The sequence below is a fragment of the Gorilla gorilla genome, chromosome 20, assembly GCF_029281585.2.
Source record: "Gorilla gorilla gorilla isolate KB3781 chromosome 20, NHGRI_mGorGor1-v2.1_pri, whole genome shotgun sequence".
Lineage (NCBI taxonomy): Eukaryota > Metazoa > Chordata > Mammalia > Primates > Hominidae > Gorilla > Gorilla gorilla.
In genome coordinates this window covers 49,174,862-49,230,735 of record NC_073244.2, presented here as the reverse complement: position 1 = coordinate 49,230,735, position 55,874 = coordinate 49,174,862, and the positions used below count along the sequence as shown (strand labels likewise).

Here is a 55,874-nt window from a genome sequence, read left to right as displayed (position 1 = left end):
ACAAACAATTTTTCTCACTCTTTGGGTAGCTTCTCACATTCTTGGTGGGTTTTGAAGCACAATGTTTTACAATTTATGTCCAATTTCCTTTTTGGATGTTGTTGCTTGTGATTCTGATGTCACGGTTAAGAAACAATTGCTGACTATAGAGTCCAGAAGATTTATGCCTACATTTCCTTCTAAATGTTCTACTGTTTTAAGTCTTACACTTAGGTGTTTGATCCATTTTGAGTTGATTTTGTATATGGTGAGAGGCAGGGAACTCAATTCATTCCTTCCTATGTGCATCTCTAGTTCCAGTCTTTTCAACAAAGACTACTCTTCCCTTCCTTAAAATCCCTTGGTATCCTTGTTGAAAATAGTATGTGGAGCCGGGCACAGTAGCTCATGCCTATAATCCCAGCACTTTGGGAGGCTGAGGCGGGCAGATCATCTGAGGTTGGGAGTTCGAGACCAGCCTGACCAACATGGTAAAACCCTGTCTCTACTAAAAATACAAAATTAGCTGGGCATGGTGGTGCATGCCTGTAATTCCAGCTACTCAGGAGGCTGAAGCAGGAAAATCGCTTGAACCTGGGAGGTGGAGGTTGCAGTGAGCCAAGATCGTGCCATTGCACTCCAGCCTGGGCAACTAGAGCAAAACTCCGTCTCAAAAAGAGAAAAAAGAAAAAGAAAATAATATGTGGAGTCAATTTAATCCATTGATCTATGTGTGGTATTTCTGAGAGATTACTCAGGAGATTCAGGAGCAACAAATCCAAGAACTAATTAAGAGAAGAAATAAGTGATCAATAAGTTCTTAGATTGTAACTTTAATAATTTTTTTTCCTTGACTATTTGTATTTTTGAATGGTGAATTTTTAGTTTTGTTCCTTTTCCTCTTAGGGTATAGACAAATATTTTTTATTTTTAAATTAATTTTACTTATTTTTTGAGACAAGGTCTTGCTCTGTTGCTCAGGCTAGAGTGCGGTGACACCATCATACCTCACTGAAGCCTGAACTCCCGGGCTCAACTGATCCTCCTACCTTTGTCTTTGGAATAGCTGGGCCCACAGGCATGTGCCACCACACCAGGCTAACTTTCATTTTTGGTAGAGTTTGGGAGGAGGAGAGGGGTGTCTCACTATGTTTCTTAGGCTGGTCTTGAACTTCTGGCCTCAACTGATCCTCCTGCCTTGGCCTCCGAAAATGCTGGGATTAAAGGCGTGAGCCACCGTGCCCAGCCTGTATTCATCAATATTTTATTAAGCCAAAGAAACAGGAAATTCGGACTATTAAATATTTGTCCGTTTTAGCTGTTGTAAATATTTCCCCCAAATTTACTTACCTAAAAATTTTTCTTATTCATTTTTTACCATTTGGAAATTTTGGATGCTTCTAAATAACTATGAAGATTTACAAAGTATTACATGAAGGATCAAAAAAATTTTTTTAATTTCTTATTTTATCTTTAAGAAGCCTATTCCAGAACAAAAATAATAAAACTATTTAGCAGTTATTTCTTCAGATGATTTTTTAGTCAAATTTTTAGTCAAATATATTCGTGTCCAAAGATGAAGAACATAATGTCATGTACTGAAGAATGTGATGGAACTTCAAACCCTCATATAGGACGTGAGTCCATTTACCTAGCGCTTGCCCAGACAAGCTGGGCCTGTCGGGTGGTATTAAAAGTCCCGGTCCCATGTGTTACCAAGGAGGCCGGCGCTACCTCAGGGGCCATGAAGGTTTCGGCGCCCCACCCTGAGGAGCTCACACCCATCCAGCAGGTGATCCCTTCCGAGGCTACCTGGATCAGTTTTTACTCAGACTCGCCTCCTACTGGCCCTAAGAACGCACTAACTCCACCCTAAGCCTCAGGCCAGGGGCCCATTAGTGGCCGACCTGCGCATGCGCACTCTAGGCAAGGCGGCCACTCCCAGAAGTCTCCGGGGCTCGGGCGGTGGGTGGGAGGCGCGGTCCCAGTGGTCGCTGCCGTATTTCTCGTAGGTTTTTAGGATTCTGGACTCCATTTCTCACCGGTACCTGCGGTCCTGACTGTTCTGGCTTGGACTACATATTCCACAGGCAACGGAGAAAACTTGGACCCCTGGCTCCGGTTCCGGGACCTTTTGGTTCCACCTGAAGAAGGCGGCGCAGGTCACTGCGGGAGCCTCTGCAGCCCCAGCCCGCCGCCCGCGTGGTACCCTGCGTGGCGGTGAGAGTGGGGCTGCAGGAGGCGCTCAGAGCGCGGAGGCCCCCAGGCGGGCCGGGCGAGTCTCCCGCCTCCTCAGGCCCTAGGGTGCTGGAGCTGCGGAGGAGGGGCCCGTCTCTAGGAGACAGGCGGGGACCGTGAGAGACCGCGCAGCGGCGACAGGACCGGCTTGCCTGTGTGACGTGGGTGCAGTTGCGGGACTGTGAGGGGTGCGTAGTCGACCTTGTGTGACCTGTACATGCCGTGTGTGTCCTTTGCAAAGCGTGCTTCGCTGGGCTCTGTGGGGTCTCTTGACCCTTGGCTCCAGGTTTCCTGCTGCTTCCTGTGCCTTCCTCAGCCTAGTACGACTACAACAGAGAAATGGTCCCAGTGGGAAATCAGATACTGAGTCTTAGATGAAGATTTCCAGTGAGAAGAAACAGATAGGATGAGAAGTTTAGAAGAGTAATTGCCCTTAAGGCAGGTATGATAGATTCTGTTAAATAAAAAAGTATTAAGTGACACTTGTTAAAGCATGCAAAGAACCCTTTATTCAGGACCATCGTGGTAGGTATTGGGATCCCGGCTGTGAGATTTTGCAGTGGGTAACAGACATTGGGCTCAACTCCGAATTCAGCATGAACAAGTGGGAATTTATAGCCAAGAAGGTTAGGGATCACTGGATGAGAAATTACTAAGAGGAAATGTCTGGGTTAAGGAAGATTCTGACTAAATGCACCTAACAGGATTATTTCTAGAGAGAGAGACCTGGGGCACGGTGGAGGATGAAGATACGGAGGCGAAAGGGTCTTGCTAAACTGACTTAGAATAATTCTTTGCTATAGCCAGATTTTACAGTGAAGTGTACAGATGGGCCTAGCTGAAGGTGTAGTAGCCTGACTAAAATTTGGTCTGGCAGGGTTTGTCAGTTTCGAGTGTAGGATTCCCTCCTGAAAAGGGTTGTTACTCCGCCCCCACCTCCCAGTTCTTGGAGTTTCATTTACAAGTTTAACAAACACGGCCTTGAATTCTGACCCCAAGAACCTGCAGTGAAGGATGATTGCAGGTTCCATCCAACATACTTCCTTCTGGTTGTGTGTATGAAATTACGCGCCTGCAGCCTTGGAGGGGGGAAACATAAGCGCTAAGTATTATGAGGCAATTTTGGATATTCCGTTTTGGATTTCTGTAGATCAAAAGCAACAAGAATATGAACTTAGCCGTGATGTGAAGGAAGTGAGCCAGAATTTAAGTTTTCCAAAATAAGAATTCTCGGTCATTGGTGTACTGTCTGTAGACCAATGCCCTTATGGGCATAAGGGACATCACAAACCCCCTGAAATTCTATAAAGAATTCCTGTACATGTTTGTTAATTTGCATCTTTCTAGGATGTCCATAATCCAAATTATTTAGACTCAGGTTTTACATCTGGAATCAAAGAGTTTTATACCTTTGAACGGTTTTGCAGAAAACTAATGAACGAGATTATGGGAATGGTTAAGAAAATTATACAGCGTCCAAAGGATTGGATATTATACAGATAATAAGATTTATGTTTGTAAAGAATCTGTCACAGGATAAATAGCTGTGATCTAATGTTTAACACTATTTAGAGTTACAGTGGTGGATCACAGTTCTCAAACTATACATGCAGCTCTTTTTCTTTCTTTCTTTTTTTTTGAGACGGAGTTCCGCTCTTGTTGCCCAGGCTGGAGTGCAATGGTGCGATCTCTGCTCACTGCAACCTCCGCCTCCCGGGTTCAAGCGATTCTCCTGCCTCAGCCACCTGAGTAGCTGAGATTACAAGCATGGGCCACCATGGCCGGCTATTTTTTTTTTTTTTTTTTTTGTATTTTTAGTAGAGACGGGGTTTCTCCATGTGGGTCAGGCTGGTCTTGAACTCCCAACCTCAGGTGATCCGCCCACCTTGGCCTCCCAAAGTGTTGGGATTACAGGCGTGAGCCACCACGCCCGGCCGCAGCTCATCTTTTAAAAATGTAATTTTGGGCCTGGCACAGTGGCTTACGCCTGTAATCCCAGCACTTTGGGAGGCCGAGGCGGGCAGATGATGAGGTCAGGAGATTGAGACCATCCTGGCTAACACAGTGAAACCCCGTCTCTACTAAAAATACAAAAAATTAGCCGGGCGTGGTGGTGGGCGCCTGTAGTCCCAGCTAGTCGGGAGACTGAGGCAGGAGAATGGCGTGAACCTGGGAGGCGGACCTTGCAGTGAGCCGAGATCGAGCCACTGCACGCCAGCCTGGGCGACAGTGCGAGACTCCGTCTCAAAAAAATAAAAATTAAAATTAAAATTAAACAAATGGAATTTTGCAAAAACTTTTGCAAGGATTGTATCCAAAATGATTATTTAATTGGTTTTTCAGAGAGGAATGAAAGGGTTGTGGCCACATTTACTGAGCATATAATTAATGTGTGCCCCAAATTATTGGACCTATTTTGTGTACCTGTTCCCATTAAATGTGCAGAAGCCATTTCCCTGTCCATTAAGGAAAGAATCTTTATAGTGCATTGTTTCTAGTTATGTAGAAGAAACACAGCTAAAGGCTGTTCAAGAAGTCAAAGAGTTACATGTTTTAGTCACGCTGATTTTTCATTCTAGGCCTAATATTTAGATTTCTTTTCATGACACATGTACCCTCTCCCCATAAGGATACTTTTAGAAATAGTTTATTACTACTTTGAAATATCTTGAAGTTATATTTATGATGATGGAATTAAGGCAGTTTCGTCACAAAAATTTCATTCCCTAAGATAGTTTCAAAGAAGAAATTTAGAATAACCCAAACCTCCCTGCCCAGAGAGAATCGCTTTACAAATTTGGGTGTATATGTTTTCAGTTTTCATGCGTGAGCACTTGTGTGTGGTTTTGTCTTTACAGAAGAGAATTAATGAAATAGACAGACTCCTACTTTTAGTTAGAAAAAGGAATCTAACCCAACCATGGATGTAAAACCAGTGTGATGAGACACCATTACTTTGGACTGAGCTTCTGCACTAGGCTCCAACAGACCAGACTAAACCAAAATGAAGTCACTCATGCTAAAAGCCACATTACAAAACTGAAACTTTAAGGGAGCAGGTAGAGTGCCAAACAGATCAGTTTTTCCTGAAAACAGGAGACTCCAGTCTACCTGAGTCAGCATAATAAGGAAATGACCTCCGCTTAACCCTTCCAGAAAAAAGTAAACTGAAGTAGCCTGATGGTCACCAATCAATTTTTTTTCTATAGTTCTCTTATTTGTTTCCACCTTACAAAATCCACTGTTTCTCCATTGCTCAGTAGGAGCTCTTACGCTGTTTTGTACAATGGAGGCTACCCCTTTCATGAATCACAAAGCCCATTAGATCTGTAAGTCAATGTGTTGCAACTAGGTCTTTTGACATGGGCTTTCATGTATCTCTGCATTTTAAGAGGAGAGGGAGCTACCAGGGACCTCCTTCAGAGGTGAAAAACAATCCAAGTTTTTATACCTTTTAGGTATTAAAAATGCGATTTAAAACTTAACAGGGCACAAATGAAGACATCCTCTCAGAATTAGTAATTTAGAAATGCAGAGTTACTGCAGAGAAAAGCATGGTAATCTATGATTTCCAGATGTCTTGCAAGTATGGTAATATTTCCAAAGATAGTTCAGTAATAATAACAAATAGGTATTGTGATATTTACAAATACTCACATAAATGTTTGTATTTGGCAGGAAAATAAGATTCACTCTCCTTAATATTCTTGACCTAGCACTTTATTAGATCCAGTTCTTTGAATGTGAGGCTGAGTGGTATCTTCCTTGTTTTCTGTACCTGCTGGGGAGTAAGGAAAGGGGCATTTTCTCCTTACTTATCTGATCATCTTTTTTTTTTTTTAGATGGAGTTTCATTCTGTGACCCAGGCTGGAGCGCAATGGCACGATCTCAGCTCACTGCAACCTCCGCCTCCTGGGTTCAGCGATTCTCATGCCTCAGCCTCCTGAGTAGCTGGGATTACAGGCATGCATCACCATGCCCAGCTAATTTTGTATTTTTAGTAGAGATGGGGTTTTACCATGTTGGTCAGGCTGGTCTTGAACTCCTGACCTCAGATGATCCGCCCGCCTCAGCCTCCTGTAGTGCTGGGATTACAGGCGTGAGCCACCACACCCAGCCAAAAAAACCTAATTTTTTTTTTTTTAAAGAAGACTTGTGTTTTCTTAAAGGTGGGCCATGGAATTTGTAAATTCGGAATTATGAGTAGGAGAAAGCCCATGAAGCACAAACTTTAAGAAACAGAAAGTGGCTGGGTGCAGTGGCTCATGCCTGTAATCCCAGCACTTTGGGAGGCTGAGGCGGGCAGATCACTAAGTCAGGAGTTCTAGACCAGCCTGGTCAACATAGTGAAAGCCCATCTCTTCTAAAAGTACAAAAAATTAGCCGGGCATGGTGGCACACGCCTGTAGTTCCAGCTACTCGGAGAGCTGAGGCAGGAGAATAGCTCGAACCTGGGAGGTGGAGGTTGCAGTGAGCCAAGATTGTGCCGCTGCACTCCAGCCTGGGCGACAGAACGCGACTCCATTTCAAAAGAAGAAAGAAAGAAAAACAGGAAGCAACAGAATTAAGTTCCTTTTATAATAATGGATTAATGAGCATGTGGTATTTATCTTTTAACATTTGATGATAATGTTATTACAGTAGCTATCATATTTTACTTTTTTAGTGTTTCTATAGATCATCTTGATTAATCTTCAGAACTGTCTCGTTAAGTAGGATATATTCCTATCCCTTATTTGCTGATGGGGAAACAGGCATTGATATGTTAGCATCTCTCATAAGGCAAAACTCAGTATCACTTTTGAGAGTGAGAAGATAGCTTGTCTTCTTAATTTCAGCAGGATACCACGTAACTAATTTTTGCAAAGTTTTTTTTTTTTTTTTTTTTTTGAGATGGGGTCTCACTCTGCCGTCCAGGCTGGAGTGCAGTGGCATGATCTTGGCTCACTGCAACCTCGGTCTCCTGGTTCAAGCAAATCTGGTGCCTCAGCCTCCCAAGTAGCTGGGATTACAGGCACCCGCCACCATGCCCAGCTAATTTTTTTTTAAATTATTTTTACTGGAGACAGGGTGCATATGTTTGTTGTTGCTGCTGCTGCTGCTGCTGTTGTTGTTGTTGTTGTTGTTGTTGTTGTTGTTGTTGTTGTTTTGAGACGGAGTCTCGCTCTGGAGTGCAGTGGCGCGATCTTGGCTCACTGCAAGCTCCGCCTCCCGGGTTCACGCCATTCTCCTGCCTCAGCCTCCCAAGTGGCTGGGACTACAGGCGCCCGCCACCACGCCTGGCTAGTTTTTTTGTATTTTTAGTAGAGACGGGGTTTCACTGTGTTAGCCAGGATGGTCTGGATCTCCTGACCTCGTGATCCGCCCACCTCGGCCTCCTAAAGTGCTGGGATTACAGGCATGAGCCACTGCGCCCGACTGGGTGCATACGTTTTTAAACCTGTCTTATTTACTAACTCATCCTTGGTACTATTTTCCTTTGATTATATGATTTAAGATCAATCTTAGTAATCATGGCATAGGATGTTACCATAGTCCGGAGAATAATATGTTTAACCTACTCCCTATTGTGCTTTTAATATTTGTGTTTTTAACTTCGATAATCAAAAATTATCTTTGATGAATGTATTGTACGTATTGGTTGTGTACTTCTATCGTTATTTCCTTTTTAAAAATTACTACAAGTGTACCTGTGAATTTTGTGGTAAAAAAATCAGACTTTTGGGCCAGGCGTGGTGGCTCACGCCTGTAATCCCAGCACTGTGGGAGGCTGAGGCTGGCAGATCACGAGGTCAGGAATTTGAGACCAGCCTGGCCAGCATGGTGATAACCCCATCTCTACTAAAAATACAAAAATTAGGTGGGTATGGTGGCAGGTGCCTGTAATCCCAGCTAGCTACTTGGGAGGCTGAGGCAGGAGAACCACTTGAAACCGGAAGGCGGAGTTTGCAGTGAGCCAAGATCATGCCACTGCACTCCAGCCTGGGCAAAAGAGTAAAACTTTGTCTCAAAAAAAAAAAAAAAAAAAATCAGACTTTTATTAAGTGCTTCTACTACGCCACACCTGAAAATTGCAGTATTTGAAATGGGACAATCACTGAAAAGATGAGTTGCTTCCTTTGAAATACTTTTACAGTCTATGAAGGAAAGTCAAATCTGAATAGGAGGAAGTTTAAGGCAGTGTGTGATAGAGTCTGTTTGGAGAGATTTAGGTGAACTACTTGGTGATGTCACATAACAGAGACATCAGTCTGAGTATAGCAATAGTCAGGCTATGAACAAATTACACTGAGTCTATGGGCTATGTATGGTGATAAACAGGTTTTATACTACATCTTTTAAACCTTGTAGTTTTCACTGTAATGATACTAGATAGAAAGCAAAATTAATTGCATGAGGAAATTCAGCAGCTATCTAGAGGATATCCTGACCTACCTGCCAGATTTAGGAACGAAATAGACCCTTCTGTTAAGAAGACCTGAAATAAAGCTGTATTGAGACCATCATCCATTCACAGAGGAGATTACTCACAGACAGTTCCCCATGTTGTTGGAGACACAATTCTAACATATCTGAGAACCGGTGATGAAGTGAGTTTAGGTTTGGGGACCCAAAGGAACCCACAGAAGATAAGCCATTCAGTAAGATGATTTTAAATTTAGAGAAAAAATAATTTTGTTGAAATTCCCACCTTAACAAATTGGAAACACATACATGTTTCAAGTTAATATATCCATGCTTACAATAATCGTGAAGGAAGTATTAATAATGAAAAAATCAAGAGCCACACAAAAGTATAGGGAATGCTATTTATCAAACTCTGATTATGGGAAGTTGCTAAGCAAAGGTTTATTTACTTTTCCTTTAGTTTTATTTAGTTGTTTCATGTATTCAGCCAAAATGGAATACATAGTGAGATATAAGCACTATGACTATAAGCACTTTTTTGTTTCTTGGAGACAGAGTCTTGCTCTGTCACCCAGGCTGGAGTTCAGTAGCACAATCATGGCTCACTGCAACCTTGAACTCCTGAGCTCAAGTGATCCTCTCGCCTCAGCCTCCTGGGTAGCTGGGACTACAGGTGCATGCCACCTTGCCTATTTTATGATTATCTGTCTGCCAGCCTTTCTCTCTGTATTGATGGATATGTATTTATATATTTTACAAAAATAAATGTATTGGTCAGTCTGATCTTTCTGTTGACATTGTTTCTGATATTTTTCATGTCCTTGAATTTTTCTCAATTTCACATTTAATGACTACTTTGTATTCTAGGACAGTGATAGTCTCTTATATATTTAACTAGGAAGCTTTGCTAGACTTAGAATGCTGAACACTCGCCATCTGTCTCCAATATCTTGACCAATTTCCCCAGTTTCAAGACTAAAAAGAGGTTCTGGTATGGATGATGTTCCCTGTTTTTACCCTTAATGGAGGGAATGGAAAGAGGTAGTTCTGCTCAAAGCAGGACAGGGCTGCCTAATCTGAGGTCCCCGTCTGCCTCACCAACATTGTACATTGGCCAGAAAATTTCCTACTGAATTATCTGGGTCTGGTTTCCATGACAGTATGTTTCTAATGTATGACTCTGTGTAGGTGAGGCCCTTGGGTAGTGGGGGAGGAAATGGGTTTATCCAGAATCTTAATCTTCCCAAATTGCATGTGAGAGGAGGTAGTTTGTAACTTGGAATGGAAGAGGAAAACAGTACTATTACCTTGAGTCCTGTGGGGACCACTAAAGCACAGCTGGTCTCAAGGTCTTCTCTTCTTTCAGGTCTTGGTTCTTTTGACTTTGCTCTTCTGGTAGAGAAACGCTGAGGACTGATCAACTCTTCCAGTCTCAAACCATGGCCTATGTAAGTTGATATTTCTCGCCATGTGGAGGTTTGTGTGTGATTTTTTAGGTCATGTATGTCTTTTCATCATTTTTCCTGAAGTTACCTTTGTGAGACGGTGCTCAGTTAACCTAATCTCCAGTTCTCATTCTTCCTGTAAAATATGTACCACATCACCCAGCATCCTCGCTAGGTGGGCCACTGCAAATTCACTAGCATTCATGTTGTTATTGACCAAATTACTCAATGTCCTCTAGGTGCCCATTCTTCTATTTTGGGCAGTGATACAGAGGAAAGGAGCCAAGTTCTTTGAGTACAGATAATACGCATTTCAGGTTGGTTTGTCATTTGTTGCGATTGAGACAACAGTTCCATTTGACCATCCATGGGAAGTCTTTGAAATTTTCCAGACATCTGAATTTTTCAGCTAGATAAGGTGGAGATTGGCATTGAAGGATGTAAATCTTCAGGTAGGGTAAAATCTCATGTTTCGTGTGAATTAGTCTATTGGATTGGAACTTGTAAACACAGAAGTCATGAATTTGGATAGAAAGTCCTGAAAAACAAATACCGTAAAATAATAATGTCATGATAAAATCCTTTGTCAAAACAAACAAAAATGCTCATGGTAGGATTTAATGTAATGAAGTACTTGATGCTTGAAGAAATTATTAATTTTAAGGAAACCTAGTTTTCTGGAGTCAGATGCGTGAGTCAGATGTGCTATTGTTGCACCACGAGGTCACAGGAAACCTAGTTTTCTAAAATTGAGAATCTGTACCATATTTTGCATAAAACATCTCTTGATTAAAAGTTTAAATTCTCTTCCAAGTCAAAATATTCCTCAGTTAACACACATTGATTGAGAAGTTATGAGGCAGATACCACCAGGGCATTATGTGCATAATAATGATTTAGTTTAATAGAAAAACATTATTATTTTGTCATTTTCAAAAAGGTCAGATACCTAAGAAGTGTCCCAGAACAGGCAGAAAGTTTTGTTTGTGTTTCAAGCTTCTTCAAAAATATGTATAAATTCTGCTTCATTCCCCTCCCTGATAGCATAGATTTCTGGTCTGTATGCTGGTTATATTGCTCTTCTGCTGCAATGCACTCCTTCATCTCCTCCACTCCATTTTCGTTTTTCTTTTCTTTTCTTTTTTTTTTTTTGAGATGGAGTTTCGCTCTTGTTGCCCAGGCTGGAGTGCAATGGAGCATTCTCAGGTCACTGCAACCTCTGCCTCCTAGGCTCAAGCGATTCTCCTGCCTCAGCCTCCTGAGTAGCTGGGATTACAGGCATGTGCCACCACGCCAGCTAATTTTGTGTTTTTTTTTAGTAGAGACGGGGTTTCTCCATCTTGGTCAGGCTGGTCTTGAACTCCCGATCTCAGGTAATCTGCCTGCCTTGGCCTCCCAAAGTTCTGGAATTACAGGCGTGAGCCACCACGCCCAGCCATCCACTCCATTTTCTTTTAATTTTTTTGAGACGGAGTCTCGCTCTATTGCCCAGGCTGGAGTGCAGTGGCGCGATCTCGGCTCACTGCAACCTCCGCCTCCCAAGTTTAAGTGATTCCCCTATCTCAGCCTCCCGAGTAGCTGGGAGTGCAGGCATGCGCCACCACACCCAGCTAATTTTTTGTATTTTAGTAGAGACAGTGTTTCACCATGTTGGCCATGATGGTCTTCATCTCTTGACCTCATGATCTGCCCGCCTCGGCCTCCCAAAGTGCTGGGATTACAGGCGTGAGCCACAGTGCCCGGCCCCTCCACTCCATTTTGGAATTTCCCCAGTAATACATGGGTTTGCTGTTTCAGGGATCAATAACATTCGGGGATGTGGCCATAGACTTCTCTCATCAGGAGTGGGAATATCTCAACCTGGTTCAGAAGACCTTGTACCAGGAGGTGATGATGGAGAACTACGACAACTTAGTCTCCTTGGGTATGTTTATCAACCTGGAATGATTTAGAATAATTTAGAATCATCTGTTTTGTAGGATACATTCTTTTTCTGTTGTGGTTTTCAGGGCTGCCTTTTAAGAAACTAAATTTATTTTCTGTATTTCTATTGAGGTGGTTTCAGCTTTGAGTCAGTAATGGCAGGTCCTTTCAACACTTTCATCTTCTCTGTCTTTCAGTGACATTCATACCTCCCTCTGATACCTCTTTTATTTGTCTCTTTAACCCAGTAAGTGGGTTGAACCAGTGGTTTAGCTTAGAATTTTCTGGTGTTCATTGTAGAACCATTGTCAGGGCGTTCAGGTTTCTTATTTATTTTGTGCACAGAATTGCTATAGTGCTCTATTTTATTATCTGATCCATTTGCAGCGATATTACTTTGAAAGAGGGTGCTGAATTGCCATTATTATCGAAAGAGACTGTTCTTATAGGCATAGAGTGGTGGATTGGATAAATGAAACTTACTTAAAATTGAGAAGAAAGCAGTCCATTTCCTGAGACAGAATTCATTTGATTTATGGTCGAAGCTTATAATCCATGAAAATCACATGTAAAATGGGATGAATTTACTATAGATATCTCTTCTTGTATACTCTTAGTAAAATAATTGCAGCAGTGTAATGTGAACAGCTAGCATTGTGATTTCCACACCGACATTTTTCTAATTACTTTACTCATATATCAAGTAATTTAATACTCCCAACAGCTTTATTGTTTTCCCAATTTTATAAGTGAGAATACTGACCAGCAGTGTAAGTAACTTGCCCAAGGTCACACACAGCTGGAAGGTGACAGAGTCAGGAATTGATCCCAGCCTTTTTTTTTTTTTTTTTTTTTGAGACAGAGTCTTCTGTCACCCAGGCTGGGGTGCTGTGGTGTGATCTTAGCTCACTGCAACCTCCGCCTCCCAGGTTAAAGTGATTCTCCTGCCTCACCCTCCTTAGTAGCTGGGATTAGAGGCACTACCACCACACCTACAGATAATTTTTATATTTTTAGTAGAGACAGGGTTTCTCCATATTGGCCAGGCTGGTCTCCAACTTCTGACCTCAGGGCCTCCCAAAGTGCTGGGGTTACAGGCATGAGCCACCGCACCCAGCCAATCCCAGGCTTTAGAGTGTGTGTTTTCAACCACTTTATGCTTGCTTTCTACAGTTAGAGGACATATAAGTTTAACTTTCTTTTGAGACTGGGCACGGTGGCTCATGCTTGTAATCCCAGTGCTTTGGGAGGCCCAGATGAGCAGATCACAAGGTCAGGAGTTCGAGACCAGCCTGGCCAACATGGTGAAACCCCATTTCTACTAAAAATACAAAAATTAGCCAGGCATGGTGGTGCACGCCTATAATCCCAGCTACTCAGGAGACTGAGGCAGGAGAATCACTTTAACCTGGGAGGCAGAGGTTGTGGTGTGCCGAGATGGCGCCATTGCACTCCAGCCTGGGTGACAGAGCGAGACTCCGTCGCAAAAAAAAAAAAAAATTTTTTTTGAAAACCAGCAAACAAAAACATTGACTCTCCCTGGGTGATCTTTTTCTTTATTTCCCTCACTCTTCTCTAAAATCTTACTCAGTATCACTTTGACCTTTCATTTATTGCAATTGTAATTTTAAATTTTACCTTCAAAGTTGATTTCCGTATTTTGTGGTACTTCTTTTCTTTGTAAGCAGGACATTCTGTATCTAAGCCAGATTTAATCACCTTATTGGAGCAAGGAAAAGAGCCATGGACGATTGTGAGGGAAGAAACAAGAGGAGAGTGTACAGGTAAGAGCAAGTCAGGCAGGGGCAGCCATTTTTGTATGTAAATAGCCCTCGTGGAAGTGGTCATCTCATTTGGTAAACGCATCCTTGAAACATTGGTCATAAAGTTCCCTTCTCAGCGAGGAGGCTTCTGATGTGGAGAAGAAATGGATATCTCAGCATGAAATAGCCAATGAAGGCCCAGCGCGGTGGCTCACGCTTGTAATCCCAGCGCTTTGGGAGGCCGAGGCGGGCAGATCACCTGAGGTGATCCACCACAGTAGCTGGGACCACAAGTGCATACCACCACACCTGGCTAATTTTTTTTTCTTTAGAGATGAGGTCTCCCTACATTGCCCGGGCTGTTGTCAAACTCCTGGGCTCAAGTGTTCCTCCTGCCTCAGACTCCCAAAGTGCTGGGATTATAGGTGTAAACCACCGTGCCTGGCCCAGAATTGTTCTGTATCCCCCTGCCCAACCTTTTTTTTGTTTTTGAGATAAGGTCTCACTCTGTCACCCAGAGCAGGAGTGCAGTGGCACAGTCTTATCCTCTGAAGTATCTGGGACCACAGGTGTGCACCACCACACCCAGCTAATTTTTGTATTTTTGTAGAGACAGGGTCTCACTATGTTGCCCAGGCTGGTCTTGAACTTCTGGGCTCAAGCGATCCACCCGTCTCAGCCTCCCAAAGTGCCAGGATTACAAGTGTGAGCCATCTCACCCGGCCTGTTCTATATCTACATTGTGGTTATGAACAACCATATGCAGTTTCCAAATCTCATAGAACTGTATATCAAGAAAAGTGAATTTTGGCCGGGCTCAGTGGCTCACACCTGTACTCCCAGCACTTTGGTAGGCTGAGGCGGGCAGATCACTTGAAGACAGGAGGTCAAGACCACCCTGGCCAACATGGCGAAACCCCATCTCTACAAAAAATATGAAAAATTAGCTAGGTGTGGTAGCACTGCCTATAATCCCAGTTACTTGGGAGGCTAAGGTGGGAGGATCACTTGAGCCTTGGAAGCAGAGGTTGCAGTGAGCTGAGATCACAATATCACACTCCAACCTGGGTGACAGAGTGGGACCCTGTCTCAAAAAAAAAAATTAAGAAATTCTTGTCAAGGTTACAACCCGAGCCGTCTGGCCACGGTGGGGAAGAGAGTGCTAATCGTAAGATTACAGAAAGCGTCCCCTCTGCAATACCTTACCTCCTCCTCAGCAGAGCTACAGAGTAAAAATTGTGGATTCCAACTGAGAGACCTGCAAGACAGTCTCCATTTAAGAAAGAATTGCTAGGGAAACCCAAAGAGAAGACATAAATAAAGACTGGAAGAATTGAAGCTGCAACACAAACACAGCTACAGCACACAATGAACATGGCCTAACTCCTACGCAGACGAACCTCAAACTTTGCATTGAAGGTGTATTCACCTCAGTTCCTATTACAGGACACATCATGTCCAGCTATTTCTTTCTTCTTTCTTTTCTTTTCTTTTTCCCTTCCCCCTTCCCCCTTCCCCCTTCCCCTTTCCCCTTCCTTTCCTTTCCTTTCCTTTCCTTTTTCCTCTCCTTTCTCCTCTCCTTTCTCCTCTCTTCTCCTCTCCTTTCCGTCTTTCAAGACAGAGTCTTGCTGTGTTGCCCAGGCTGGAGAAAAGTGGCGGCATTTTGGCTCACTGCAGCCTCCACCTCCTGGGTTCAAGCAATTCTCCTGCCTCTGCCTCTCGAGCAGCTGGAACTATGGGTGTGCTGCCCAGCTAATTTTTGTATTTTTAGTAGAGACAGGGTTTCACCATGTTGGCCAGGCTGGTGTAAAATTCCTGACCTCGGGTGATCCGCTCACCTCGGCCCCCCGAAGTGCTGGGATTACAGATGTAAGCCACCATGCCTGGCATCAACCTGTTTTTACAGGAAGTGTTTGGGTTATTGATTTAATCACTTTATGAGAACAAAAGAGAGAGAAAGAGAGAGAAGGGAGCAGGGGTGGGGGAGAGAGAGAGGAAGAGAAAGAAATATAGTTTTTTTCTTTTTCAGATTTTCAGTTTCTTCTTAAGTAAAAATTGGTGCTTTGTATTTTTCTTGGAAGTTGAACATTCATCTAAGTTGTTTTTTTTTTTGGAGACAGAGTCTTGCTCTCTTGCCCAGGCTGGAGTGCAGTGGCGTGATTTCAGCTCACTGCAACCTCCACCTCCCAAGTTCAAGTGATTCTCCTGCCTCAGCCTCCTAAGCGGCTGAGACTATAAGCGCCCACCATGATGCCTGGCTAACTTTTGTATTTTTAGTAGAGACAGGGTCTCACCATGTTGACCAGGCTGGTTTCAAACGCCTGACCTTAGATGATCTGCCTGCCTCAGCCTCCCAAAGTGCTGGGGCGTGAGCCACCATGCCTGGCCCTGGCAAACTGTTTTCTGAAGGGCCCGACCAGCCTAAATTATTTACTGGATGGTAGTGTTCATTGCTTTATCTACTTCTTGATCAAGCTTTGGTGGTCTGCTTCTTTCAAGGAATTTGTTCATTTCATCTAAGTTGTCAAATTGATTGGCATGGGGTTGTTCATAATACTTTATGATTTATAGTGATAATCCCTTTTTTATTCCTGAAATGGGTCATTTATGCCTTCTTTCCCTTTTCTCCCCTTTGGGTGGAGGTTTATCAATTTCATTGATCTTTTCAAATAATCAGCTTTTGGTTTCATTGATTTTTTTCTCTATTGATTTTCAGTTTTCTATTTTATTATTTTTTCTGATGATTATTATTTTTATTCTTCTTGCTTTGGGTTTGATTTGCTCCTCTTTTTCTGTTAAGGCGAAGACGGAGTTTTGTTTTGTTTTGTTTGTTTGTTTGTCTGTTTGTTTTTAAGACAGAGTCTCGCTCTGTTGCCCAGGCTGGAGTGCAGTGGCGCAATCTCGGCTCACTGCAAGCTCCACCTCCTGGGTTCACGCCATTCTCCTGCCTCAGCCTCTTGAATAGCTGGGACTACAGGCACCCGCCATCACGTCCGACTAATTTTTTGTGTTTTTAGTAGAGACGGGGTTTCACCGTGTTAGCCAGAATGGTCTCTATCTCCTGACCTTGTGATCCGCCCGCTCGCCCAGTGCTGGGATTATAGGCGTGAGCCACTGCACCCAGCCAACTGAGGTCTTTTTTTGTTGTTATTTATGCTAACATAGGTGTTAGTGTTGTAAATTTCCCCTAGGTAATTCTTTATTAGTTAGTATTCCATAAAAGTTGATACATTGTGTTTCCATTTTGATTCAGTTCAGATTGCTTTCTAATTTCTTTCTTGATTTCTTCTTTGACCTATGGTTTCTTTAGAAGTATGTTGGTTTGTTTTCTAAACAGTTAAGGATGTTTCAGTGTTGGTTAGTGATTTATAATTAGTGTCATTATGATCAGAGAACATGCTTTTTATGACTTGAATTGTTTTAAATAATAATTGAGATTTGTTTTATGTACTGTGTGGGCTCTCTTGGCAAATATTCCACATGGGCTTGAGAATATTGTATATGTCGGTGTTGGGTGGAATGTTCTGTGAGTATCTCATGTAGTTTCTTGGTTAATACTGTGTAAATCTTGTATATTTTTACCGTGTTTTTGTGTACTTGTTCTGGGAATTGTTTCTAGAAAAATATTTCCATTTCCAGTTATATATTTTTTTCTTTATTTTTGTTTTTTTTTTTTTCAGACGGAGTCTTACTCTGTCACCCAGGCTGGAGTGCAATGGCGTGGTCTTGGCCCACTGCAACCTCCGCCTCCGGCGTTCAAGTGATTCTCCTGCTTCAGCCTCTGAGTAGCTGGGACTACAGATGCACACCACCACACCCAGCTAATTTTTGTATTTTTATTAGAGATGGGGTTTCACTATGTTGGCCAGGCTAGTCTCGATCTCCTGACCTCATGATCTGCCCACCTCGGCCTCCCAAAGTGTTGGGATTACAGGTGTGAGCCACCACGCCTGGCCAATTTCCAGTTATGTTTTAACTTACCTATTTTTCATTGCATTTCAATCCGTTGTTGTTTTATGTACTTTGAGAGTCTGTTATCAGGTGCGTAAGTGTTTGGGATTTTTATGTTTTCTTGATAGACTGATCCCTTTTATGTTATGACATGCACCTTCTTGAGTCCTCCTGTTTTTCTTTGTCCTGAAATCTATGTTGTCTGATATTAATATAGCCCACCATTTTTTTGGTTTGTTATATTGATTCCATCCTTTTACTTTTAATATTTTGTGTCTTTAAAGTATGTTCCTTGTAGCCATTACATACTGCATAAGGGTTCCAATTTCTCTGCATCCTCTTCAACATTAGTTATTTTCTGTTTTGTTTTTGTTTTTGTTTTTACCAGTAGCCATCCTGATGGGTGTGAGGTGATGGGTCATTCACTATGTTAATCTTTGCCTTTTAATTAAAGTGTTTTGACCCTAAACATTTTATGTAATTATTAACATGATTACATTTAGGTCTACTACTTTACTTTTTTTCTCTATTTAGTTTCTCTGTCCATTCCTTTTGTAATTTTGATTATTTCCATTTTTTTTTTTTTTTGCTGTTTATTTAAATTTACCTGTTGGCGGGGCGTGGTAGCTCACGCCTGTAATCTCATCACTCTGGGAGGCCGAGGTGGGCGGATCACCTGAGGTCAGGAGTTCGAGACCAGCCTCAACATGGAGAAACCCCGTCTCTACTAAAAATACAAAATTAGCCAGGCACGGTGGTGCATTCCTGTAATTCCAGCTACTTGGGAGGCTGAGGCAGGAGAATTGCTTGAACCTGGGAGGCGGAGGTTGCAATGAGCCGAGATCGCACCATTGCACTCCAGCCTGGGCAACAAGAGCGAAACTCTGTCTCAAAAAAAAAAGTAAAAATAAAAATAAATAAATAAATTTACCTGTTGACTTTTGGGTTGTATCTCCTTGAGTAATTTATTTTAGGGAGTGTTATAGGTATTATACTATACAATATACATGACGTTTCACCAGCTAGATAGAATTGTTCTTTCTCAACAAATGTATAAACCTTGTATTTTTATAGGTTTATATCCACCTTACCCTTCATGTTATAATTTCCATGTATATCACATCTTCATATGTTGTAAACCTCACTAGGCAGTGTTATTAGTTTTGCTTTTAACAGTCATATTAAAGAACTTAAGGAGCAAAAAATTATTTTATGTATTTACATCATCTTTTGTGATGCTTTTCTTATATTCTGAAGATTCAGATTTCTCTGATAGTATTTTCTTTGGGCCTAAATAACTTGTTAGCATTTTTTGTATAGTAAGTCTGATGGCAACAAACTATTTTAATTTGCTTTTATCAGTAAATGTAACATATCTTACTTGGCATTAAATGAGCATCTTAATTCTACAAATTTATTTCTTTCACTAAATTTGAGATGTTTTCAATTGCTATTTCCTGAGATATTTTTCCTGCCAAAATCTTTGTTTTTTAGTTTATAATTTCAATCATATCTTTTGATTTATTCCCACAGCTGTTTACAAATTTTTTCTTCTTTCTTTCTTTTTTTTTTTTTTTTTTTTTTGAGATGGAGTTTCGCTGTTGTTGCCCAGGCTGGAGTGCAATGGCGCAGTCTCTGCTCACTGCAACCTCTGCCTCTCAGGTTCAAGCGATTTCCTTGCCTCAGCCTCCCGAGTAGCTGGGATTACAGGTGCCTGCCACCATGCCCAGCTAATTTTTTGTATTTTTAGTAGAGACAGGATTTCACTATGTTGGCCAGGCTGGTCTCGAACTCCTGACATCAGGTGATCCACCCGCCTCAGCCTCCCAAAGTGCTGGGATTACAGGCATGAGCCATCACACCCGGCTAAAATTTTTTAAACCATTTTTCTCTCTCCATTTCAAGTTGAATAATTTCTATTGATCAATCAAGTTTACTGACTCTTAGTGATTATATGTTTCAGTTGTATAATTTGCATTTTCATCCTTTTCTGTCTCCCCCCCATGGTTATATCTCCTGTGTTGTCCATTATTTCCAGTGTGTTTTTCTAAGCTTTGTCTTAATGTTCTGATGTTGCAGTCATATTAGCTAGCATGACAGGCATTAGCCATTGAGCCTGGCTCCAAACCTTTGTATGCTACTGTTATAAATAAAGTTTCGATGCTGCAAAAGAAATAGCACTCGAATATAAAATTTTCTTTTTTTTAAATTTTCAGCAAGGTAAGGTACTTGTATAGAAGGGTGCGCTTTCACCGATGGAGCAATGGTGGGCACACATTTGGACAAGGGAGGGGAAGGGGTTCTTATCCCTGAAGCACGTGTCCCCTGCTGCTGTGTCATTCCCCTGTTGGCTAGGGTTAGACCGCACAGGCTAAACTAATTCTGATTGGCTAATTTAAAGAGAATGACAGGGTGAGCGCTTTGGCGGGAGTCAGGGCAGAGCAGGTAGTAGGTAACTGGAATGAGTTAGGGTGGAGCAGGTGATCAGAATGATTTAGGGTGGAGTAGGTAATTGAAAAAGGTTGCTTTAGAGGAAGTTAAGTTTAAATGTAGAAGGCAAAGATTGAACATAGTGATACATTAATTCTTTGAAGAGAAATTTAGAATTCATATTCAACACTACTATTTTTATTGTTTTGTTTACTCACAACTCTAAGTCTTTGAAGACTTCCTTTCTTTTTTTAATTATATTTTCAGGTTCATGTTACCTGTTCCCTTCCTGAATTGTTTCTCTGGAATATCTTATGTGCATATTTTAAAAATTTAGATATTGAGAAATTATAAGATAGGTGGTAAAATGTGCTCATTTTAACTGTCTTTTTAGCAGCTTTTTGTATTTCATCTATGACAATTGACTATTTAGACTTTTCACTTTTAGGGTCATCTTTGAAGAATATTCCTGCAAAATCATTCATTGTTTTTAATACTTTCAAAATATGTATATATACTCTCATAATTTAAATAAAATCTCTGTTTCTTATTTTCCCTTGTTTCTTATTTTTATTTTTTATTCTTTTTTGGTTGCTTTAGCTCATATTTCACCCGATGATTTTTGTAAACACCATGTCTTTGATTTAGGTGTTGACACTATTCTGTTTCCTAACCCATCACATTCTGCTTTTATCTTTATTTTCCTGCTTTCCTGTACCTTGCTCTTAAATTCCTAAATGTTGGGTAGTGATCTTTTACTTATTTTCTTTCCTTTTTATTGAGATAAATATTCACTCTGAACTCCCTGCCTGCCGATACTGAATGCCCATGATTATGATGTGTACCCATTGTCTCCGTCATGATTTGCTTACCCTTTATGTTATAATTTCCATGTATAACACATCGACATATGCTGTAAACCTGATCATTCTTCAATGAAAATCTTCCCTGAAATATGGGTGTTCCCGAAACTGTAGTTTATTCCTTTCTATGCATGACCGTGTATACTACTTTTCTCTATATATTAAATAAGATACTGAGTTTTTATTTAGTTATCTTACCCTGACATTTTCTTATGACTTCTGGTCCTACAGATGTTCAATCTGCTGGAATTCTTCCATTTTACTCTTCTATTTCCATATCGATACTTGCCTGTATTCTTAGCATATGATATAAATTTATATACAGGGGGTGTGGTACAGCTGATCAGTTCTGTCATTCTAGAGCCAGTTATGCACATATATTAATAAATCTGCATTAAATTGACAGCTAGAAATTGCCCTCAGTGGGAGTATTTACACCAGAGATCTTGGCAAACACTGCAAAACAGGGCTCTGTGTGTGTGTGTGTGTCTCTTTGTGTATGTGTGCATGTGTGTGTAAGGCTGCACTCCACTGCACAAACTCATTTTTTTAGCTCTCCTTTCATTTTTTATATTTTATAACTGTATTTTCGAGTTAGCATCTGTAATAGGTGAGAATTTCTCTTAATTCTACAATACATTGACATTTTCTCATCCAATAAACAAAATGTTTTTATTTTATGTCTTCTAGATTTGGATTCAAGATGTGAAATAATCAGCGATGGGAAAATGCAGCTTTATAGGAAACACTCATCTGTTACTCTCCATCAGAGAATTCATAATGGACAGAAACCATATGAGTGTAAGGAATGTCAGAAGTCCTTTAGTCATCTTACAGAACTCATGGTACATCAAACAATTCATACCAGTGAGGAACCTGATCAATGTGAAAAGTTTAGGAAGGCATTTAGCCATCTTACAGACCTTAGAAAGCATCAGAAAATTAATGCTCGTGAGAAACCTTATGAATGTGAAGAATGTGGGAAGGTCTTCAGTTATCCTGCAAACCTTGCTCAACATGGGAAAGTTCATGTTGAGAAACCCTATGCATGTAAAGAGTGTGGGGAAGCTTTTAGGACTAGCCGTCAACTTACTGTACATCATAGATTTCATTATGGTGAGAAACCCTACGAATGTAAGGAATGTGGCAAGGCCTTTAGTGTGTATGGACGGCTTAGTCGACATCAGAGTATTCACACTGGTGAGAAGCCCTTTGAATGTAACAAATGTGGGAAGTCCTTTAGGCTCAAAGCAGGCCTTAAAGTACATCAGAGTATTCATACTGGAGAGAAGCCACATGAATGTAAGGAATGTGGAAAGGCCTTTCGTCAGTTTTCCCACCTTGTGGGTCATAAAAGAATTCATACTGGAGAAAAACCCTATGAATGCAAGGAATGCGGGAAGGGCTTTACATGTAGGTATCAACTTACCATGCATCAGAGAATTTATTCAGGGGAGAAACACTATGAATGTAAAGAAAATGGGGAGGCTTTTAGTAGTGGCCATCAACTTACTGCACCTCATACATTTGAAAGTGTTGAGAAACCTTATAAGTGTGAGGAATGTGGGAAAGCCTTTAGTGTGCATGGACGACTTACTCGACATCAGGGTATTCATAGTGGTAAGAAACCCTATGAATGTAACAAATGTGGGAAGTCCTTTAGGCTCAATTCATCCCTTAAAATACATCAAAATATTCATACCGGTGAGAAACCCTACAAATGTAAGGAATGTGGGAAGGCCTTCAGTCAGCGTGCACACCTTGCCCATCATAACAGAATTCATACTGGTTACAAACCCTTTGAATGTAAAGAATGTGGGAAGTCCTTTCGTTGTGCCTCATATCTTGTTATACATGAGAGAATTCATACGGGAGAGAAACCCTATGTATGTCAAGAGTGTGGGAAGGGTTTTAGTTATAGCCATAAACTCACTATACATCGCAGAGTTCATACTGGTGAGAAACCTTATGAATGTAAGGAATGTGGGAAGGCCTTTAGTGTATCTGGACAACTTACTCAGCATCTGAGTATTCACAGTGGTAAGAAACCCTTTGAATGCAACAAATGCGGGAAGTCTTTTAGGTTCATTTCTGTACTTAAAGCCCATCAGAATATTCACAGCGCTGAGAAACCCTACGAATGTAAGGAATGTGGCAAGGCCTTTCGTCATGCCACAAGCCTCATATATCATGACCGAACTCATGCTGGTGAAAAGTCCTATGAATGTAAAGAATGTGGGGAAACTTTTAGTCATGCTTCACATCTTATTATTCATGAGAGAATTCATACCAGTGATAAACCCTATGAATGTAAAAGATGTGGGAAGGCATTTCACTGTGCCTCATATCTTGTTAGACATGAAAGCGTTCATGCTGATGGAAATCCCTATATGTGTGAAGAGTGTGGGAAAGCTTTTAATAGTAGCCATGAACTTAGTATACATCATAGAGTTCATACTGGTGAGAAACCCTTTAAATGTAACAAATGCAGAAGGTCCTTTAGGCTTAGATCCATCCTTGAAGTACATCAGAGAATTCATATTTGATAGAGAAATTGTGGCATATACAGGTAGTAAAGAAAGCACATTGTGTCGGGCCGGGCGCGGTGGCTCACGCCTGTAATCCCAGCACTTTGGGAGGCCGAGGTGGGCGGATCACGAGGTCAGGAGATCGAGACCACGGTGAAACCCCATCTCTACCAAAAATACAAAAAATTAGCCGGGCGCAGTGGCGGGCGCCTGTAGTCCCAGCTACTCGGGAAGGCTGAGGCAGGAGAATGGCGTGAACCCGGGAGGCGGAGCTTGCAGTGAGCCGAGATTGCACCACTGCACTCCAGCCTGGGCGACAGAGCGAGACTCCGTCTCAAAAAAAAAAAAAAAAAAAGCACATTGTGTCAATGGATTTATCCCACTGAACAATTTGAATGAAGACAATGTGGAATGGCTTTGAGATACAGTTCAGTTTTTATTAGGCATCAATTTGTATTGGTGTGAACTTTTCAAAATGTAAATAATATATGCAGTTTCTTTGGTATGACCTGTGTTAACTCAGATTCAGAGAATTTATAATGTATTTTTTTAATAACATAAGAAAACTTTTCTGATATTCCTCTAGTTTTGGATTGCCAAAATATTCATAGTAGAGGAAAACTGAGAAAACGTAGGAAACCATTCTTTATACTTGCATGTAAACATCTTCCAGCAACAATCATTTATTGTTAAACCTGGAAAAAGCCATTACACAGGAAACCTCTGTCGATATAAGCGATGATGGGAAAGGCTATTTAGCCACTCTGCATATTTAATGCTCATGATCAACATCTGCTTCCTATAGCTGGGATGGTATGGGGGAAGATATTTATCCCTTCTGGGGATCATATATAAATGATGATAGTAGTACCTACAGTATAGTGCTGTTAGAATTACATGAGTTAGATGTGGAGATCAGAGTGGAAGCAGGTGTGAGAGGGTCCCGCAGAAGAAAACATGGCTGCCAAAGTGTTCGAGTCCATCGGCAAGTTTGGCCTGGCCTTAGCTGTTGCAGGAGGCATGGTGAACTCTGCCTTATGTAATGTGGATGCTGGGCACAGAGCTGCCATCTTTGACCAATTCCGTGGAGTACAGAACATTGTGGTAGGGGAAGGGACTCACTTTCTCATCCCATGGGTACAAAAACCAATTATCTTTGACTGCTGTTCTCAACCACGTAGTGCGCCAGTCATCACTGGTAGCAAAGATTTACAGAATGTCAACATCACACTGTGCATCCTCTTCCAGCCCGTCACTAGCCAGCTTCCTCACATCTTCACCAGCATTGGAGAGGACTATGATGAGTGTGTGCTGCCATTCATTACCACGGAGATCCTCAAGTCACTGGTGGCTCGCTTTAATGCTGGAGAACTAATCACCCAGAGGGAGCTGGTCTCCAGCCAGGTGAGCAACAACCTTATGGAGGGAGCAGCCACCTTTGGGCTCATTCTGGACGACGTGTCTTTGACACATCTGACCTTCTTGAAGGAGTTAACAGACAAGTGGCCCCCCAGGAAGCAGAGAGCGCCAGATTTGTGGTGGAAAAGGCGGCCATCATCTCTGCTGAGGGTGACTCCAAGGCAGCTGAGCTGATCGCCAACTCACTGGCCACTGCAGGGGACGGCCAGAGCGAGCTGTGCAAGCTGGAAGCTGCGGAAGACATTGCATACCAGCTCTCATGCTCTCGGAACATCACCTGCCTGCCGGCAGGGCAGTCCATGCTCCTCCAGCTGCCCTAGTGAGGCCCCAGCCTACCTGCACCTCCGTGAGGCAACTGGGCCACAGCCCTGATGATTCGTAACACCACCTTTCGCCCTCACCCCAGAAATCACTGAAATTTCATGATTGGCTTAAAGTGAAGGAAGTAAAGGTAAAATCACTTCAGAGTTCTAAAAAACAAAAAAAGAATTACATGAGTTAGTACACGAAAAAATTATGGGAAACTACATGAAATATACTGTTACGTTCAATAAACATTAGCTTCTGTATATAATAATATCATTACTTGTGTTAGTGCATTTTGACGAAATGAAAACCATTAACCATTCAAGTTTAATGAATTCAAAAAAGTTTTATGCTTTTTAAATTTGAATTCATTCTGGGTAAACAGATAATAAGTAAAAACCATAAGAGGGCTTTCATTCCGATCTGTTTAGGTGAATCAGACACTTAATCCTGGAATGAAATTCAGATGTAAGCTGGGCAGTGTGGCTCACGCCTGTAATCCCAACACTTTGGGAGGCCAAAGTGGGTGGATCACTGGAGGTCAGGAGTTCAAGACCAGCCTGACCAACATGGTGAAACCCCATCTCTACTAAAAATGCAAAAATTAACTGGGTGTGGTGGCAGGCGCCTGTAATCCCAGCTACTCAGGAGGCTGAGGCAGGAGAATTGTTTGAACCCGGGAGGTGGCAATTGCGGTGCGCGGAGATCACACCACTGCACTCCAGCCTGGGTGACAGAGCAAGACTCCATCTCAAAAAAAAAAAAAAAACCTGCCTGAGAAAGCTCAATGCTGTTCTGAAAACATACTGTTCCAGCCAAAACCTGTAAATAGTGATAGGTCCTTAAGCCCCCTCTTAAAGCAGTTACTTTAGAAAGCTTGCAATTATAAACCATTTCTCTGCCCCTTTGAGATGTAAATCTACCACCAAGAGCTGTCTCCTCAGCTGAGTTTGAAATGCAAACATTCAGAGAGCCAGCTCTTGCTCCAGCCTCTCAGTTGCTGTGGGAGTGTAAGGGCCTAACTTTGGTGGCTGTCTTGCTCCAACTTTCACAACTACCTCAGTCGTAAAGATACAAGAAGTTTGTTTCTACTCTGGATAAATATCAATTAGTTAAAAAAAAAAAAACAAAAAAAAAACCTGATGCCTTAGTCATATGGACCAAACTCCCCCGTAACACCTTTCAGTGTCTTCTTTAGTACACCCCAGCATTTTCAACAACTCCTGATTTTTGTTTCCCAAAGTGGAGTTCAGTTCACACTGGATTCTGTTCCCTAATGCAGTAGTTATTACTGAATAAAATCTGTCTTTACTGGCTTTTACTATTGTCTCACTTTGTTTCTTTTTCTTTTCTTTTTTTTTTTTGAGATGCAGTCTGGCTCTGTGGCCCAGGCTGGAGTACAGTGGCCATGATCTCGGCTCACTGCAACCTCTGCCTCCTGGGTTCAAGTGATGCTCCTGCCTCAGCCTCCCAAGTAGCTGGGATTACAGGCATGTGCCACCACACCCCGCTAATTTTTATATTTTTAGTAGAAATGGGTTTTCACTATGTTGGCCAGGCTTGAACTCATAACCTCAGGCAATCCACCCACCTCGGCCTCCCAAAGTGCTGTGATTACAGGCGTAAGCCACCACACTTGGACTCTTTTCTTTTCTTTGAGACAGAGTCTCGCTCTTGTCACCCAGGGTGGAGTGCAATGGTGCAATCTCGGCTCATTGCAACCTCCGCCTCCCAGGTTCAAGCCATTCTCCTGCCTCAGCCTCCTGAGTAGCTGGGATTACAGGTGCACACCACCACGCCTGGCTAATTTTTGTATTTTTAGTAGACACGGGGTTTCACCATGTTGGCCAGTCTGGTCTTGAACTGCCGACCTCAGGCGATCTGCCCGCCTTGGCCTCCCAAAGTGCTGGGATTACAGGTGTTAGCCACTGCATCTGGCCTTTTTGTTTCTTAAGACAGGGTCTAGGTCTGTGGCCTAGGCTGCAGTGTAGTCATGCCATCCATAGCTCTAGGGCTCAAGTGATCCTCTGGCCTCAGCCTCCAGAGTAGCTGGGATTACGGGTGTAGACCACCAGGCCCAGCTAATTAAAAAAAAAAAAATTTGTAGGCATGGGGTCTCACTATTTTGCCCAGGCTGCTCTTAAACTTTTGGCCTCAAGCAATCCAGCTGCCTTAACCTCCCAAAGCACTGGATTACAGGCGTGAGCCACTGCGCCCAGCCCCACTGTATTTCTCTTTGACAAAACCTAAACATTCTGTTTATTTGAACACCACTTATATTTATGTTAATGTTCTGAGTAAATGTAAATGAATACTGACAAAATAATAGTATAACATCAGAGAGATTTTTGTTTGTTTGTTTGTTGAGATGGAGTCTCGCTCTGTCACCAGGCTGGAACGCAGTGGCGCAATCTCAGCTCACCACAACCTCTGACTCCCTGGTTCAAGCAATTCTCCTGCCTCAGCCTCCTGTGTAGCTGGTATTCTACTGGTATTAGCTGGGTGTGGAGGCACGCGCCACCACACCCAGCTAATTTTTGTATTTTTAGTAGAGACAGGGTTTCACCATGTTGGCCAGGATTGTCTTGATCTCCTGACCTTGTGATCCGCCCACCTCGGCCTCCCAAAGTACTGAGATTACAGGCGTGAGCCACCACGTCCAGCCCAGAGAGGTTTTTTAAACAAAACGAATATGTAAGTGATACCTTGTATTTTAAATTTAAGAGGGCATATGAAATTGAATGCATTCTGTGAGAGGAGAGTCAGAGTATTGATAAATTTGGACTTATTAAAATTCCTGGAGTAATGACTAAAAGAACCTACAAACTATTAAAGAGAAAATTGGAATAGTAATACATCAATCCAACATAAAGAAAGGAGAGAAAAAGGAAACATGCAACAAAAAGAAAACAAATTAAAATGCCAGGAGCTAATGCCTGTAATCCCAGCACTTTGGGAGGCACAGGCAGGAGGATAGTTTGAACCCAGGAGTTCAAGGCCAGCCTGGGCAACATAGGGAGACCCTGTTTTTAAAAAGTAATAAATAAGGCTCCGAAGCAGGGAATGGGGGCAAGATGGTTTACATCTCAAATGCACAAGTGTTGGACAGCTGGAGTCAGTCTCCATGGAGATTATCTTTGATAACAGATTTCTTCTGGGGAATAGCTGAGTTTGTGGTTTTGTTTTTCAAAACTCTGCTTTGGCAAGATTTGAAAAAAAGAAGAAGCTATGGAAACTCATCTGATTTCAGATACGATGACGATGGAAGAGGGCCACTGGGAAACCCTCCTGGAAGAATGGGTCCAATCAATCATCTGGGTGGCCCCAGTCCTCCTCCAATGGCTGGTGGATGAGGAAGGTAAGTGTCTGCTCTAAGAAGCAACTGGACATGCATATTCATAGCAGAAGGAAACCATCAAGAAGTGGAGTGCTGACCATGCTGGAGCAGTAGATGAAAGTGTGTGTCTAAACAAGAACTGCTCTGTGTCCTCACAGATGACTGAGGTCATGCTGGGAGTTCCCTCTGCAGGGAACTGGCCTGACTGACATGCAGTTCCACAAATGCATGTTTGTCTCATTATCTTTAGGGTATTAAAGTATTAATATAGTTTTTGTTGTTGTTGTTGTTGTTGTTGTGGTTTTGAGACAGAGTCTCACTCTGTTGCCCCGGCGAGTGCAGTGGTGCGATCTCGGCTCACCACAACCTCCGCCTCCCGGGTTCAAGCGATTCTCCTGCCTCAGCCTCCCGAGTAGCTGGGACTACAGGCGCACGCCGCCATGCCCAGCAAATTTTTTGTATTTTAGTAGAGACGGGGTTTCACCATGTTGCCCAGGCTGGTCTCGAACTCCTGAGCTCGGGCAATCCGCCTGCCTCGGCCTCCCAAAGTGCTAGGATTACAGGCGTGAGCCATTGCCCCCGGCCTCCTCATCTTTAAATTCACAAAAAGATTGAATATGAAGAAAATAAAAGCCTGTGTATTTAGCACTAAAAAAACAAGAAAATATAATAAAATGGCAGCTTTAAATCTATCAGTGGCTATATTAAATGTAAATAAATTAAATACTCCAGTTAAAAGAGATAGACGTTCGGGGTGTATTTAAAAGCCACAGACACACATGGTCTTCCGACTGCCCTATTCACATGCTCAGCCCCTGACAGCACTGGCTCTGGGACTAAGCCCCTCGGGCAGCCCTGAGCCTCCCAGGGCCGAGCACCTCGCTTTGAGCAGCTCCGCTACCGCGTCCTCCAGTCGGGAGGCGGCTGCGTTCCTGCGCGAAGCACGTCGGCCGCGAAGGCCTCTGGGAAATGTATTCCGGGCTACGAGCCCACAAACACGGCGGAACCGGTTGCGGGGCGGTTGCTTGAATTCTCTCAGCTGCGCCCCCTGACCTAATAGTCGCTGGCACAAGCTGCGCCCGGAGACGTGGGAGCGTTCTCTTGTTTTCCGAGTGCGCAGACTCATCGGGTCACAGTTTATGCTTTTATGACGCGGTGAGTCCAGCCACTGATTCCTAACGGTTTAGAGTGGGGAGGTTACGCTTGGGCGTCCTGGACGCTGGCCCGCGTGGTGGCTGTAGAAGACGTACGGATCCCGGGATGGGGCTGGAGGTTTGCAAGAGTCCATCCGAGGGGATTCTGGCTGCGAGTGTGACAGAGTATATGAAAGCCGCATGGAGGATCTGATTGTAGTGTGAGCGAGAGTGAGTGCCCGCGAGGGATCGTCACCTGAATGAAAGTCTCGGATTCACCGCCTCTTATCTTCCCTTCTTCGACTGTAAAATGGTGAAAATAAGGGTGCTTCTTCCAGGACGTCAGTTTACTCGAAAATTTGGAAAAGGCTAAATAATTGATCTGATAAATACTATAAAACAGGATTTCTGTATAAAAGATAAATTTATTATTGTATAGAATGCCAAATCAGTGTGACTTTTAAATACAAGAAGAAATATTTGAAAGGAACTTATTTTGTGGGACTCCTGCTTTTGTGTCAGACCCTCAGAGTAGGCATTTATTCTGTTGTTTAGGGAACACAACAGATTTGAGAAGCCTCGGATTAAGGAATAATTTATGAAGCTCCGTTGACTACCGTGGAGAGATCATAATTTGGGGTTCAAGATTCCAGGTAAGGCGCTGTAACTCCACTTTCTGAAAAGCAAACCTTGGCTCAGAGAAGTCCTGGAGCCTTTTAAGGCTTCACCATTCCTCAGTGAGCCTAGTACCAGATTCATTCGGCTAATTTGTTCCAGTTTCCCCAGGCCACAATGTCTTTGGGATGTAAAGAAGCCTATGCTTCTCTCAAAGATCCTCCAAGTATTTCAAAACATTGACTGCACGTAAATTTAAATGATAAATGTATTATTAATTTTTTTTTTGAGGCGGAGTCTCCCTCTGTTGCCCAGGCTGGAGTGCAGTGGCATGAGGTCGGTTCACTGCAACCTCAGCCTCGTGGGTTCAAGCGATTCTTCTGCCTCAGCCTCCTGAATAGCTGGGACTACAGGTGCGTGCCACCACGCCCGGCTAATTTTTTGTATTTTTAGTAGAGACGGGGTTTCACCATACTGGCCAGGCTGGTCTCGAACTCCTGATCTCGTGATCCGTCTGCCTCGGCTTCCCAAAGTGCTGGGATTACAGGCATGAGCCATCTCACCCGGCCCAATGATAAAATTATAAAGAAATTGAGTACAAAATTAAGATCGGGAAATTTGTAGTCTTTATATATTTTTTAAAGCCAACTAAAAGATGTAATGAAAGAAAATATTTGGACGGATGCGGTGGCTTACGCATGTAATCCTAGTACTTTGGGAGGCCGAGGTGGGAGGATCGCTTGAGCCCAGGAGTTTGAGACCAACCTGGGCAACATGGTGAGAGCCTGTCTCTACAGAAAATAATTAAAAAAAAAAAATTTAGCCATGTGCAGTGGCATGCATATGTAGTCCCAGCTCACTGCACTCCAACTTGGGTGACAGAGTGAGACCCTGTCTCTAAAAACATTAAAAATATTAATAAAGAATATTACTTAGCAATTGTGCATGTTACAACATGGATGAACCTTAAAAATTCTAAGTGAAAGAAGCTAGATGCAAAATACTACATAGTATATGATTCTGTTTATATGATTCAAAGATAAACAGACACTAAAGCAGTGAAATTTTATTTTATTTGAGACAGAGTCTCGCTCTGTTGCCCAAGCTGGAGTACAGTGGCACGATCTCAGCTCACTACAGCCTCCACCTCCCAGGTTTAATAGATTCTCCTGCCACAGTCTTCTGAGAAGCTGAGATTACAGGCGCTCGCCACCACGCCCACGTAATTTTTGTACTTTTAGTAGAGATGGGGTTTTGCCATATTGACCAGGCTGGTCTCGAACTCCTGACCTCAGGTGATCCGCCCGCCTCAGCGTCCCAGTGTTGGGATTACAGGGGTGAGCCACTGCACCCAGCTGAGAAGAGATTTTATTCAGTACAGATTAAGCATTCTTAATTTAAAAAATCTGAAATCCAAAGTGCTCTAAAATCCAGAACTTGATGTGCACTGACATGATGCTCAAAGGAAAGTTTATTGAAGCATTTCAGATTTTGGAGTTTTGGATTAGGGAGGATTAACTGCTATATAATGCAGATATCTCAAAATCTGAAAAAGTCTGAAATCTTCAGATTCCACTTCTGATTCCAGGCCTTTTGGATAAGGGAAATTCCACCTGTAATAGCTGCTGCAATGGGGAAGTGAACTGAACTGGACTGGAGTGCAGTGGCATGATCTCGGCTCACTGCAACCTCCGCCTCCTGAGTCCAAGCGATTCTCCTGCCTCAGCCTCCCGAGTAGGTGGGCTTACAGGTGTACAACACTACGCCTGGCTAATTTTTGTATTTTTAGTAGAGACCGGGATTCACCGTGTTGGCCGGGCTGATCTCAAACTCCTGACATCAGGTAATTCGCCCGCCTTGGCCTCCCAAAGTGCAGGGATTACAGGCGTGAGCCACTGTGCCCAGCCAAAAGGAGACTTTTTAAAGGCTGGGGTGTGCTAGGGAAAAGCCACTGAAGGGTGCAAAGGGGAGTTTGGTCCATGTAACTAGTTTGCTAATTGCCATTTTTCTGGAGAAGAAACAAAGAAACAGAGAACAGAGTTTTTCTTTTCTTTTTTCTTTTTTTTTTTTTTTTTGAGACAGAGTCTTGCTCTGTCACCCAGGCTGGAGTGCAGTGGCACAATCTCCGCTCACTGCAAGCTCCGCCTCCCGGGTTCACGCCATTCTACTGCCTCAGCCTCCTGAGTAGCTGGGACTACAGGTGCCCGCCACCGTGCCCAGCTAATTTTTTGTATTTTTAGTAGAGACGGGGTTTAGCTGTGGTCTCAATCTCCTGACCTTGTGATCCGCCTGCCTCGGCCTCCCAAAGTGCTGGGATTACAGGCGTGAGCCACCGCGCCCGGCCTCTTTTTTTTTTTTTTTTTTTTTAAGACAGGGTCTCACTGTGTTGTCTAGGCTGGAGTGCCGTGGTGCAATTGTGGTTTCCTGTAGCCTCGACACCCTGGGCTCAAGCGATACTCCCAGGTCAGCCCCCTAGTAGCTAGGACTACAGGTAAGTGTGACTAAACTGGTAATTAAAAAAATTTTTTTTGTAGAGGCGATCGATCTCACTATATTGCCCAGGCTGGTCTCAAACTACTGAGCTCAAACGATTCTCCTGCCTCGGCTTCCCTAAAGTGTTGGGATTGTAGGCATGAGCTACCACACCAGCCAGTTCTCAGATCTTTTTAATTTTTAATTTTTTATTTTATTTTTTCATAATTAAGTATCAAGCAAAGTTCTCAAATCTTTTATTACAGAAGGCCAAGTGGTGCAGCTTGGAGCACTGCACCCACCAAAGTTAGGCCTTTACTCTTCCAGAGGGGCTGGGAGTTATGTCCCTGAATGTTTGCATCTCAGGTCCTTGAGGAAATAGTTCTGAGTGGCACATGGTAGGTATACATCTCAAAGGGCAGAGAAAGCATTTATAATGATAAGCTTTCCTAGCGGTAGCCAGACAGGCCCCTGAACTCTCTCTTTAAGCAGTTAGTTTTTTTTTTAGACAGAGCCTCGCCCTGTCAACCAGACTGGAGTGCAGAGGCACAATCTTGGCTCACTGCAACCTTGGCCTCCTGGGTTCAAGCGATTCTCCTTCCTCAGCCTCCAGAGTAGCTGGGACTGCAGGTGCACGCCACCACCCCTGGCTAATTTTTGTATTTTTAGTAGAGATGGTGTTTCACCATGTTGGCCAGCCTGGTCATTAACTCCTGGCCTTAAGTGATCCACCCACCTCAGCCTCCCAAAGTGCTGGGATTACAGGTGTGAGCCACCGCGCCAGGCCAAAAACAGTTACTTTTAAAAGGGAGTTTAGGGGCCTGTCTGCCTACCACTAGGTTTTTAGCTGGAACAAATAGTAAATTCTCCAGGCAGCATTAAACTTTGTCAGGCAGGCATTTTAAGGGGGACTGGGGTCAGCCTAGGAACATGGTCTTAAAATGCTGGAAGCTATTCTAGAATTTGGGCAAGTCTGTTACCATAGGAGTTTGGATAGAGTTGTTATGTGCTATGTGCGTGAGTTTATAGTTTACAGAGGCCGTAGGACCTGAAATCAGGCCGGGCGCGGTGGTTCACGCCTGTAATCCCAGCACTTTGGGAGGCCGAGGCGGGTGGATCACGAGGTCAGGAGATCGAGACCATCCTGGCTAACATGGTGAAACACCGTCTCTACTAAAAATACAAAAAAATTAGCCGGGCATGATAGCGGGTGCCTGTAGTCCCAGCTACTCGGGAGGCTGAGGCGGGAGAATGGCGTGAACCCAGGAGGCGGGGCTTGCAGTGAGCCAAGATCGCGCCACTGCACTCCAGCCTGGGCGAGAGAGAGACTCCGTCTCTCAAAAAAAAAAAAAAAAAAAAAGGAATCAGCAGGGAGATCCAGTCCTCCTTTTTATTTCTATGAGGTGAACAAATCCAGAGAGAAACCTCTTAGGGTAATGTCGGAAGCTCTCTACGGTCAGTGGCACCCTGAGATTACTGTCTCTGTAGGGGTGGGGGGCATGGGATGAGGTATGGGTGTGTGGGGTGTGGTTAGGGTTGGGGGATAGATTAATATCGGGTAGGGTGATGCTGTGGGGTAGGGGAGACTCTCAAGATCATTGATCTACAGGGTGAAAGTAAACAGCTAATAGTGATTGATTAACCCTGACCCACAGCTCTGGTCTTGGGCTAGAATTTTAGAGCTGGAGGAGATTCGGGGAGAACGCTGGGAGCAGTGGCTCACGCCTGTAATTCCAGCACTTTGGGAGGCTGAGGCGGGTGGATCACCTGAGGTCAGGAGTTCAAGACCAGGCTAGCCAACATGGTGAAACCCTATCTCTACTAAAATACAAAAAACAGCCGGGTGTGGTGGCAGGTGCCTGTAATCCCAGCTACTGGGGAGGCTGAGGCAGAAGAATCACTTGAACCCAGGAGGCAGAGGTTGCAGTGAGCCGAGATTGTGCATTGCACTCCAGCCTGGGTGACAGAGCAAGACTCCATCTCAAAAAAAAAAAAAAAAAAAAAAAAAAAAAAAAGAAGGGGAGACACCTGAGAGTCACCAGAAATCAGAATTCCCTTGTCATGAATCCTTCTGGAAGCTCTGTGGAGAAAATTACACTTCCTAGAAGCCCTACCATGCCTGGACTATCTCAGTTAGGTATCTGAGACTGCTGAGAAGTGGCAGCTTCAGGTAGCTTCCATCCTGACTTTTCTTTTTGACACAAAGATAAGTAAAAGATGCTGGTCTCTCTCTGACTTCTATCTGTGTACACAGGCAGAGGACCTGGAGAGCAGGCCTCAGTTTATGTTGACACAAAACTGGTTTCTCCTAATTCCATTCTCCTTCTCCAGTCTGTGTTTTTCCAGAGGTGCCCTGAGGAGCAGGGAAGCATGGCTATTGTGGATGTAAAAGCCATGTTCAAGGTGAGGGGAGATTTCTTTCTTCTGTTAACTACTTTCTTGTTTGTTTTTTCTCGGAAATGCACTTTCCACTATGTTATAATGATCAAGTTTGGCTTGAGATTTGCCAGCATGATTTGTTTTAGGCCATATATCTACCTGGACCATAAAAGGCGGTATGCTTTTCTTTTTTTACTCAAGCACCTCCTAGGCCATGTGGGGACCTTAATATCTGTGTTCTAGAGAAATGTAATTCTCTGCATCTCAGTTTCCTCATCTGTAAAATGGAGGGAATGATAGCACTCACCTGTAGGTTTGTTAGAATGACTAAATTGATACATGTAAAGCCCTTAAGTATATTGGCACATAAAGTATATTCAATTTATTAATACATGAACTGTTACGATTATATTTTGTACTAAGTTATCTATGGATCAGGGAAAACAAAAACATAAAATTAATTGTGATAGATATTTGCAAATAAGAAAAAGAGCTAGACGCTCAAGTAGTATAGAACAGTTTTTAATCTGCAGGTCATTTACTTCATATATTGGCCACAAATCCCTTGAAAATTTTTTTCCTGAAAGAGGTGTAGAATTTATTCTAACTTCAAAGGTATACATCTGTGGCCTAAAAAGATGCCCGGTTTAACCATAGATATGACCTTACAAACAATCTGTGCCTCCCAAATGGAAAGAACTAGAAACATTCTTCTCCATTCATGTGCTAGAATATTTAACCCAAAGATGTGAAGTAACTTGCCCAAGCTGGTGCACAGCAGAACTGGAGTGCAAACCAGGCAGTCTGGCTTCACTTGAGCTCTTCCCTAGTGTGCTCTCTGTTTCTTCATTTGGTGACTTTCTAAAAATCCACTTATCAAGAGTCACATCACAGGCATCTATAAGCATAGCTGCATTTTATTTTATTTTATTTTATTTATTTTTTTGAGACAGGGTCTTGCTCTGTTACCCAGGCTAGAATGCAGTGGTACAATCACAGCTCACTGCAGCCTCGACCTCCTGTGTTCAAGTGATACTTCTACCTCAGCCTCCCGAGTAGCTAAGACTACAGGTGTGCACCACTGCACATGGCTAATTTTTGTATTTTTTTTGTAGAGACAGGGCCTCACTATGTTGCCCAGGCTGGTCTCGAACTCTTGGGCTCAAACGATCTGCCCCCCTTGGCCTCCCAAAGTTCTGGGATTACAGGCATGAGCCAACGCATCTGGCCTCCAAGCTGCATTTTAAATTATTGTGTTATATGCTCTTCTAAAATTATAGTTGTTTTTTTTTTTTTTTTTGAGACGGAGTCTCACTGTATCACCAGGCTGGAGTGTAATGGCGCGATCTCACTGCAACCTCCACCTCCCAGGCTGAAGCAATTCTCCTGCGTCAGCCTCCCGAGTAGCTGGGGCTACAGGCGCATGCCACCACACCCAGCTAATTTTTGTGTTTGTAGTAGAGACAGGGTTTCACCATGTTGGCCAAGATGGTCTCAATCTCTTTTTTTTTTTTTTTTCTTTTTTTTGAGATGGAGTCTTGCTCTGTCGCCCGGGCTGGAGTGCAGTGGTGCTATCTCAGCTCATTGCAACCTCCGCCTCCTGGGTTCACGCCATTCTCCTGCCTCAGCCTCCGGAGTGGCTGGGACTACAGGTGCCCGCCACCACACCCGGCTAATTTTTTTTTATTTTTAGTAGAGACGGGGTTTCACCGTGTTAGCCAGGATAGTCTTGATCTCCTGATCTCGTGATCCTCCCGCCTCAGCCTCCCAAAGTGCTGGGATTACAGGCGTGAGCCACCGCTCCCAGCCAAATTATAGGTTCTTTTAAAGACCTGCCCCCTTACGTAGTAATTCGTCATGTATATCTTTCCTTTTTACTTAAAATGTTTGGTCATAGCTGTTAATGGTAGTGCAGTCATCTGTCATGTAACTGTTCTCTGATATATTCTTGTGTTCACTAAATTTTGCACTTTTCTAGGTTTCGTTTATTGATAACTTCCCAAGTATAGAATTTTTAGGTAAAATATTAAGCATTTATTAATGCCAGGAATATCAATGATTCTGTGCTAATACTTGGGAGAAATGAAGTGATTAGAAAGCCCTAGTTAAGTTTCTCTCAATCTAGCAAGGGACATATAATCTATACAGAAATAGATTAAAGTGTGACAGGAACTAGAGAAACACAGATGCTTTTCCTTGTGGGCTTGTGGGAAGGTGACATTCTGACCACAGTAACCTCTGCTGTTTTATGAGAAAACCATCTTGAATACATAGAAACTCTGGAGATAAAGAGATTTTGTGTCGTAAGCGTTATGCCATGTAATTTTTTTTTTTTTTTTGAGACTAAGTCTTTGTCTGTCGTCCAGGCTGGAGTACAGTGGTGCAATCTCGGCTCACTGCAACGTCCACCTGCTGGATTCAAGCAATTCCCCTGCCTCAACCACCCGAATAGCTGGGATTACAGGCACCCATCACCATGCCTGGCTAATTTTTTTTCTATTTTTAGTAGAGACAGGGTTTCACCATATTGGCCAGGCTGGTCTTGAACTCCTAACCTCAGGTGATCCGCCCACCTTGGCCTCCCAAAGTGCTGGGACTACAGACGTGAGCCACTCCACATGGCCTTATGCCATGTAATTTTTAAATAAAGTTTTTTTGTAAATAAAGTTTATTTTTGTAAATAAACTTTTAATGTTAGATTACAGTCAGACATCACCTAAGAACAGGGATACATTCTTCTGTTGTTAGGTAATGTTGTTGTTAGGTGATGTCATCATTGTGTGAACATCAGAGGGTGGACTTACATACACCTAGATGGGATAGCCTACTACACACACCCAGGCTATATAGTATAGCCTACAGCTCCTAGGCCACCAACCTGTATAGAATTTTACTGTACTGAATACTGTAGATAGTTGCAACACAATGATTTTATGTATCTAAATATATCTAAATACAGAAAAGGTACAGTAAAAATATGGTATAGGCCAGGCGCAGTGGCTCACACCTGTAATCCCAACACTTTGGGAGGCCAAGGCAGGTGGATCATGAGGTCAGGAGTTCGAGACCAGCCTGGCCAATGTGGCAAAACCCCGTCTCTACTAAAAATACAAAAATTAGCTGGGTGTGGTGGCAGGTGCCTGTAATCCCAGCTACTCGGGAGGCTGAGGCAGGAGAATCGCTTGAACCTGGGTGGCGGAGGTTGCAGTGAGCCAAGATTGTACCATTGCACTCCAGCCTGGGTGACAAGAGCAAGACTCCATCTCAAAAAAAAAAAAAAAAAAGGTATAAAAAGTAAACAGTGGTACACCTGTACAGGGCATTTACCATGAATGGAGCTTGCAGGACTGAAAGTTGCTCTAGGTGAGTCAGTAAGTGAATGGTGAGTGAATGTGAAGGCTAGGACAGTACCATACCCCACTATAGACTAGAAACACTGTATACTTAGGCTACACTAAATATGTGAAAATTTTTTTCTTCAATAATAAATTAACTTTAGCTTACCGTAACTTTTTTTACTTTATGAACTTCTTGATTTTTTAAAACTTTTTGACTCTTCTTTTTTGGAAATGGGGTCTCACTCTGTCTCCCAGGCTGGAATGCAGTGGTGCAATTATGGCTCACTGAAGCCTTGACCTGCTGGGCTTAAGCCATCCTCCCGCCACAGCCTCCTGTGTAGCTGGGACTATAGGCACGCACCATCATGCCCAGCTAATTTTTGTATTGTTTATAGAGATGGGGTTTTACCATGTTGCCTGGGCTTAGTGGTGTTTTTTATGATGGTAAAAGATAGTATATTCTCAATGCAAAAATTCAGAAAATGTGGAAAATCACAAAGTAAAGATTACCTATAGTACAACAACAACGGAAAATCTTTCCAGATCTTATATATACCCACACACGTGTGGGCTTTCTGGTAAAAGTGGTTGACAGTCACTCTTCTGTTTGATAACTCTAGGATGACAATGACTATTCCGTTTAATAATGCTCTCTGTTCACTAGAAAATTGAGGTAAAAGATTTCTCATGTTGCAAATTAAGGAGAAACTTTTTTTTTTTTTTGAGATTTGAGATGGGGTTTCCCTTTGTCACCCAGGCTGGAGTGCAATGGTGCAATCATAACTCACTGCAGCCTCAATGTCCTGGGCTCAAGGATTCTCCTGCTTCAGCCTCCCAAGTAGTTAGGACTATAGGTGTGTGCTACCACACCTGGCTAGTTTATATATATATATTTTAGAGACAGGGGGTCTCTCTACATTGCCCAGGCTGGTCATGAATTCCTGGTTTCGAGTGATCCTCCCACCTCGGCCTCCCAAAGTGCTGGAATTACAGGTGTGAGTCACTGCACCCCACCCCAAAGCTATCTTTTTTTTTTTTTCTTTTTTTTGAGATGGGGCCTCACTCTGTTGCCCAGGCTGGAGTGCAATGGCATGATCTTGGCTCACTGCAACCTCCGCCTCCTGGGTTCAAGTGATTCTTCTGCCTCAGCCTCCTGAGTAGCTGGGACTACAGGTCCACGCCACCACACCCAGCTAATTTTTTTTGTATTTTTAGTAGAGACGGGGTTTCACCATGTTGGCCAGGATGGTCTCGATTTCCTGACTTGGTGATCCGCCCGCCTCGGCCTCCCAAAGTGCTGAGATTGCAGGCATGAGCCACCGTGCCTGGCAAAGCTATCAGTTTTATGATTATCTTGTTTTTCATTATATTAATACAATAATGGTTTGTTAAACTGTTTCCTCTTTGTACACATTTAAGTCTTCATTTGAATAGAATCTAAGATGTATAATTGCTGAGTTTAAGGCATGCCTGTACATGCTCATACATTTTTCTAAATATAATCTTATGTGCAGGATGCCCTGAGATTATTTCTCATGTAATCATATGGGGTGTAACCAGTTGTCTCATTTTGCTAATCTCATAACTGGGAAATGATATTTCTTTGTTGCTCTACTGTGGGCGGCAAGCCACCCAGGCGCCGAGGCAAGAGATCGAGGACACGAGCTGTTCCAGTATAATAAAATATAAAACAAGAATAGTTATACCAGATATAGATCTTAGAGATATAAGAATATCATTAATCATTAGTTTCTAGTAATTACTCTTTATCCCAATATTATAATAATCCTCGCTCTACAATCATAACCTAGGAAAAACCAGGCCATACAGAGATAGAAGCTGAGGGGACATAGTGAGGTGTGACCAGAAGACAAGAGTGCGAGCCTTCTGTTATGCCCGGACAGGGCCAGCAGAAGGGTTCCTTGGTCTAGCGGTAATGCCAGTGTCTGGGAGGATGCCCGTTGCCGAGCGGACGGTGGTCTAGCGGTAGCGAAAAGTGTCAAGGAACAACACCTGCTACTTAGCAGACCGGGAAAGGGAGGCTCCCTTTCCCCGGGGGAGTTTAGAGAAGACTGTGCTCCTCCACCTCTTGTGGAGGGCCTGACATCAGTCAGGCTTGCTCGCAGTTATCCGGAGGCCTGACCGTCTCTCTGTGATGCTGTGCTTCAGTGGTCACACTCCTAGTCCGCCTTCATGTTCCATCCTGTACACCTGGCTCTGCCTTCTAGATAGCAGTAGTAAATTAGTGAAAGTACTAATAGTCCCTGATATGCAGAAATAATGGCGTAAGCTGTCTTTCTCTCTGTCTCCTCTCCCTCTCTGCCTCGGCTTCCAGGCAGGGAAGGGCCCCCTGTCCAGTGGACACGTGACCCATGTGACCTTACCTATCATTGGAGGCGACTCACATTCTTTACCCTGCCCCTTCTGCCTTGTATCCAATAAATAACAGCGCAGCCAGACATTCGGGGCCACTACCGGTCTCCGCGCATTGGTGGTAGTGGTCCCCGGGGCCCAGCTGCCTTTTCTTTTATCTCTTTATCTTGTGTCTTTATTTCTACACTCTCTCGTCGCCGCACACAGGGAGAGACCCACCGACCCTGTGGGGCTGGTCCCTACACTCTACCATTCAAATCCTTGATTTCAAGTTGCATCTTACCTCCCTACTGAAATTTCTTTAGTAGTTGTTGTTTTAGAATTCTTCAAATTTATTTGCATCTTCTGCAAGGAAGTCTTCAAATTTATTTGTATCCTCTTTATTAAGATAGAGCAGGGGTCCCCAAAACCTGGGCCACAGACCAGTACTGGTCCTTGGCCTGTGAGGAACCAGGCCACACAGCAGGAGGTGAGTGGCAAGCAAGTGAGCAAAGCTTTCTCTGTATTTACAACCGCTCCTTATCACTCACATTACTGCCTGAGCTCCACCTCCTGTCAGATCAGCGGCAGCATTTGATTCTCATAGGAGCGTGAACCCTATTGTGAACTGTGCATGTGAGGGATCTAGGTTGTGGGCTCCTTATGAGAATCTAATGCCTGATGATCTGTCACTGTCTCTCATCACCCCCAGATGGGACCGTCTAGTTGCAGAAAACAAGCTCAGGGCTCCCACTGATTCTACATTATGCTGAGTTGTATAATTATTCCATTATATATTACAATGTAATAATAATACAAATAAAGTGTACAATAAATGTAATGCACTTGAATCATCCTGACACCACCCTGTCCCCACTCTGTGGAAAAATTGTCTTCATGAAACCAGTCCCTGATGCCAAAAATGTTGGGGACCGCTGAGATGGAGGTACTCCCTGCCCATCTTTACTGAGGTATAATTGACACATAAAAATTTTATATATTTAAATATATATTTATATATTTAATCTTTTGATAGAAATGTACATTGTGAAGTCATTGCCACTATCAAGCTAATTAACATATTCATTACACGATAGAGGTTTTAATAAGATATTTTGGGAAGATTCCCTCAAATGTTCCATTTTATTTTGTAAAAAGAGAAACTGTACTAAGAACTTTAGAGACTATCAGCCTCAAAGATTTGCTAAGATGCAGAAAAGCTGTTATTCTTACAGTTATGGTTTATTCTAGTAAAAGGATACATACTAAAATCACCAGAAAGAAAAGGTACATGGACAAAGGTTAGGAGAAACCAGGTACAAGCTTTCAGGTGGCTGCTTCCAGAGGAGCTGTACAGGGACACACTTAATGCTCCTAACAATGACATGTCACAACAGTGTGTGAACTATTGCCAGCCAGGGAAGCTCACTTGAGCCTTGGTTTCCAGGGTTTTTATTGGGGAGTCAGTCTTGCAGGGATTTATCACTCAATGCCTGACTTTAGGTACTCAGTCTCCAGTTCCCCAGAAGTCAAACTGATACAGCATGCTCCAAGGCCTGTGGCATACAAAAACAATCTTATCAGGTAGGATATTTTAAGGGCTCAGAGGTTATCTCCCAAGAGCCAGTCAAGGGCCAGTTCTTTCTTTGGAACGTGCAGGATTTGAGCATTCCAGGTGTACTGAGTTACCTGTCCACTCACCCAGGCCTTGGCTTAGGCTCTCTTGTAGCAAAACTATCTGAGCAGCTACACAGAAACAGCAATAGTATCAGGATGTAGATGGCTATCATTTCAAGGAGCCAGTATGGAGTAGCAATGGATTTAAAGAAACAACTAACCTATCCAATAAAGCCATTACATGCATTCTCATATTTTTGTATTAATTTGATTACTCATTTCCCTCCTTGAATCTACTGTTATGTGCCACATGATAAACTTGTACAGAACTATTGAGCGTAGAAATTAGCTGATGGTTGGTTAAATTCTCCCTCAAGCCAGTCTTTTTCACTGTTACTTCATTAGCCAGGTATGGTGGTATGTGCCTGCAGTCCCAGCTACTCGGGAGGCTGAGATGGGAGGATCCACTTGAGCCCAGGAGGTCAAGTCCAGCCTGGACAACTATCAAGACCCCATCTCTAAAAATAAATAAATAACATTTTAAAAAAGATTGAAAGGTAAAGTTCCAGTTTCTTGTTTAGGGATCATCCCTGCTTCTGTCACTTGGAGTTACAGTCATAGTCCCAGGGCCACTGCATCAGGTAGGAAAAAAGAAAGTTGAGATTATTTGGGGAAGATTTGTGTAACTGTGCCAGCATTCTGCCATGCACCCTCTCCTCCTAATCGCCCAGGACAGTAGAGGAATCTATCTAGTGGAGACTGTCTTTGGCTTTCCCCATCTTGAGAGAAAGCACACCCTCATGAAGGAATGCAAGCCAGCCCATACTTTACTTTCCCTTACTTTAGCCAACAACTCTATAGCTCTCCTATTCTAATTGTCTACCAAACCACTACTTTGAGGATGATATGCAACATGGTATATCCAATTGATGTGAGAACTCTTTGGACATTGTTGGACACTGCGGGGTGTAAAGTGTTTCTTTTGGTCTGAATAAATATAACACAGCAATGCCAATTGGCACGTTTCTATTCAAGGTGTTTTATAGTATTTTGAGCCTTTACCTCTACCACAGGGGAAGTGTGTCTATCCACTGCCAGGATCCTTTTGTAGGCTCCCAGGGCTACCAGTGGCCATCGGATAGAGTCTACATGCTATGCTACCTCTCTGCGTGGGCCTTCCCTGCTGGAAATCAGACCTAATTTGTTCTTCAGGTTCTGATGTTATCATTATCATCAATGTAGTATATTGTTACACTTAGGACTGGTCTCAAGTCCACACTTTCCTAATCAAATTGTAATAGTAAGCTAGTGAATTCAAATAACCTGTGAGAATACAGTAGATATAAATTGGGATCGTCCCCTCATGAAGGCAAACTATGGTTGTCTCTTTCCCAAGATTGGGATAATGAAAAAAGCATTTGCAAGATTAGTCAGAGTACTGGTGTCCTTTAATTCGGTGGTACTACTTCATTCAAGCCTCGACAATCTACTGTTAGTCTCCCCCTTTGGCACAGACCTAACAGAGTTATTGTATAGAAAATTTGTTGGTACCAGCACTCTAGCTTCTAACATGTTATTAATGAAGTGGTAATCTCTTGTATCTACCAGGTATTCTATACAGCTTCAAATTAACAACCTATGTAGGCTGGGTGTGGTGGCTCATGCCTGTAATCCCAGCACTTTGAGAGGCCAAGGCGGGTGGATCACCTGAGGTCAGAAGTTCAAGACCAGCCTGGCCAACATGGTGAAACCCTGTCTCTACTAAAAATACAAAAATTAGCCAGGCGTGGTGGCACACGTCTGTAATCCCAGCTACTTGGGAGGCTGAGGCACAAGAATTGCTTGAACCCGGGAGACGGAGGTTGCAGTGAGCTGAGATTGCGCCACTGCACTCCAGCCTGGGTGACAAAGCAAGACTCCATCTCAAAAAAAAAAAAATTAACAACCTATGTGGGCTTCAGCAATTCTATAGGTTCCTGTTTGGCCTGTCTAATAACATTGATTGAAGGACAAACTTACATGCCTTTAGTTTTAAAATACTAGGTAGGAGAAGTGTTCCTCAGTCAGACATAATACCCTTCCCCATTATGTATTCAGGCAAGGAGATGTAACCACTTCACATAAGGTCCATTCAGACCTTCTAGTTTTCATTTAAACTTTCACCTTAATAACGATCAACCACTGCATCCCCATATCCTCCCAATCTAACTGTAGTCCCTATTAGGGTGTCACCAACAGATTTTGGAATCACACTGCACTGGGCTCCATGTCAAGGAGTCCTAGAAATGTTTCTTTTCCATCCCTGGTCTTAACTCACACACATGGATATAGCCTTGGTCCTAGCTTGGTTCGTCATCCTGATTAATTTGTCAGGCTGTTGCCTTAGTGATTCAAGATCAGGTTTCTCAGTGTCATCTTTGCATTTCAGCCTTTTAAGTTCCTTCAAATTAGGAGAAATAAAACATGGTCCTGGGATTACAGGCAAGAGCCACTGTGCCTGGCCCAGTTTCAATTTACATTGTTTTACACTGTTGGCTTCTCAACATGTTCTGATTAATAGAAATTTCCCACAGTGGCAGGATGTTGTATCCACCTCACAGCACAGGACTGCTCAACAATATGTGTGTATTCATTTCCTTATTGCCCCCTCCATAAGTTTCCAATTTCAACCTACTGCTTACTATAGAATGCCTTCTAGGAAAATCCCTTTTTATATCCTTATCATTCACCTAAAATATATTTTCTTTATTATTACATATGTTAAATGGACTTTTCCTTTAAAGGATTGATGACATTCAGGGATGTGGCTATAGATTTCTCTAAGGGAGAGTGGGAGTGCCTGGGCCCTGCTCAGAGAGACTTGTACAGAGATGTGATGTTGGAGAACCACAGCAACTTTGTGTCACCGGGTAAGATCACCTGTTCCCTGTAATTCAGAAAATATTCTCTCCACTGGGAATTCTGGGGCTGCATTAAATATCTAAATTTCTGTTCCATGTTCCAAAAAACTGGTTTGAGTTTTGTTTTCTTGGGATAGATTGCTACTCTCAGGCACCTTCATATTTCTTGTTCTTCACTGACCTTCACTCTTTCCCTGGGCTCCTTATGTAACTGAGTTTTTTCTTGATTTTTAAGGAGCTAGATGATGGTCGAGGGACATTTATATAATAACCTGTAGGATTTAAGACGTGATGGTTCATCTAAAATTTAGGAAAACACATGCACTGTTATGTTTATGTTTGAGAGCTACATTCTAGGAATTTGACATTTCACAGGAAGACACATTGATTCTGTCTTGAGGCTTCTTGCTTTTTCTTACCCAAATAAGTAGAGATAGAGCCCACGTAGATTTAAATTTAACTAAGACCTTTCTGCCTCATTTGTCTCTTTGTTCCTTGTGTTCCTTAGGTCAGCTTAATGTGAATGTATTCTGACGTCTTCATCATTCTTTTATCCAAAAGCTTCTCTGGGGCCCATTTTTAAATTTTATTTTATTTATTATTATTATTATTATTATTATTATTATTATTATTATTTTGAGTCAAGGTCTCACTCTGTTACCCAGGCTACAGTACAGTGGTATGATTGTGGCTCACTGCAGCCTCAAACTCCTGGGCTCAAGTGATCCCCTCACCTCTGCCTCCCAAGTAGCTGGGACTACAAGTGTGCCATCGTGCCCAGCTAATTTTTTAAATTTGTATAGAGATATGGTCTTGCTATGTTGCCTAGGCTTATCTTGAACTCCTGGCCTCAAGTGATCCTCCTGCCTTGGCCTCCTAAAGTGCTGGGATTACAGGCGAGAGCCAATATGCCCAGCCGAACTTTTTTTTTTTTTTTTTTTTGAGACGGAGTCTCGCTCTGTTGCCCAGGCTGGAGTGCAGTGGTGCAATCTCGGCTCACTGCAATCTCCGCCTCCCGAGTTCAAGCGATTCTCCTGCCTCAGCCTCCCAGGTAGCTGGGACTACAGGCATATGCCACCACGCCCAGCTAATTTTTTGTATTTTTAGTAGAGACGAGGTTTCACTGTATTAGCCAGGATGGTCTCGATCTCCTGACCTCATGATCAGCCTGCCTCGCCCTCCTAAAGTGTTGGGATTACAGGCATGAGCCACCATGCCTGGCCAAAACTTTTTATTTTGAAATGATTTCGAGAGCTAGAACTAACCAGTATGCCAAATGTCCATCTACTCTTCAGTCAGTTTTCCCTAATGCTAACAATTTACATAAGCATAGTACAAACATCTAAACCAAAAAGTAAAACTGATATAATATTAAGTTATCTATATCCTTTTTTCAAATGTCATTAATTATCCTGGTACTGATCCAGGATCCCACATTGCATTTAGTTGTCTTGTATCTGTAGCCCTCTTCAATCTTGGAAATGTTCTTTCTCTTTTATGACCCTAATTAACACTTTTAAACTGTGCTGGCCTCTTATTACATAGATTATTCCTGGATTTAGATTTGTCCTGTTTTTTTTTTTTTTTTTTTTTTTTTGAGACGGAGTCTTGCTCTGTCGCCGAGGCTGGAGTGCAGTGGTGCGATCTCAGCTCACTGCAAGCTCTGCCTCCCGGGTTCATGCCATTCTCCAGCCTCAGCCTCCCAAGCAGCTGGGACCACAGGCGCCCGCCACCACCCCTGGCTAATTTTTTTGTATTTTTAGTAGAGATGGGGTTTCACCGTGTTAGCCAGGATGGTCTCGATCTCCTGATCTCGTGATCCACCTGCCTCAGCCTCCCAAAGTGCTGGGATTACAGGCGTGAGCCACTGCGCCCGGCCTTGACCCATATTTTTATGATTACTTTAAAGTTATGTATTTTTGGGAAGAATACTACAGAAGTGATGCCTTTTTCAGTGCATTGTATCAGGACATAAATAATGGCCAATCAAAAACAATATCTTGTTTTGATGCTTGAAATGGTATCCTCTAGGGTTCCGCATAGTAAAGCCACTATTTTTACCTTTGCAATCAGTAAGTAACTTGTAAAGAAATTTGAGGCTCTACAAATACCCTCTTGCTCATGACATTTTTATCACTTTAGTTTCATCAGTGATTCCTGCAGAGAACAGTTATGGTTATTATTTTTTTGAGACAGGGTCTTGCTCAGGCTGGAGTGCAGTGGCATGATCTTGGCTCATTATAGCCTTGACCTCCTGGATTCAAGCAGTCTTCCCGCCTCAGACTCCCAAGTAGCTGGGACCACTGGCGTGTGCCACTACACTTGGCTCTGACAGTAGTTATTTCCTCTGGTGTTTGCCAAATTATGGTTTTCTGTTTCCATCAGTCTTCAGAGGAACCTGAATTAGCTTTAGGTTAAACCAATTCTAAATAAGAACATTTTTTGGCTTATGTATTTTTAATATCCTATTTCTTTGAGCAGGACTTGCCATTTCTAAGCCATCAGTGATTTCCCTATTGGAACAAGGGAAAGAACCCTGGATGGCTGGGAAAACAGGGTGGTATCCAGGTGGGTAAGGGTGTTGGGGTACTCCCAGCAGAAGTGCATTTTAGGGAAGCCCAAACTGGTCAGAGTGGTGATGTCTTTTGTTGGAGATACTGTGTGGAAACCTTCCCTCAGAGGCCCAAGGTCTTGGGAGAAAAAGTTTGACAAATGGGAAGTATTTCAAATATTTACAAAGAACTTTTTTTTATAGCAGATGTATTGAGGCATAATTGACATATAATGAACCAGCTATGTTATAAAGTACATGGTTTGACAAATTTTGATGTGTGAAATGGTATACTTTATATGTGTACGTTTGCTCATGAAACCATCACCATAATTAAGATAAAAAACCTATTAATCACTCCCATTGCTTCTGATCTAAGGAAAAAAGACTTCTTTATTATTATGATGATGAGACAGAGTCTCACCCTCTTGTGCAGGCTGGAGTGCAGTGGTATGATCTTGGCTCACTGCAACCTCCACCTCCTGGTTTTAAGTGATTCTCCTGCCTCAGCCTCCCAAGTAGCTGGGACTACAGGCGTGTGCCACCATGCCCAGCTAATTTTTGTATTTTTAGTCGAGATGGGGTTTCACCATGTTGGTCAGGCTGGTCTCGAATTCCTGACCTCGAGTGATCCGCCCACCTCAGCCTCCTAAAGTGCTGGGATTATAAACATGAGCCACCGCGCCCAGTCAATATTTTTTTTACTGACTACGATATTTCTTGTAGATTTTTGAATGATGTCCTTTACTTGAGAAAGTAAGTTCCTTCTGTTTTTAGTTTGGCAAGAATTTTTATGATGATTCTGTGTTGAATTTTGTTAAGAGTATTTTGTTTTTATTCAAGTGATCATGTCATTTGACTTTTAAAATATGTTAATATGTTGAATTACATTAATTGATATTCAAATGCTAAGCTGACTTGTTCATGAGGTAAATGCCATTGAATGTTGTGTTATGGATTTAATATATATATTATTGGATTCTATTTGCTATTATTTTAAAAGGATTTTTGCATGATCATTCATGAGGAAAATTTGTAGTTTTTGAATGGTTTTTTGGTTTCAGTTGCAGGGTAGTGGTGGGCTTCTGTAATTAGCTGTGAGTCATTTCTGTACTCCAAAAGATTTTGTGTGGCATTGGTATTATTTCTTCTTTGACTATTTGATAGGATTTGCCATTAAAGTCATTGGGCCATGTTTGTCCTTGGGGCAATGTTTTTACTATAAATTCAGCTTCAGTGATAAATAGACAGCTATTTCCTTCCTTCTCTCCTTCCTTCCTTCCTTCCTTCCTTCCTTCCTTCCTTCCTTCCTTCCTTCCTTCCTCCCTCCATCCCTCCCCCCTCTCCATCCCTCCCTCACTCCCAGGGTCTTGCTCTGTCACTCAGGCTGGAGTGCAGTGGCATGATTACATCTCACTGCAGCCTCAACTTTCTGGGCTCAGCCTCCCATGTAGCTGGGACTACAGGCATACACCACCATGCCGGGCTAATTTTTCTATTTTTTGTAGAGATGCGGTTTTGCCATGTTGGCTAGCCTGGTGTCAAAGTCCTGGGCTCAAGTGATCCATCTGTCTTGGCCTCCCAAAGTGCTGGGATGACAGATGTGAGCCACTGCACCTGGCTTGTTTTACTTATTTCTTCTTGACTGATCCTTGGTAGTTTGTGTCTTTCAAAGAATGTGTCCATTTTCTATAACTTCTTATACTTCTGGATATTAAATGGTTCATATTTTCTTATGTAATTATGTTTAATTTTTACTTTTATTATTTATGTAGGATTTATAATTAGAAACCCCTTTTTGTTCCTGGTATTTGTGTTTTTCTTCTTGTTTTTTATTGGTAGTTTGGCTCCAAGGTTTATCAAGCTTGCTGATCTATTCCATAAACCAGTTTTTGACTATTAATTATCTCTGTTATGGTCACTTTTCTCATTCATTGATTTCTGCTCTTATCCTTATTATTTCTTTACTTCTACTAATTGTAGATTTATTTTGCTCTTTTTTTTTTTTTTTTTTTTTTTGAGATGGAGTTTTTGCTCTTGTTGCCCAGGCTGGAGTGCAATGGCATGATCTTGGCTCACTGCAACCTCCACCTCCTGGGTTTAAGCGATTCTCCTGCCTCTGCCTCCTGAGTAGCTGGGATTATAGGCACCCACCACCACGCCCGGCTAATTTTTGTATTTTTAGTAGAGACGGGGTTTTACCATGTTGGTCAGGCTGGTCTCAAATTCATGACCTCATGATCCACCTGCCTCAGCCTCCCAAAGTGCTGGGATTACAGACATGAGCCACCTCGCCTGGCCTGCTTTGCTCTTCTTTATCTACTGTCTTGCAGTAAAACCTTAGGTTGTTTATTTTGTACGTTTTTCTTTTCTAATATAAGCATTTAAAGCTATAGGTTTCACTATAAATGTTACCTTAGCTATATAACATACATTTTGGTGTGCTATGCTTTTATATTGTTCATTTCTAAGTATTTTCTAATTTCCATGTGTATTCTTTAGTTTTCAAGTATTGGGGGACAGGTTCCAGATATTTTAATAATTTCAAACTGAGTTCCATTGTGATCAAAGAAAATATTCTGTGTGACATTGATCCTTTTTAGTGTATTGAGACTTGTTTAATGTCCCAGCATATGGTCTATTTTGAATGTATAGGTATTTGAAGAGAATGTACATTCTGCAGTTTTTGATATTGTGTTTTGTGTATATCAACTAGTTGAAGGTGGTAGACAGTGTTACTTATATGCTCTATTACTTTACTAATTTTCTGGGGGAGGGGGATGTTCCAGTTGTTCTATCAGTTATTGAGAGATGGTTGCAAAATCTCCAACTATGATTGTAGAATTATCTATTATTTCCTGCTTTACTTTTGTCAGTTTTTGCTTCATATATTTTCAGGCTCTGTTATTCTGCACCTACACATTTCTGATTGCCAAGTCTTCCTGATGAGTTATTATAACTCTTTTATCATTATGAGAAAATTATCTTTGATAATATAGAGTAACTTGAAGTCTGTTTCATCTGATATTAATATAGCCATTCCAACAATTTTTTTCTGCAAATTAAATGCCAAGATTTAAAAGTTATCTAAGCCATTTCTTGCTTAAGGGCATTATTATCTGTTTGACTGCTTCTATGCAGTTTTATTTCTCATAAAAGAGGAAAACATGATGTTTATTTTCTTTAAGATATGCTGTCTAGATATGAGACCAAGGAGTTACCTCTTAAGAATGGCACTTTTGAAAAGGAATCATTAAAATGGAAAATAATAGAGTCAGAAGTTCTTGCCTTGAGGAATCTTTTTTGGGAAATGATTGGAAATGCAAAGGACTCTTTGGGAGACAACAGGAAACTACAGAGGAATATTTCAGGCATGTAACTGTGCCATTTGAAAAAATATTATCTGAATTCATCCAGCCTACATATTTTCTTCTAAATCAAATAATTCATACTGGAAAGAAACTCTATGAACAAAAAAAAATGAGAAAATGTTACTCAACAGGGAAGAATTCGTATCAGTGACAAGCTTGATGAAATGTGTGGGAACACCTCTGTATTTTGCACAAATCATATGAAACATCAGACAAATTTTAATGCAAAGAAATGCAATGTATTTAAAGAATGTGGCAGAGACTGCTTGTAACTTTCAACTAACTCAATATCAAATAAGTCATGCTAATCAGAAACCCTATGAATGTCAGATATGTGGAAAGCCCTTTAGAAAGCATGCCCACCTTACCCAACATAATTGAATTCACACTGGTGGGAAGCCATATGAATGCAAAGAATGTGGGAAAGTGTTTATCTGTTGTTCAACATTGATTCAACATAACAGAACTCACACTAATGAGAAACCCTATGAATGTCTGGAATGTAGAAAGACGTTTAGGCGGAGTGCACATCTTATTCGACATCAAAGAATTCATACTGGTGAGAAACCTTATAAATGTAAGCAATGTTGGAAGGCCTTTGCTTCTGTTTCTGATTTAATAGACATCGGAAAATTCACACTGATGAGAGACTTTACGAATGTACAGAATGTGGGAAGGCATTTAACAATCGCTCAACTCTTATTCAGCATCAGAGAATTCACACTGGTGAGAAGTCCTTTGAATGTAAGGAATGTGGCAAAGCATTCAATAATTGCTCAACACTTACTCAACACCAGAGAACTCATACTAATGAGAAATTTTATGAATGTCAGGAATGTAAAAAGGCTTTTAGGCAAAGTGCACATCTTACTCAACATCAAAGAATTCATACTGGTGAGAAACCATATGAGTGTAAGGAATGTGGGAAGGCTTTCACTTGTGTTTCTGATTTTAACAGACATCAGAGAATTCACACTGGTGAAAAACCCTATGAATGTAAAGAATGTGGTAGAGCTTTTAACAATTGTTCAGCTCTTATTCAACACCAGAGAATTCACACTGGTGAGAAGCCTTATGAATGTAAGCAGTGTGGGAAGGTTTTTGTCTCCTGTCCAACACTTGTTCAACATCAGAGAACACATACTAATGAAAAACCTTATGAATGTCAGGAATGCAAGAAGGCCTTCAAGCATAATGCACATCTAATGACATCAGAGAATTCACAGTGGGGAGAAACCCTATGAATGTAATGAATGTGGGAATGCCTTCATTTGTTTTTCTGATTTTAATAGACATCAGAGAATTCACAAAGGAGAGAAACCCTATCAGTGTAAAGAATGTGGGAAGGTTTTTAATAATTATCCAACTCTTACTCAACATCAAAGAATTCATACCAGTGTGAAACCCTATGAATGTAAGGAATGTGGAAAGACCTTTACTTGGCTTTCAAACTTGAATAAACATCAGACAATTCACACTGGTGACAAACCCTATGAATGTAAAGATTGTAAAAAAGCTTTTCTTTGTTATTCAACATTTATTCAACACTATAGAACTCATACTAATGAGAAACCCTATGAATGTCAGGAATGCAGCAAGGCCTTTAAGCAGAGAGCCCATCTTAGTCAACATCAAAGAATTCATACTGGTGAGAAACCCTATGAGTTTAAGGAATGTGGGAAGGCCTTTGCTTGTTTCCTACCTTAATAGAAATCAGAGAATTCACACTGGTGAGAAACCATATCAGTGTAAAGAATGTTGAAAATCCTTTATTGATTGTTCAACTCTTAACACCAGAGAATTCACACTGGTGAGAAACCCTTTGAATGTCAGGAATGTAGGAAGGCCTTTAGGCAGAGGGCGCATCTTACTCAACATCAAAGAATTCCTACTGGTGAGAAACCCTATGAATGTAATGAATGTGAGAAGGCCGTTTCTTGTCTTTCACAGGTGAAAAAGCACCAGAGAATACATACATGAAGGGATAAATCTTATGTATTTGAATAGCGTCTTTTTATTTAACAATCCTTATCTAACATCACCAAATTCACATTGCAGAGAAACTTCAGAAATATAAGAAATGTGGGAAACACTTTTACCTGTCCCTCAGCTATACTTTTTCATAACAGAATTTGTACAGGTGAGAAGCCTAATGAAAGCCCGATATGTGTAAAGATCTACTCTCACAATATACTCAACATTATATAATGTATAGTGTGATTAATATAGGAAATCCTTGATTTTGAAATTATCAATTATGGAATAGCAAACAATTTGTAAGTGAAGAAAATCCAGTGACTGTAAATTTTTTTGCCTCATAATTCACAATTTATCAAGCATCAGAATTTATATGGAAAAAATAGAATATCAATTATTAATAAAAACATTACCACTAAAATTATATTTGACTTATCACAGAGAATAGCATATAGAGAATAATCATGTTGACTTTGTGAATGTAGAAAAGCTTTTATCTATTATACGAATCTTTTTCAGCATCATTATACTTTCACCAGTTTCCACGTCTGTTTTATTACCAAGTAATTTAAACTGTATACTTCAGATTACAAATTTCTTACATTGTGATAAGGTTATTGTGAAGATTAAATGAGTTTATCCAAAGACTTTGGGAATAGTTATTGGCAAATAGAAACTATTCAGTAAATATTGGCTGTCATGATTATCACCTTCATTACTACTCTTGGAATATTTATATAAGAACATTTAATTATGCAGATTTTACTAATATAATGAAATCCACCATCACAATTTCTCTGACTGCAAATCTATGATAATTTATTCTGGAATGAAAATTATTAGAATATAGTGAGTATGAGGAAACATTCATTTAAATTTATTTTAGTTGAATCAGAAAACTCACTCTGGAAACACTGAATGGATATAGTAAGTAAATTTTTTTAGAGTAAAGTTGATATCAGAAGTGATATATCTGAAGCAAGTTTCAAAAAGCAGTGTACGTTTTCTGACAGTAACTCAAGACAGGCTGGGTGTGGTGGCTCATGCCTCTAATCTTAGCACTTTGGGAGGCCGAGGCAGGTGGATCACTTTAGGTCAGGAGTTCGAGACCAGCCTGGCCAGGCTGGGCCTGGTGGCTCACGCCTGTAATCTCAGTACTTTGGGAGGCTGAGGTGGGCGGATCACGAGGTCAGGAGATCAAGACCATCCTGGCTAACACAGTGAAACCCCATCTCTACTAAAAATACAAAAAATTAGCCAAGCGTGGTGGCGGGTGCCTGTAGTCCCAGCTACTCGGGAGGCTGAGGCAGGAGAATGGTGTGAACCCGAGAGGCGGAGTCTGCAGTGAGCTGAGATTGTGCCACTGCACTCCAGCCTGGGTAACAGAGCAAGACTCTGTCTAAAAAAAAAAAAAAAAAAACAACGAGACCAGCCTGGCCAACACGGCAAAACCCCATCTCTACTAAAACTACAAAAATTAGGTGGGTATGGTGGTGTGCACTTGTAGTCCCAGCTACTCGGGAGGCTGAGGCAGAATTGCTTCAGCCTGGGAGATGGAGGTAGCAGTGAGCTGAGATCTCACCACTCCACTCCAGCCTGGGCAACAGAGTGAGATTTTATCTCAAAAAAACAAACAAGACAAGTAGATACAAAAGGTAAATTTTAAAAATTTGCAGTTTATAAACACCACCATATATAGTTCTTGGATTAAGTGAAAAATGTAATCTGAAATAACAAGCTGTTTAGATATGAAAGATAGTGAGAGTGTTGCATAATAAAACCTGAGGTATATGGCTCATCTGAATAAACATTCAAGCAGAAAAGTAACAAACCCAAAATTGACACTGGAAACGTATTCACAAATCAATCTGTTTATTCAATGAATTTGAATGAATTACTTAGAAAGAAAAATTAATGAGCTAAACAGAAAGTGGACTTTATCTAAAAGTGGTTTGAAATAACCAGTAATATAGACTAAATTTGCCAGTTATAATTGAGATGAGTAAGAGAAATAACATAAATGCATCAGTGCAAATGGGAACATAGAAATTTTACAGGCATTTTTAATATTATGAATTATTTTGTTTAGTATTTCAATTAAATTTAAAATATCTATGGTAAACTTCATTTTACAGGAATATGTAAATGTTTCTAGTTGGTTCACTGAGGTGTAGAAAATTTGAATGAAGCCAAACTTGAAGCTATAGAAAGTTTGAATGAAGCCAAAATGTGAAAACTTTACTCCACAAGGAAGAATCCATGCCAGTGATAAGCTTAATGAAATGTGTGGGAGTACCTTTATATTTTGCACAAATCATATGAAACATCAGAGAAATTTCACTGGAAAGAAATGCAGAGAATATAAGGAATGTGGCAGAGACTTTGGTCATAACTTTCAGTTAACTCAGTATCAAATAAGTCATACTAATCAGAAACCCTATGAATGTTAGATATGGGGAAGGACCTTCAGAAAGGTCTTTCAAAAAAATTATCCCTTCAAAAACATTGAAAAATTAATCAAAGATAATTACCTTTAAAAGCTATTACTTAGGCCAGGCATGGTAGCTCACACCTGTAA

General features: G+C 41.9%; 1 protein-coding gene and 3 pseudogenes across 7 annotated transcripts; all 4 read left to right on the top strand.

The window, feature by feature from the left end:
* The first annotated feature begins 1,905 nt into the window (after positions 1-1,905).
* Positions 1,906-23,894, top strand: ZNF607 (zinc finger protein 607). Of its 6 annotated transcripts, none has more exons than XM_019015888.4 (5): positions 1,906-2,405; positions 9,993-10,074; positions 11,869-11,995; positions 13,683-13,778; positions 21,692-23,894. In XM_019015888.4, exons 2-5 carry the CDS (start codon positions 10,066-10,068, stop codon positions 23,545-23,547), a joined length of 2,088 nt encoding a protein of 695 aa, XP_018871433.3. In that variant the 5' UTR covers positions 1,906-2,405; positions 9,993-10,065; the 3' UTR covers positions 23,548-23,894. The 6 variants fall into 6 exon arrangements, with proteins under 6 accessions (XP_018871433.3, XP_018871429.3, XP_018871431.3 ...); XM_019015884.4 differs by having other exon boundaries at positions 13,680-13,778; XM_019015886.4 differs by lacking the exon at positions 1,906-2,405 and adding an exon at positions 2,414-2,659.
* Positions 23,895-24,486: 592 nt separating this feature from the next.
* Positions 24,487-25,519, top strand: LOC109024206 (prohibitin 1-like; annotated as a pseudogene).
* A 149-nt stretch (positions 25,520-25,668) lies between these two features.
* Positions 25,669-28,616, top strand: LOC101133286 (selenoprotein K-like; annotated as a pseudogene).
* Positions 28,617-29,567: 951 nt separating this feature from the next.
* On the top strand, positions 29,568-53,941 carry LOC109024207 (zinc finger protein 570-like; annotated as a pseudogene). The gene is made up of 5 exons (XR_010132143.1): positions 29,568-29,746; positions 30,280-30,377; positions 35,143-35,214; positions 51,137-51,905; positions 51,986-53,941. The product of XR_010132143.1 is annotated as a zinc finger protein 570-like (transcript).
* Positions 53,942-55,874: the final 1,933 nt, after the last annotated feature.

Coding starts and splice junctions, on each gene's coding strand:
- ZNF607 (XM_019015884.4), top strand. Junction 11,996..13,679: donor CGACAACTTAGTCTCCTTGG/GTATGTTTATCA, acceptor TTTCTTTGTAAG/CAGGACATTCTGTATCTAAG. Junction 13,779..21,691: donor AACAAGAGGAGAGTGTACAG/GTAAGAGCAAGT, acceptor TATGTCTTCTAG/ATTTGGATTCAAGATGTGAA.